Source organism: Odocoileus virginianus, chromosome 24, assembly GCF_023699985.2.
Source record: "Odocoileus virginianus isolate 20LAN1187 ecotype Illinois chromosome 24, Ovbor_1.2, whole genome shotgun sequence".
Lineage (NCBI taxonomy): Eukaryota > Metazoa > Chordata > Mammalia > Artiodactyla > Cervidae > Odocoileus > Odocoileus virginianus.
In genome coordinates this window covers 25,576,250-25,643,364 of record NC_069697.1, presented here as the reverse complement: position 1 = coordinate 25,643,364, position 67,115 = coordinate 25,576,250, and the positions used below count along the sequence as shown (strand labels likewise).

General features: G+C 54.2%; 3 protein-coding genes and 1 long non-coding RNA gene across 9 annotated transcripts; 3 read left to right on the top strand and 1 right to left on the bottom strand.

Annotated features, from left to right (window-relative positions):
- The first annotated feature begins 7,343 nt into the window (after window positions 1–7,343).
- Window positions 7,344–30,510, top strand: NR4A1 (nuclear receptor subfamily 4 group A member 1). 4 transcript variants are annotated; one of them, XM_070454383.1, is made up of 9 exons: window positions 7,344–7,519; window positions 13,645–13,764; window positions 15,135–15,241; window positions 24,712–25,589; window positions 26,410–26,539; window positions 26,853–27,004; window positions 27,342–27,544; window positions 27,639–27,817; window positions 29,699–30,510. In XM_070454383.1, the coding sequence occupies exons 4-9, from the start codon at window positions 24,714–24,716 to the stop codon at window positions 29,953–29,955; spliced, it is 1,797 nt and encodes a 598-aa protein (XP_070310484.1). In that variant the 5' UTR covers window positions 7,344–7,519; window positions 13,645–13,764; window positions 15,135–15,241; window positions 24,712–24,713; the 3' UTR covers window positions 29,956–30,510. The 4 variants fall into 4 exon arrangements, with proteins under 4 accessions (XP_070310484.1, XP_020740364.1, XP_020740365.1 ...); XM_020884705.2 differs by lacking the exon at window positions 7,344–7,519 and having other exon boundaries at window positions 13,455–13,764; XM_020884706.2 differs by lacking the exons at window positions 7,344–7,519; window positions 13,645–13,764; window positions 15,135–15,241 and adding an exon at window positions 17,346–17,445.
- A 78-nt stretch (window positions 30,511–30,588) lies between these two features.
- On the bottom strand, window positions 30,589–38,697 carry LOC139030827 (uncharacterized). The gene is made up of 2 exons (XR_011483234.1): window positions 38,617–38,697; window positions 30,589–32,629 (listed from the first exon to the last, which is right to left on the bottom strand). It is a non-coding gene; the product is annotated as an uncharacterized lncRNA (long non-coding RNA).
- A 69-nt stretch (window positions 38,698–38,766) lies between these two features.
- ATG101 (autophagy related 101) lies at window positions 38,767–44,433 on the top strand. Of its 3 annotated transcripts, none has more exons than XM_070454384.1 (4): window positions 38,767–38,853; window positions 39,149–39,270; window positions 41,791–42,118; window positions 43,736–44,433. In XM_070454384.1, the coding sequence occupies exons 3-4, from the start codon at window positions 41,867–41,869 to the stop codon at window positions 44,138–44,140; spliced, it is 657 nt and encodes a 218-aa protein (XP_070310485.1). In that variant the 5' UTR covers window positions 38,767–38,853; window positions 39,149–39,270; window positions 41,791–41,866; the 3' UTR covers window positions 44,141–44,433. The 3 variants fall into 3 exon arrangements, with proteins under 3 accessions (XP_070310485.1, XP_020740377.1, XP_020740379.1); XM_020884718.2 differs by lacking the exon at window positions 38,767–38,853 and adding an exon at window positions 38,871–38,918; XM_020884720.2 differs by lacking the exon at window positions 38,767–38,853 and adding an exon at window positions 40,775–40,987 and having other exon boundaries at window positions 38,884–39,270.
- Window positions 44,434–46,805: 2,372 nt separating this feature from the next.
- Window positions 46,806–51,443, top strand: SMIM41 (small integral membrane protein 41). Its single transcript, XM_070454382.1, has 2 exons — window positions 46,806–47,385; window positions 49,089–51,443. The coding sequence occupies exon 1, from the start codon at window positions 46,857–46,859 to the stop codon at window positions 47,133–47,135; it is 279 nt and encodes a 92-aa protein (XP_070310483.1). The 5' UTR covers window positions 46,806–46,856; the 3' UTR covers window positions 47,136–47,385; window positions 49,089–51,443.
- Window positions 51,444–67,115: the final 15,672 nt, after the last annotated feature.

Sequence of the window (67,115 nt, the reverse complement as noted above, 5' to 3'; positions counted from 1 at the left end):
TGGCTCTTGCTCTGAGCATCAGGGACGGTGAGAGAACAGAGGTCATGCAGGGCAGAGAGCTGGAGGAGAGGCTGCTCCGTGGCCTCAAGTCCACGGGAGGAAGGAGGCTGTGTCATTTTCTGGGCCAGGTTGGGAGGAAGGAAGTGAAGTGTGCTAGGAACCATCAGGCTGTCCACAGCGATTCCACCCAGGCCTGTGAGCCTCGCCACACACATCCACATGGGGAACAGGGGCTCTGAGGGGCTGGCCAGGTTGTGGGAGGAGGGAGCGGCCCCACCCCTTGCCACAAGTGCCCCCGGCCCAGCCCCTTGCTTCCAGTCTGTTACATAAGCTGCTGCGCACCCAGGGGCTGGAAATAGCCATGGCAGGGCCTGGGCTGGGCTGGGGGCATGATGAATGGTCTTCAGGAACATCAGCTGGCCTCTCCTGAAGTGACCTGAGGGACTGCCGGTGGCTCAGGTTACCCAGTCCTCCCTAGAGGAGGCCCTGCCTGTCCTCCATGACTCAGTATCTGGACATTTATGGTGCGTCTGAGGGATCGTCCCACTCTCAAGCCTGAGTGGCTGAGGCAGCTCACAGCTACACCATGCCCACTGGGGCCTCCCTGGTTGCTCGGGGCCAGAGCCTCGCCCAGATAAAGTGTTTGGGGATCTCTGCCGCCAACTTCAAGGAGGGCTGGGATCTCTGCCCCTCGGGGTCCTACGCTCAGGGTCCCAAGAGGAGAGCAAAAGGAGTCAGAGAAACTGGAGGTGGCAAAGAGGATGCTGTGGCTGCAGGCTCCATTATTCCAGGGCTGTGCTTCACTCCCATCCCCACACCTCTATGTCACAGCTCACTCTGTCAACACACTCATGGCCCCTGGGCCCAAGGAGATGTCCACACACTCTGGTGCCCGCGAGAAAGGACAGAGTCACACGCTCCCTCCAGAGACAAGGCACATATGCTCCTACTCCTCAGAGCACCTTGGATAGAATTTTGAAAATCCCCCAGGGTGTTCTCCCAGGGTAGGGTGATCATGGGATAAGACTTATTCGTGTGGCTATTCCAATTCTGTGCCTTTAAGACAGCTACTCCTTTAAAAACAAAATCTTCTCCCTAAAAATAGGAAAATGCTTTAAATTACCTAACAGTTAAATCGCCTAATTACTCTCCCCCACCAAATCCTTCAGTAGAATGGGCACTCTTAGGGAATTAGGACTTCTTTATTCCATGACCTCAGAACTCCCTGACAGAGAGTGAAAAGTGAAAGTGTTAGTGCGACCCCATGAACTGTAGCCCACCAGGCTCCTCTCTCTATGGAATTCTCCAGGCAAGAATACTGGAGTGGGTAGCCAGCCATTCTCTTCTCCAGGGGATCTTCCCAACACAGGGATTGAACCCCTGTCTCCTGCATTACAGCCAGATTCTTTACCTTCTGAGCCACCAGAGAAGTCCTTCTGACGATAAGAACCCTCCAGCTGAAGAAGGGTGGGCAATTTTACAAAGAAGCAATGGAGGGCTGGTGAGTTGCTTTACCTTCTTGATGACAGATTCCCTGCTCAGTGATCAGACAGACAGACACACACACACACACAGAGCTGCTCTTCTTGGTGCTCAGGCATGGGGGAAGGACCCCCTCCCCAAACTCCTATGGTAGCACTCTATAGAAGGGCCTGCTGTACCGAGGCATGCCCCTACCTCTGCTCCCCTCCTGTGTGCCTGGATTTCTGAGCTCATGGCAGAGGAATATGGGAGACAGGCCCAAACATCACCAGAGAGTCAAGGGACACCTACCCCACTGCCAGGTAAACCTGTATAGGGAAGGCTTGGCCTCCACTGTTCTCCTGCTGGCCTCCCTGGGTCTCCAGGCCCTCCCCCAGGAGTTGTCACTGGTAACCAGAGCTGGATCATCTGGTGAGAGCTGGAGGAGCAGCGTCGCTTGGCAACCCGGAGAGCACACAAGATCCAGCTAATCTGGGCTGCTCTGGCAGGCCCCTCTGTCTCCAGGGCAGCTGCCTGCTGCCTAGCAGCAGACCCTGTTCCCCTCCTCTGCAGGGGAAGATGCTTTAAAAACTTCTACCTATTTCCACTTCAGCAAACCCCAAGTTCTAGGCCAAGGTCTGGGCAGGGAAGACCCTTTCTCTCCCTACCCTCCCTCCCATCCAACTTCTCATTCTGGAACCCCATCTTCCTTCACAGAACAGTGAAAAATCTGCAGACCTCTCTGGGGATCCTAGCTCTGTTGCCAGCCATGAAGTGCAGAGCAAATCACTTCACCTCTCTGAACTTTCAGATTCTAAACCAGGAGGTCACAACCAGCGGTTCATTGCAGAGACTTTAGGCCACACCAGCCTGGATACAAACCATGCTCTGTGATTTCTCAGTTGTGTGCCGCTAGGTATGTTATTTAGCTTCTTGGAGCCTCAGTTCCCTCGATACTAAACAGTGCCCACCTAAGAGGGCTGATGAACGGCAGGAAGACACAAAACAAGGAAAGTGGTTGGCACAGTGTCTGGCACGTGGCTCTCCATAACGCTTTTTCCCACCTCCGAGCTTTACCACCTACTGTTTCCTCTCCCTGGAACACTTGGCCCTTCCCCTGACTCTCCACCTCATAAATACTCCTCGGCTGAAAACTTCACTTCCTGAGGAAGGAGAAAAATCACTTTCCTTATCCACCACCCCACTTCTAAATTGCAACTCTTCATTAAATGTGTCACTGACATCCTGCAACTCGTTTTCTCTTTAGGGCGCTTATTACTTATTTGCAAGATGCTTTAATGGCAGCCTGGGTTGTAAGAAGGCGCAGAGACAGGGACTGTGTCTGTTTTGTTCTTCGCTTTGCGTCCCCAGCGGGAGAACTGTCCCCGATATCCTCCAAAGTACGGTTCAGCTTTCTGTATATCTCTGTATTTATTTCTTCCTTCCCTCTTTCCAGCTTGAACTAACTAGTGTTTGCATCATCTCTTAGGTTCACTGATCTCCAAGAAGCACGGACTAACTGGAAAGATAGCTTAAGAATTATGGGCGTTTATCCTTAATTACCCTCTAGTCCCGACAGGGTTGGCCGGACCATATTTGAGATGGAAAGTCCCCAACCAGCTCCGCTACGGATTTCGGATTTCGGGGCCACTCTTTTTTCTCGGCCCGGAGGCACCCCCCCGCCACCCTCCGCCACCCCGCGCCATCCTGGCAAAGAAGTCTATTTGCATACACCAGACCCAAAGGCAGTGAACACCCAATGGCTGATTTGCATGCCCTCGTGCTATTGGTTGGAAGGGCGGCACGGTAGCCAATGATTTGCAGCGGTGTTTACCCAGCGGCTGGGCCGTGCCGCCGGGTGATGTAATGGAATCCTGGCTGGATCGGGCGCGGACTCCCTCCGGTCCGCTTGGTGACGTAGCGGCTTCCCCGGGCCCCACCCGACCCAACCCGGCCTGGCGCGGGGCTTTACGACCGCCCCCGGGAACACGGCGTGGGGCACAGCCGAGGCCGTAGTGCTGCAGCGGGGCCTGGCTCTATTCCTTCCGGCCCGGCGTTCCGGTCCCGGCCCGGCGTTCCGGGTCCCGGCCCCTCTGGGAGGGCCTGCTGGGCCAGATCTGATCTCTGGCAACATGGAGAGAAATCTGGAAGCAGACAGCAGAAGATTACCCAACTCGACTCCTCTGGGAATAGATTACCGGTCTCTCACTTCGTAAATCATCACGCAGTTCTGTAACGTTTTGCATTTGTTTGCAACGAGCTTGTTTGGTTTTGTAATTTAAAAAATAAGTTACAGAGGATTTCTGTTTGTTTTTAATAAAGAGCCTGGCTTGGATTTAGGGGAAATCTTGGTATTAATTCCAGCTCTGTCACTTCCAGCCTGGTGACTTTCGCCACTGTTTCCTGTTGGCCCTGACGGCCTTCCATGGCAACTAGGGAAGAGCAAATGTGGAGACACTTTTAAAAGCACCCAGCAGGGCCCCTCCTCCTCCTTATGTCATTCAGAGCATGTACTCCCATCTAGGTCACCCGTGGAAAGCCATGATTCCTGGGACAGCCCCTGAAAGGCCTGGTCTTTGTGCCCCCATTTTTTGCCCTTTAGTTGCTCCTAAACCTAGGGAAGGGGTGGGGGGACCCCAGCCTGTTATTTCTCCATACTCAGAGTGAGGAAGGGAACCACGAAGGGAATCCCCTCCACAGCGCCTCTCCTCATTGAGGGCTGGGACCTGGACAGGAGAGCCCCTTCAGGGCCCAAATGGTCTGGGGCACCCCCTGGACATCCTTTTACCCCCACCCCCAGTGGGTCAGAGTGGAGGTTAGGTGGAATGGTGTCTCCCTGACTGTGCGGAGTTGGGTTACCCGGTTCTGCTACTTTGAGATGGAAGGGCGTATGGGGAACACCACTAAGGGTTTGACTGATCCTCCTAAGTCCTGGGGATTTGTGCCCCCAGGATCTCGACCCTATCCCCACCCCATACCTGTGAACTCTGAGGTCAATCTTTGTCCTCTGTGGAATACTCTTCCTTCTCATTGCCTTACCTGGTCCTGTCGGTCCCTTCACGCTGTGCCCATGTTCTGTTCTTGCAGGGAGGTGTCTTGTGTCCTGCTTCCCCAGCTTTCTGTGGCAGGAGCTTGTCCTTCTCTCTTAGGAATTTCCCAGAATGTGGGACAGCACTGGATGGGGTGTCTGTTTTCCCCTCTGGTCCCATCTCCTGAACCAGGCAAGGAGTCTCCCTTCTCTCCTTCAGTTTTCCCATCTGCAGCATGTGCTCTGTGGTAGTTCCTGAAATTTGTGTAGAAAGAGGAGAAGCTAAGTTACAAAGAAAAGGAACAAGATGGTGCATACGAATTAGAGCACTGGTCTGGGAGATGGAAGGTGGGGGCTGTCGCCCTGGCTTGGCCACTGACTAACTGGGTCAAGGAGACAAGAGGATTGAAATTTACTGGACATCTGTCATGACATCATGAGGTGACATCATCCTCATCTGTGCAGCTCAAGCCTCCAGATAAACATACCATCTGGGCAAAGCCAGGGTGAGTACATTTGGATGTGCAGCTTGAAAATGAAGTCCCCAGCCCTGCCTTAACCCAAGTCCTCTTGTGTGGAAATGGCAGGTTTGCCACTGAGTCCCAGACTTCTTGCTGCACTCTTCTATCTGTATTATCAAAGATGCACTCTTCATGACAACTCTGTGAGATCGGTATGTTGTCATCCTTATGTTTCCAATGAAGAAACTGAAGGCCAGAGAAGGTAAGTAATTGCCCAGAAGTTACATAGTTGGTAATAGTGGGGACCAGGGTCAGTCTCAGGCCTCTCAAACCTATGTTCCTTCGGCCACCTCAGTCAGCCACCACAAGCCACATGGGCGTGTGTGTTTTAGCATTACATATTTTAATATATTTTTATTTCATTATAAAACAGGAGAGTATATAATAAAGCCAAGTTGTGCTAAAGTATTTATAGAAGGGAGAGACCTCTGTGGGCTGGAATTCTTCATGGAAAAAGTGGTAACTCAGACTTTTAAAAAATTTTATTCTTCCTGTCCAAATAAATGTATTTCTCCTACACAGGCAAATATTTTTAAAATGTATTTCAAAAGTTAGAATTCTGGAAAAAGAAAAAGAGGAGGTGGGGGTAGTGGCTTCTTTAAAAAGCCCATTTGGAAGGAACTCCTGGGGTAGGAAGAAGAGGAGGGTGGAAGGGGAAAGGAAAAAACCAGACTGATAGCCACCCCACCCCCACCTTGCCATTTTTGAAGAATTGGTTTCTATATCTCCATCTTGGCCTAATATTTGAATATGGGAAAGAAATATAGAGGTTCTGAGAAAGTGATTTTGAGACAAACCAGAGATCCTTGGGATCATTTTCAAAAGGAGAGAAAGAGACTTGTGAGTTGCAGCAGGAGTTTAGGACAGGTCCAGGAAAGGATTTCTGGGGGTGGGCAGGAGGTGGGGAGAGGAATGTGGCCTCGGAATGAGGGCTGGGGGGGGGGGGGTGCGCGTGGGGCCTCTTCTGGAGAGTTTTGAATGCAGAAAAGATTCTTTGCTGCGTGGGGCCCGCCTGGATGCTGGGTTGACTAGCATGCTGATAATTTAAGGTGGCTCCAAACATGAGTAGGGGCTGGTGGCTGTGACCACAGAGCACAGGACTGGTTCTGCCTGATGAGTGTCTCCCAGGGCCTTGCCTGCCTAGCAGCACTGGAGCAGACACCATAACCCCAGCCCCACCGCATCGGCCTTGGCCTGTCTCCCTGAACCAGCCCCTCCGAAGTGGGCTGCTGTTGGGAGACAAGGATTGATTTGCTCAAGAAAATCCCATTTCCCAGTCACGTGGGAAAGAGAAAGTCTCCAAGATTCTCATCCCCAGGAAGGTTCTTACTGGGCAGAAGAGAGTGGGCAGCTCAGGGCCTCCTGGCCACTGCAGGGGCCTCCACATAGGTATCTCTTACACTAAGCACCTCTTGCACTAAGCAATTCTGTGGAACGGGAAAGTCAGGTTCCTAGAAGAAAGCAAGGAGAAAGTAACTATGAGAACCTCCTGTGTCCAAGGCAGTTCCACAGTTGTTCAGTCCTCCTGACTCCTGGTACCCAGAAAAGGCTGATAATAGTATCATCCTCATTTTATAGGTAAAGAAACAGGCTGAGAGGTGAAGTGACTTGCCCTAGGTCACACAGCAGTATGGGAGGAGCTGCCTCGGGAAATGCTTCTCTCCAAGAGAAATTTCACCTTTCCAGCAAGTCCTCTTTCTCTAAGACGGCTTCATGTGTGAATGCTGGACACCCTGCTGGGCCGGGCCCCTTGCCCTTGTGGCGGCCTGTAGGCCAAGCAAGGCTGGTGGGGGTGTCCGGGGTTCAGAGGGCCGGGGTCCTGTCCTCTCGAAGCAGTCTAATTGCTGTGTGACTTTGGACCGCTGCCGAGCCTCTCTGGGCCTCATTTTTTCCACCTCTTCCCCGGGGAAGCCCCAGGTAAATTTACTTAGAAGTCAGCTCTAGGTTTGCAGCCTCGGTCGGAAGGTGTTAGCAAGGCCACAGACGCTTCACCTGAAAAACAGCTCCCCCACCCCGGCCACAGCAGGGCGGATTATGTAACGGGGTGTGCAGCGAGGGTTGGGGAGGGGGGCCCGCGGGGCGGGGCGCTCGCGGCTATTCCGGGCGCCGCTATTTTTAGCCCCATTGATGAGGCTGCGTCGGCCGCGCCGCCGGGATTCCGGAGACGTCAATGGGCGCGCGTCACGGTCCCCGCCTGCCCGCCAGCCGGGGGAGGCGCGCCCCGGGCTGGGACGGCGGCGCGGGCGGCCGCGGGCTGCGGGGGCGGGGGGCGCGGCTGCGGCCGGAACTGCGGGGCGGGGGGCTGCCCGAGGGCTGGGGGCACGGGGCCGCGGCGGCGCGGCGGCAGGAGCGCTAGGCGGCGGCGGCACCGTGGGGGCCCGCGCGCCGTGCCCGCGACCCCCTGCCGCTCGGGCCATGGGCGCCCCCGCGCTGCTGAGCCGCTCCCGGCTGGTGGGGACGCGACCCCGGAAGGCGGGGGCGGAGAGGCCAGCCGGGCGAGCCGGGCCAGGTGAGGGGGCCGGGGAGGGTGCACGGGGGTCCCGGGAGAGGCCCGGGAAGAGATGGGTCTGCATGGGTGCGCGTCGCGGGGCCGGGGCCGCGCCGAGTACCTCTTGGAGACCAGGGTGGTGGGGGTGGTGAGGGTCAGGGACTGGATTCCCGGAGGAACCAGCTAGCTCCGAGTCAGCCCCCAAGTGAGGCGCCAGCGCTTTCTCACACCAGCCCGCCAAGGGTGGGGTTTGGCCCGCGAGGGGTGCGGGAGGTGGCCAGGCCGGAGAAATTCCTTCCATTTACCCGTTGGCTGCGGGGAACGGGTTCCAGGTTCCAGGAGTTAAGTCCGCGAGCTCGGCTGCCAGGACGCCGAGCCGGGAGGGACCCGAGCTGCCCACTGCAACCCCTTCGTGGGCCGCAGCAGAGAAACTGAGTCTGCAGAGGGTCTCGTGTAGTCAGGGGCGGACCTGGGATTAGAAATGCTGCAGAAGTGGCATTTATGGTGGTTTCCAGTGGAGTATTCATTTGGGTTGGTGGCGGGAGGGGGGGGGGGTGCTGGGAAAAGGAAGGCTGGGAAGGAAGAGGTAGGTGGGTTCACAACAGTTATGCCCAAAGGGTGCTGGTGGAGTAGGGGGTTGATAAGAGCCTGGTGGGAGGTTTCAGTGGTGGCTTCAGACATGGTCCTAGACCCTCTTGCTCCAAGTGACTTGGATGAAGACTTGAAAGGGAAGCCAGCCAACTCTTTGTATTGACTGAGAGCTGAGTGGAACAATGACAAGTGTATAGTACAATAAAGCCAAGATTCCAAGCAATGGCAGACAGGGGGAAGGATGGACCAAGCCCAGCAGGATGAATGTGACTGATTGTTAATTTTGAGGCCTGTGCTGGAGTTTTAAAAATTAGCGGAGAAGTTCAGTCTAGCAACCCAGGCCCCAGAGCTTCCGACTTGCTCTCTGGTGTTGGCTATCAAACTGCTCTGTGCCCACCAAACAGGTACAAGGAGGGAAAGGGGGATTGCCCAGGTTCTAATCCTGGCTTTGTCACTTAACTAGCTGTATGACCTTGGGCAGGTTGCTTAACATTTCTGTGCCTTCATTTCCTCCTTGTTAAAATGTTTGTAATAATAATCGCTTCCTCTTAGTGTTGTGAGGTTAAAAGACTACATGGGTGTAAAGTGCTTAGTGATGTGTTTAGCACATCAAAAAAAGTGAAAGTGAAAGCGACTAATCCTCAGTGCCTCCGACTCTTTGCAGTCCCCTGGACTGTAGCCCACCAGACTTCTTTGTCCATGGAATTCTAAAGGCAAGAATACTGGAGTGGGTTGCCATTCCCTTCTCCAGGGGATCTTCCTGACCCTGGGATTAACCGGGGTCTCCTGCATTGCAGGCAGATTCTTTACTGTCTGAGCCACAGGGAAGTTTCTTGGTGTTCAGCAAATATGAGCTGCTGTTGTTATTGTTGTTAAGAGTAATATGCCCACTTCTGGGTCGGGACATTAGCTAATGCAGAGTTTATGCTATCAAGAAGCCACCAGGGCTGCAAAGGGTCTGTCATTCATATCCTGTTGCAAGGAGTTTAGATAAGAAAAGTCTCAAATATGCCATAGGAGGGAGGAGGAGTTATCAGATGGACACAGCTATTCAGGACTGGGATCCAGGGCTGGGGGCTGGACTCAATTGTGACTCAACATAAGGAAGACTCCTCAGACTTCGGGTATGCCCCCAGATAGAAGGGACACCTCCTTCACTGCAGTGTCAACCCTCCTCCCAGCCCAGTTCTGTTGCAGGCATGTGTGAGTCCCCCTCTCCCACATTCCACCAGTACTTACTGAGCACTGTTAGTGCTGAGCTCAGGTTTAGACACTGACCTCTGCAGTCTTTGCGACACACGTGTAAACAAATGAATGGCATTAGTCCTATGAAGATAATAAAAATAGATTAACGCTGCAGGGTGGGAGTGGAGGTGAAATGGGATCACCAGCCAGATTGATGGGAAGGAACTGGCCATACAGACATCACAGGCAGTGACTTTCCTGGCAGAGGAAACAGCCAGTGCAGAGGCTCTGAGTGGGGAAAGAGAGCCCGTGGGGCTGGAGCACAGGGAGGAGGGGGAGCTGGAGCTGGGGACTGAAGTCTGGGCTGATGGTCCCGTTTCTCTTGGGAGGGAGTCACTTTCTCCTTCTCTAAGCCCACTCAGCCCTCCGTTTGTCCTCTGCGCAGTGCTGATTGTAATTGACCTTGATTCATTCCCCTATTGTAATCTCCTGGGGCCCACAGATCTTGGTTTACTCCCTGGATCTCCCAGTGTTCATGATTCACTGTCTGGTTCACAGTAGGCCCTCAGTAAATGCTTGTGGAGGGACTGTTGATGTGGGACCAGAGATGGGATCAGATACCTGCTCTAAGATGTTTTCAATCACTTTCGGGGCACCAACTGGATCCCTGACTCTGGTTCCTGTTCTCAGGTACAAGTGGGGAAGACCCGGGCATTCAGGTTGGGCTTGACTGTGATAGAAGGTGTTTGGCCTCCCTTACTCCTCAGCTGTGGGCTGGAAGGGACAAAAGGGAAAGTTGGTGGGAGCCTGGGGCCCAGGGCCTGACCACAAACCGTTTCTGGGGTATGGGAAGATGACAGTGTCGCTCTGGGAGGCAGGTGTAGGCCGTTGTCTGGGCCAGGTTTGCAGCCTGCTTTTGCTTTCTGTTTTGCTTTTGCCCTTACAATTGATTATACAGTGGAAGTGAGAAATAGACTCAAGGGATTAGATCTGATAGACACAGTGCCTGATGAACTATGGATGGAGATTCGTGACATTGTACAGGAGACAGGAATCAAGACCATCCCCAAGAAAAAGAAGTGCAAAAAGGCAAAATGGCTGTCTGAGGAAGCCTTACAAATAGCTGTGAAAAGAAGAGAAGCGAAAAGCAAAGGAGAAAAGGAAATATATGTCCATTTGAATGCATTGTTCCAAAGAATAGCAAGGAGAGATAAGAAAGCCTTCCTCTGTGATCAGTACAGAGAAATAGAGGAAAACAATAGAATGGGAAAGACTAGAGATCTCACCAAGAAAATTAGAGATGCCAAGGGAATATTTCATGCAAAGACGAGCTCAATAAAGGACAGAAATGGTATGGACCTAACAGAAGCAGAAGATATTAAGAAGAGGTGACAAGAATATTCAGAAGAACTATGCAAAAAAGATCTTCACAACCCAGATAATCACGATGGTGTGCTCACTCACCTAGAGCCAGACATCTTGGAATGTGAAGTCAAGTGGGCCTTAGGAAGCATCAGTATGAACAAAGCTAGTGGAGGTGATGGAATTCCAGTTGACTTATTTCAAATCCTAAAAGATAATGCTGTGAAAGTGCTGCATTCAATATGCCAGCAAATTTGGAAAACTCCGCAGGTGGCCACAAGACTGGAAAAAGTCAGTTTTCATTCCAGTCCCAAAGAAAGGCAATGCCAAAGAATGTTCAAACTGTCATACAGTTGTACTCATCTCACACTCCAGCAAAGTAATGCTCAAAATTCTCCAAGCAAGGCTTCAATAGTATGTGAACTGTGAACTTCCAGATGTTCAAGCTGGTTTTGGAAAAGGCAGAGGAACCAGAGATCAAATTGCCAACATCCGTTGGATTATCAAAAAAGCAAGAGAGTTCCAGAAAAACATCTGTTTCTGCTTTATTGACTATGCCAAAGCCTTTGACTGTGTGGATCACTGCAAACTGTGGAAAATTCTTAAAGAGATGGGAATATCAGACCACCTGACCTGCGTCTTGAAAAATCTATATGCAGGTCAGGAAGCAACAGTCAGAACTGGACATGAACAACAGACTGGTTCCAAATCAGGAAAGGAGTAGGTCAAGGCTGTATATTGTACCCCTGCTTATTTAAATTATATGCAGAGTACATCATGAGAAACGCTGAGCTGGATGAAGCACAAGCTGGAATCAAGTTTGACGGGAGAAATATCAGTAACCTCAGATATGCAGATGACACCACCCTTATGGCAGAAAGTGAAGAGGAACTAAAGAGCCTCTTGATGAAAGTGAAAGTGGAGAGTGAAAAAGTTGGCTTAAAAGCTCAACTTTCAGAAAACTAAGATCATGGCATCTGGTCCCATCATTTCATGGCAAATAGATGGGCAAACAGTGGAAACAGTGAAAGACTATTTTTTGGGCTCCAAAATCACTGCAGATGGTGACTGCAGCCGTGAAATTAGAAGACAGTTAATCCTGAAAGAAAAGTTATGACCACCCTAGACAGAATATTAAAAAGCAGAGACATTACTTTGCCAACAAAGGTCCATCTAGTCAAGGCTATAGTTTTTCCAGTAGTCATGTATGGATGTGAGAGTTGGACTATAAGGAAAGCTGAGCGCCTAAGAATTGATGCTTTTGAACTGTGGTGTTGGAGAAGACTCTTGAGAGTCCCTTGGACTGCAAGGAGCTCCAACCATTCCATCCCAAAGGAAATCAGTCCTGAATATTCATTGGAAGGACTGATGTTAAAGCTGAAACTCCAATACTTGGGCCACCTGATGGGAAGAACTGACTCATTGGAAAAGACCCTGATGCTGGGAAAGATTGAAGGCAGGAGGAGAAGGGGATGACAGAGGATGAGATGGTTGGATGGCATCACTGATTCAATGGACATGAGTTTGAGTAAACTCCAGAAGTTGGCAATGGACAGGGAGGCCTGGTGTGCTGCGGTTCATGGGGTCGCAAAGAGTTGGACATGACTGAACGACTGAACTGAACTAAACTTGGCCTTCTGTTTGGGGTTGGAAGGCCTCTGACTGATCTGAACTGCCTTCCCCTTCTTCATGCCCTGTTCCCCATCATACGCCTAGGGTCATTGGAGATGCTGGTAGCTCTGTAAGAGGAGAGTCTGGGTACTTTGGGCCAGAGGAATGCCCCTTAGCCTATGGACCCTGGGACAGAAGTTAGGAGGGTGAAGGGGCCCATCACCTACCCTCTGGGACTTCCTCCTCATTCCTTCTATCACCCACCCTGGGAGAATCTACTTCTCTTTTCCTAGACTTAATCTCGGCCTGAAGGGCAGCCTGATAACTAGGGAAGATCCCACCTTGACTGGTCCTGCCCTCACCTTGGGGCCCAGTCAGGAAAAGAGAGGGCTGGGTAAGGGGAGGAAAAGGGTAGGTGAGAAATGGGGTCTGGGTTGCCCCGGCTGAAGGCTCTGGCACCAGTAGGATCAGGGGAGAGGTTGAAGAGTTTGGGGGGATGGCACACACATGTGGTGTTGGAAATAGAACTCAGGGGCACAGAAGGAGCTTGGAGTAGGGACTAGGGTCTGGGGTTAGCTTTCATATGTCCTCCTTCAGTTCCTCCTAATAACAGTAGCACCTATGTGTATCCAGCACTAAGTCCTTTGCATGCGAATTCATTTTAAACCTGCTGGTAACCTTACGGTTGTTAATTTTAGAGACGTCAATTACAGATAGTCATTTTCACTGATGAGGAACAGAGAAGTTATGTAACTTGCCCAGAGTTACACGTGATGGAGCCAGGATTTGAACCCAGGCAACAGGGATCCAGCATCCGTGCTCTTCACCACTCTTCCCCAAGCTGGATCTTCCTGTTTTGTGACCAGAATCCCCTCACAGAAGAGTTCCTGAAAGTCCCCATTGCTCAGATGAGAAGGCTGGGCCTCCTAGAGATGGGAGCATGGAGCCCTTGCCTTGTGGGGGCCTCTGAGGCTTTGGGGACCAAGTTGGAGCCCATTAAGGAGAGAGGGGTGTTCTGCTCTGTCCTAGCAATGGTTCCCTTTTCTCTACCTCCAGCTGTCCTTTTTTGTACATCCAGGAGCTGAGAGCTGGGTTGAGGTACCACCTGCCACTGCACCCAAGAGTGGGGTTTAAGGTTCAGGGGCTGTGTCTCCAGGGCCTGGAGATGCTCCAGACACTGTCAGCAGCTCCTGGCCACACCCCACATTCCCAAGTGCTGTTTGCTTGGGGTGTGGGCCCCCAACTTCTGATGCCCAGCTCAGGGGGCACCTTGGCTGGCCTGTCCCCCATCATGACCTGGGTCCTGCCTCTGTTCCCATGTCTGTTTCTGGCTGTATTGTCTCCAGGGAATGGCCCTGCTGGCTGATTTCTCCTCTCTCACACGACTCCCTCTGTAGGCCTCCACCATGGACAGAGGCCAGCCCCAGCCCCTCCCTGGTGTCGGCTCCTTCTGCCAGGCCCTGAAGGCCCTAGGGATGGTCGAGTGTTGTTTAAGGTCCGTTGGTCCATCCAGAGGGGTAAGTGCCCTGCTGTTGCCCTTTGTATGCCCCTGGGGCCTCCTGAGCAGGTGGTTGGGGGGCCAAGGTGGGTGTGGGAGCTGCCTGAAGCGGATGTGGTTTGGGGGATGGAGGGGGAAGCCCTGCAGAGGTAGTAGGCGAGGCGCTGCTAGGCACAGGGAGATCTGATTTCTTTGCTAGTGGGGGTAGTGCGGGGGTGGGGAAGGGGGAAGCCTGACTTTCTTAGCAGGACAGGCTTGGGGGGGCCTCTGGGCCTGGGTGTCATGGGGTTGTGGGGAGTGACAGCTGCCAGGGCAGCATGTGCCTGGTTCCAGGAAGTTGATGGGGTGAGGCTAGGGGTAGCCGAGTCCTGATTACATCTTTACCCGAGAGAGCTGGAGTTCAGCTTGGTGCCCTGGACAGGGACCCTGTGATTCTCTTTTTCCTTCCCCAGAAATGAGGGCCATCTCTGAGCAGCAGCCCCACCTCAGCCATCTCTGAGAGACCCCCTCAGGTGAAGTGGGAGCTGGCTCAGTATCCCCATCGGAACCTCAAACACTGTTGCCTCATGTGGCATTGGTGTTCAGGGTCCAGAGAGTCCAGAGAGGTGGCTGGTGTGCAGAGGACAGGGTTTCTAGCCCTCCAGGCCTGCAGAGAAGGAGGGAAAGCCCTGGGAAGCAGGGCCTCCTGTGCTGGGGGCTGGACTGGGTGTGATCCTGGCCTCCTGATGGCAGCAGGCGCTGGGCCACCAGCTTCGGGCTGGGGCAGGGAGAGGAGTTACTGTAAGTGGATGAGGCAGGTGTCCCTGGTCAGCTGGAGATCTGGATGCGGGAAGCACGTGAGTGAAGATGACAGCAGCAGGCCGGGTGACTTTCCCTCCGCTCAGCCCCCACCTCTGCCCTCATCTCTGACTCGGCCTTCTAAGCGCCCGGCCTTCCCTCTGGGTACACAGTGGCTCCTGTGGGCAGAATTCCTCGCATTCAGTCCGTTGTCTGGAAGAGGGAGGTGATTGGGTGGAATTCCCATGCCAGATAGGCTGCCAGGGGCACCCTGAGGGGCTGCCAAGGGGGCCCCATGAGCGCTCGAGCTGCTGGTCTTGTGACGTGGGCACCTGTCTGCCAGGCCCGGGCACGGGCCCAGGGTCACGCTCACGCCGGGGCTCCCGTCAGCTGACTATTTTGGGCTCTCGCTGACCCGGGCCAAAGTCAGGCCTTAGCCAAGAGGGCTCCGAGGCAGCTCCCCCGTCCCCAGAGGCCGGCTCTGGTTTCAGCCATATAAACAGAGAAGGACATGTTGCTGTGGAGGCTGCTCCACGTCCTGAGCCCACCCAGCAAGTGCACAGCCGCGGCCGGCAGGACAGGCTGACTGGGCAGGCACGTCTCTTCTCACAGGGCTCCTCCAGGCCACCAAGAAGAGGCCCCAGCCAGCCCTGGGAGTCTCCCTTGGTGCAGCGGTCCAGGACCTCTGAGAATCAAAGCAGGTCGTGTGGAGGAAGCTGGTGAGTCTTAGGGATGGGGAAACCAGTGCACTGAGGCTGGGCCACTTGGATCTGTTTTCATCATGACTGTCTGAGCTGTGGTTTCTTTGGCCTCAAGAGGAGGGATGGAGGGGGAAACAGGGTGGTCAGTCCTCTCAAGGAATGAGAGTGAAAGCTTGATGGCCCTGGGATGGTGGGATTTGGACCACTTTGTGGTTGAGAACCAGGAGACGTGGAAGTCTCCTTCCTCGGAGATCTGCAACAGGCTCTTCAGTCCTCCTATCCTGTTGACCCGGCCTGGATAAGGCCCTGGTCTGCTCAGGCTAGGGAGGGACGCTGGAGAGAGCTGGGTGTCAGACAGGCCCCTTGGTAAGGTCCCCGGCCCCCTCGCTGGTTGGGACTTGGGATCTGAACCCGTAGATTGATGTCTCTGAGCCCTCGACCCTTGCCCTGCCCTCCTAGCCTGGCTTCCCGGCTGCTTGGGTGCCTGAGAAGCAGAGCTGAAGTGAGGCCTGGAGGGGCCGCCAACCAGCTTGCCACAAACACTCCCCGGGAGCCAGGCCAGGGGCTTGGGCTGGTGTGGAACAAGTGGGGCTTCTTACGTGGGAGGCTCCATGCTCTCCTCCTTGGTTCTCGAAAGAAAAAAAAAAATTTTCCCTTTCTGAACGTGAGTCTCTAAACGAATCCAGAGCCTGTGACTAAAAATACTTTAACAATAGGAAAATGCATCAGTCTTTCCGGCTGGGACTCGTTATCAGAGGGTTTTTATTTTGGAATTTGAAATTTTGCCCAAGGAGGCTGGGTGGAGACCTTGGGCAGGGGCAGGAGAACTTGATGGGTTGTTGATGTTCTGCAAGGTGGTGGGAGACCCTCCAAGGGTGGGGGAGAGAGGAGCTGGCCAGGATCTGAGCAACCTGAGGGGATGGAAAGAGAGCTGAGGAGGGTGCAAGTGAGGCGTGGGCCAGCTTTTCCCAAGGAACTCCGTGATCTTGTCTGTGTTTTTCAGTTTTGTCTGGATGTTCTTCCTGAAGGCTGGTCTTGTTCTTTTATGCTGTATGTTGATTCCTTTTGGCTTGAGAGGGGGCTGGGGGTGGAGAAATTACTCTACTGAAAATGACCTCTGTGGAGAGAGGTCTGATCTCCTTAATCAACCAGCTGTCTTCAGAGTATCAATTGAGCACTTGCTGCATGCAGTCTGGAATTTTCCTGGTGCTGGGTGGAGCCCCATCTCTGGACACATTCTCATTTCCTTTCACTCAGCCCTGGAGGGGAGAGGCGGGGCAGGGGTACTATTTGTCTCCGATTCTTGGAGGAGGAGGGTGCGGGCCCCCCTAGTTGAGCTGATGGCCCTGGTATCTCCTTTCTGTGCCCACCACAGGATTCTGCTCTAGAGCCCAGGTCCCCAGACAGCATTCCCATTTCACTGTGGAGCCTCCCCCTTCTGTCAGTGAATTCTCACAGCACTGGGATTTGTGATGTTGTCAGCGTTGGGCAGATGAGGAAACGCTCTGGGAGAGGGCAAGGGACTGGCCCGGGTCACACACCAGGCTTGCTGGCTCCTGGTCAAAGATGCATCTGAGAGTTCCTGTATCTTTTGCCCTGTTGGGGGCTGGGCGAGACATGGAGAGCGGTGGCTGACCTGTGTGTCCTTGGGAGCCAGTTTTCCCGGAGGGAACAACACGCCTGGTCATGGCAGGGCCTGGGCCAGGGCCAGGAGATGGTCAGGCCTGGGCCTGACCCCACATCCCCAGTTCCCAAAGCTGTCTGTGGCAGCCCCTTGGCACAGTAGGCAGCTCTTCCCTGCCCACAGCGCAAATCCCCCTGCTCAATGCCGATGCCGATGCCGGGGCAGGAAGAGGAAGTGGCCGGGTCAGGCCTGGTGATGGGTCCTGGGGCTCAGGAGGGGAAGCTTGGCGGGGGAGGAGGCAAAGCTCACTCCCTCTGCCCATCCCGCCCCCCCCCCCACCCCCGGGAAGGGTGTGGAGGCCCATGGGTGGGGATGGTCTTGGTGAAAGTAGGACAAGTTCCTGCCCTTTGCTCAGCAGGGGCGGGGGCCAGCCTGACTGTGTGTGTGGGGGGGTGCAGTGTGGGAAAGGGGCAGTGCAGTTCTACTTCCTCCATCTCCTATTCACCCACCGTCTTGACTGGGGGATGATGGTGCACTCTGGCTGCCCATTTGGGGCCTGCCCTGGGCTACGTACTGTTTGAGGATGCCTACTGCCAAGGTAGGGGAGACAGGGCCTTGCTTTCGTGTTTACATATTGGTTGCCGGGAGGGATGGTCTGAGCACATAAGTCCATGGGCCGCAAAGGATTTGACGAGCAGGGATCAGGGCCTAGCTGAGCGATTCAGAAAACACACTGAGAGAGGAGACCTTTCTTGTGCTAGATACTGCAGGCTCTCCTAACCATAGCTATGCTGAGTCTGTGTTGATAGAACAAATACATGAGAAACACCCTGCGTTTCTCTGTGATTTCAGTAAATGCCCGCGGCATCTGCATCCATTTGAATTGGTATATCTCTCCCATTTAGACATGATTATTTGGGCTTCCCTGGTGGATCAGACGGCGACGCAGGAGACCTGGGTTTCATCCCTGGGTTGGGAAGATCCCGTGGAGGAGGGCATGGCAACCCACTCCAGTATTCTCACCTGGAGAATTCTATGGACAGAGGAGCCTGGCAGGCTACAGTCCATGGGGTCACAAAGAGTCGGACACGACTGTGCACATTTTGTAAATAAACATTTTATTTCTGAGAGTATAAATACATACACAAAAGCATATAAGCCATAGATGTGAAATCTTGAGAGTGTATAGTTTGATGACTTTTTCATAGTGAAGACACCCAAGGGACCATCGTTCAAGACTAGGAACTGGGATGCTTCCAGTTCCCACAGAGATTTCCTTGTAGGCATTGCTGTTGTCAATTTACAGGCCATGTGTGTACCTGGCTCTGTGGTTAGACTTATGAGACTCATGTCTCACAGGGTCAGAAGCCACAGCTCTGGAGTTCAGAGGGCAGTGGGTCCAGCATAGAGCTGGGAGTTAGCAGGGGTCAGGGGTGGGGTTCTGATTCCTGGCCCCTAAGCCTCCATCTCCTCATTTATAAAATGCAGATGGTAATTCCAAACATAGAAGGTTAGGGAGAGGGTGAAATGGAAGAATCCATGCAGTGTCCTAAGCTGAGGTCTGACCCTTCATTGGTATTCCCTACTCCTCACACCCCCAAATCTTCCGGTGAGAAGGTACTTATTATTATGAGTCAGGCTGGTCCAGGAGTGGGGCATGAGCTGAAGTCTTAGAAGGTCGGTGGGATTAGAGTAGAAGGAAGAGGAACAATGTGCCCAGTGGGTGGTGGGAAGGTTTAAGCCCAAGGTCTTTGTACTGGGGCAGTGGGGAGCCCGGTGGTGGTAACAGAACTTGGGCTGTGCTGTGGGAGTCTGCCCTTGGGCAGCTCTCTCTCGTCTCCAGCATGGCATCTTTCCCTGCCCTTCCTGTGTTATCCTGGCCCTGCCTTACTTTCTGGTCCTCACCTCAAAGTTTTGGTTACCTCTCATCCTGTGGTTATTACTTGTCCCTTTCCACCGCTTATCTCCCCTACAATGAGCTGTTCACTCTGACCTTGCTTATCTTAAGGGCTGGACTTAGTGAGGTCCCTTGGAGTCTCCATCTGCCCTTGGACCAGCTTATGCTCCAGGCCTCCCAAAGTTTGCATCTGTTATGCCTTTCCACCTTAGTTGGGTTCTACTAAGATTCTCTGGATTCAGAGCCCAAGGCCACCCTCCCTGGAGGCCATCTGGCCGGCAGGGATGAAGCTCAAGGTCCCCCAGTCCCTCTCCCCTCTGTCTTAGGCTAGATGCTCCTGGCTGTGTTCCTACAGAGGGACTCTGCCCTTTTCTCCTTGCTTATTTTCAGAGTGTAATGTGTTCTGAGATGCCAGCATCCCCCGCCCCCTCAAGCATGGCCGGGTGGAAGCTCTTCTTGCCTCTCCCACCCTCTGCCTTCGGGACAGCAAGACTACTGCCTCCAAACCTGCCATCTCCCACCCAGGTGGGGCCTGGGCTGCCGGCACAGCTCTGGAGGCTAAATGCTGAGATGTGGAGATGGAGGCTGGGAACCTGGACCGCTCCTTACCACACTTGAGTTCCCTGAGGCTCCTGGGGGGACTTTCCCATGGGAGGGTAGGGATGGTCTGTGTTGCTTTTTACAAATGGAAAGTGGTGGGGTGAATAGGAGGTGCTAGGGCTCAAGGCTGCTGACTCGGCTCTTTGAAAGCCGTTAAGGCTGCAGCTAATACACCTGTTTTTGTTTTGTTTTTTTGCTGGTGAGGTTTGGAGGGAAGAACATTGACCTGACTAATCAACTTTTGCTACCATACTAGAATTGTTTTATTTTCTGAGGAAGGCCCTGCTGGGGTGGGTGGGGAGGGGGGCTAGGTGGGGAAACCAGCCTGTGACATGACTGGATTAGTTTCACCAGCCCAGACTTGCTTGTGCTTCTGAGCAAGATGCAGCTCTTCTGGGCACCCTTGGGTCCTAATCTGCAAAATGGGAAGACATGAATTATATTAGTGATTTCAAAGCAGGTTTAAACTGTGGAATTCGTGTTTTTCCCAAGTAACATCTTAATGCAAAAGCCTAAGACAAAGAAAAACAAAACTTTGGTTAAAGATCATCCTACCCACACTTCACCTTCATGAAGGTGGCCTTGAAGGGTCTTTGGAAGACGGTTTAGCAAAGGCCAGAGCTCTCCAAAGACTGGTCCGTGTTGAGAGCATATGCTGCGATGGGGGAGCTGTGCTAGGTTCTGACTGAAAGATACTGATGTTACTGCATGGAGCCTGCTCCGTCCGTTGTGGATTGTAGGGTTTGAAGAGACAAACGGTGAAGGGGCGGTTTCTTAGTGGGTGTGGGCAGGGAGAAGGGCAAGTCACTGGCTTCGCTCAGATGGTCTGCTGCCTTCAGGCGCCAGTGAGGCACGGGCCATGGCTGCGATAGGAATAGAGGATCCAAGATTTTGGATTTTGGATCCAAATCCAAAATATGATTTCAGAAGAAAATGAAAAGTAGCGTGTGAGGTTTCAAAAGCAGAGATGGGAGGTGGGCAAGGAGTGCAGAGACAGCAGATGGTAGAGAATGGGTGATGTTTTTGAAGTGCCAGTGGGACCTTTGAGTGGGCAGAACTGAGGGCTGCAGAGCAGGCTGTGGGAAACCTGAGAGGGAGGTGAGAATGAAGTGAGGAGCAGGAAGCGCCTCAAGGGTAGAGGGAAGTGCTGTTGGGTGACTGGGGGAAGCGAGAGTGGCGTCCTTGGTCACAGGCTCCGTGTGGACAGGGGGAGGGGAGGGGCTCTCCTAAATATCAGCCTTTTTTCCTTCCTGTCTCATCGAAGTTGCTGGCTCTCCAGACTTGGGGCACCCCAGGGACGTGAGGGGTGACAGCCCCATCTAGGGAGGGCTGCAGGTGGCTGCAGCCTGGCCTGTGCCCTGGTGCACGTGAAAGACCCACTGCAGGTGCTGGAGGTGAGGTGGGAGGGAGGGCTCATGGGCAGAGGAGGGGGTGAAGGGATCCCCTAGAGATGTAGTCAGGCTCCACCCGTGTGCCACCACCTTGCTCTGTGACCTTGAGCAAGTGTCATTATTCCTCTGAGCCCGTTTATTTATAAAATGGGGAAGAGTCGGCACAAATTCGATAAGATTTCTCAGGCTCCACCCGGTTCTGAAATTCGGTAATTTCCCAATTAAGAGTGCTCTCACCCTGTCAGGGGCCGGGGAGGATAGTGGTGAGAAATCTAGTTCAGCTGTGAAGCACAGCTTTGGCATGTCTCCGGCCTGGCGAATCCCTGCCCTCTAGAAGATACTTTGCATAAGAAATTGGGGGGAGGGAGTAGGGAGTAAGGGTGTGTCTGTGTGGTGGTGGGGTACTGTGGTGTCTGACGTCCCTAGAAGGGAGTGTGTCTGTGTGGTGGGTACTGTGGTGTCTGCCGTCCCTGGCCAAACTCTCAGAACGAGACCCTGCTGGTTCCCCGGGGGGAGGGGGTCCCTGAGTTGCCCAGCCCAAGGCCTGCCCGGCCGCCCAGCCGGGCAGTGGCACCCCAAGCCAGCAGGGAAGGCTGGGGAAGGTGCAGAGGCGGAGCCAGGCGCAGTCGTGGCTCCCAGGAGCACCCGGAGGGTTAGGATATCCTCGTCCGGGGAAGCCCCGCGGCCTCGGAGCTAGAGCGCCCTCTTCTCGGGTTCTGGACCTCGGGCCTATTTTCTGCCCCGGGGGGCCGGGGTCTTGGGGCCGGCCAGCGGAGCCTTGCGAGTCCGCGAGCTGCTATTTTTAGCCGGCGCGGCGGGCGCGAGGGGACTATTTATAGATCAAACAATCCGCGCTCCCTGCGTCAATGGAACCCCGCGTGCGTCACGCGCGCAGACATTCCAGGCCCCCCCTCTCGCCCCGCCCCCTCGGGCTCCCCGGCCCCGCGCCTCCCCCTGGCCGCCTCCCGCCGGAACCGCGCCGCCCCCCGCGCCCTTGTATGGCCAAAGCTCGCCGGGCCGCGTGCGTCAGTGGCGCCCCCGCCCCTCCCCGTGCGTCACGGAGCGCTTAAGAGCAGGGTCCGGCGCGGCCGGGAGTCCCAGTGGTGGAGGCTGCGAAAGTTGGGGGGAGTGTGCAAGACCTCGGGAGCGCAAGCGGGACCAGGCTGCGACTTGGGGCGCCGGTCCCCGGCAGGGGGAGCAGAAGCCAGCCGGGTAGGTGCCCCCTGGAAAGCGTGCATCTCAGCGGGGTTCTCCGTTTTGGTTTTGTGGCGGGGAGGAAGGAGGGGGGTGTTGCCGGGAGATGAGTGTTGCGAGGATCGAAAGAATGTTTTGGGGTTAGCATGATGGAGGGCGAGTATAGGATGCAACTCTGGCTTGGGGGTTAGGGGTTGGAACGGGGTGAAGACCCAGATGGGACTGGAGTCTACTGGGTGCTGTGTATGTGTTTTGGGAGGCGGGGGTCTGTGCAAGGTGGAAGCCTCAGAGTTCATTAGGAGGCTGGCTAGAGTTCAGTCTCCCAGGGTCCCTTAGTTGGCACAGGGCACCCAGGACTTAGTTGCTGATGGGGGTCTCAGTACAGTGTGGGGAAAGGGGCACAGAGTTTTGGGCTGCTGGGATCTGACTCCTTCCAGGATTGGATTTCCAAAAGGGTCTCCTCCTCCTCAGCTTGTCAGCTCACTCCTATACCCCTAGTTGTTTTCTTAACACTTATTCTTCATACTGTGGGATAGTTTCTAGGGTTCCCCAGTTGGAAAGTTTCTGCCTGAACTATCTTAGGAGAGGTCTGGATTGTCCAAGCAAATGGCTTAACATTGGTGACTGAGCTGTGGAGGGGGTGCTGGTGTGTGTTGGAATAAAAGAGGCTGCTTACGGCAGAGCACAGTCTCTGGAAGCATAGGGAAGATTGTTTTTTAATGTAGCTTGAATCTGTATGTGTGTGTGAGAGAGAGAAAGAGAGCGGTGGAAAGCTTGGTCCTTGGGGATCCTTGATTGAGAGAGAGAGAGATGAAAAGCTTGGTCCTTGGGGATCCTTGATTGAAGTTGCTGATGTTGGGGTCTCTGGTGGGCTACCACCTAAGAGGATCCCCCTCTCCAGTCTCTGTCGGATCAGACAGGTAGGGTGCAGCCTGAGGCTTGTTTAGCACAACAGGTGCAAACCACATTGTTGCCAAGACCTGCCTGAAGCCGGATTCTCCTTGCTCCTTCCTTCAACCCCGCCTCTTCCTTCTCCTTGTGTCCCTGCCAAAGGCTAGATGGAGGTCCATATCTTGTGTCATTAAGTACCTGTATGAAGGCAGGAGTGGGGGTAGTTTGTGCGGGTTGATCCGGATGTGGGACTTCCAAGTGGAGAAACGGGATTTGAATAAGTCTGGAATGCCCAGCCCAGTCCTGCGTAGCTGCTGGCTCTTTTACTCCACCCCAAAGCCTTCCCTGCCAGGCTGTCATAGCGCAAACAGACGGGGCCAGCCTTATCGCTTGCAGGTACTTTATGCCTGTGGATGGGCGCCACTGGTTGGTGGGGCCAAAGTTTCTAGGGGCTCTGTTGTCTGGGTTGGTTGTGGGAGTGTCAGGACAGGGGTGGAGCTGCCCTGTCCAGGGCCCAAGGAGGCGGGAGAAAGCCTATTACGGGAGAATTCCCCAGGCTCTTGGCCGGGAGGTAATGTCAGCTTTTGCCCCCTCCTGCTGTCCCCCTTGATTATGGCACTCCCTGTTTCAGCTTGCTTTTTTCCCCAGCCTCCCTCCCTGACTGGTGAGGCCAGGGTCACGGAGACCCAGGGCAAGAAGGTAGGATGAGAGCCTCCTCTCTACGTTAACTTTTGACTTGTCTGTGAACTTAAAGGTCCCCCCAAATGATTTTCTCTGCTCCTTCAGATTCCTCTGGATTTGAGGGAGTGTAAGCCCCCTTTGCCTGAGCTCCTGGGTTCTTCAGGGCACAGAACTCTTTAGTGGAGGGACCCAGACTTCCATCACCCCCAGCAGGCTTATCCTCTGCCCTACATAGCCATCTCAGGTAGTCTGCTGGACTCTTGAGTGCTCTCGTTAAAATAATAGGGGGAGATGCTGCAGGGATAGCAGAGAAGTTCCCTTTCAGGACTTCAAGTCCAGGGGCTGCTCTCCTCACCACACTCCCCCCTCCAGCATATGGCCTTTAAAGGTGTGAAGCCCTGTTACCTGATCCCTTGGGGTACTGGGGAAGGAGGTCGGGCTCCTTTCCTCTTTGCTTCTGGGAGCATCCCAGGCAGTGTAGAGTGGGTGCCCATCCCCAGATGGCAGGACTGGGGTGCGCGTGGGATCTACAGCCTTTGCTCAGTATGTAGGGTGAGGGTGGGGTTGGGGATGGGGGTAGGGCCAGGCTAATTGCTGTCTAGGCTGCTTTCATAGGCAGCTGGGCCTTCACTCCCAGCTCCTCTTCCACTTGCAGGATGTTGTTCTTCAGCTCAGGCACTGTGAGGGGAGGAGAGGAGGGGGTTTTGCAGAGACTGAGCCATGCCTGGGAATATTCCCAGAAGTGCCAGGTTGGAGGAACGGCGTATCTGCTCCCTGGACTGGGCTCCGGCTTTGCCTGGCTGCCTCTCCCACCCACCCTTCTCCCAGCCCCCACTCGCGCCTTACCCAGTTAGGGAGAGGCAGGGGGCTGGACGAACACAGCTTTCCCCTGTTCCAGCAGAGAAATGCTGGCTACATGCCCTCCCTAGGGTTCCCAGGCTGCCCGGGGTGTGGCTGGCCTTCCGACTTGAGCCCACTCTTGCTGGGACCTTGCCCAGGGACTTTGTGACATGGATGCTGAGATGGTACACTGGCCAGGTGCCAGGATTCCTGGGTACTGTGGTGGGCCGTGGACCTAATGCCTCAATGTCTCATGTCTGGCTGGGAGTCCTGCCACCTGGCCGCTCAGGGTCCTATACTTAGAGGTCAGGCTTCAGGCCTCCCTTAATGATTTCTCCCTGCCCCCCACTTTGGTCTCTTCCCTCTCCAGAGATGCCCTGTATCCAAGCCCAGTATGGGACACCAGCACCAAGCCCAGGACCCCGTGACCACCTGGCCGGCGACCTCCTGACCCCTGAGCTCAGCAAGCCCGCCATGGACCTGGCCAGCCCCGAGGCGGCCCCCGCTGTCCCTACCGCCTTGCCCAGCTTCAGCACCTTCATGGACGGCTACACAGGGGAGTTTGACACCTTCCTCTACCAGCTGCCGGGCACGGCCCAGCCGTGCTCCTCGGCCTCCTCCTCGGCCTCCTCCACGTCCTCATCGTCAGCCACCTCCCCAGCCTCTGCTTCCTTCAAGTTCGAGGACTTCCAGGTGTACGGCTGCTACCCGGGCACGCTGAGTGGCCCTCTGGACGAGACCCTGTCCTCCAGCGGCTCTGACTACTATGGCAGTCCCTGCTCAGCGCCGTCGCCATCCACGCCCAGCTTCCAGCCACCCCAGCTCTCTCCCTGGGATGGCTCCTTCGGCCCCTTCTCGCCCAGTCAGACTTACGAAGGCCTGCGGGCATGGACAGAGCAGCTGCCCAAGGCTCCTGGGCCCCCCCAGCCGCCGGCCTTCTTCTCCTTCAGCCCTCCCCCCGGCCCCAGTCCCAGCCTGGCCCCAAGCCCCCTGAAGCTGTTCCCCTCGCAGGCCGCCCACCAGCTGGGGGAGGGAGAGAGCTATTCCATGCCAACAGCGTTCCCAGGCCTGGTGCCCACTTCTCCCCACCTTGATGGCTCCGGGAGGCTCGACGCGCCCGTGACCTCTGCCAAGGCCCGGAGTGGGGCTCCGGGTGGAGGCGAGGGCCGCTGTGCTGTGTGTGGGGACAATGCTTCCTGCCAGCATTATGGTGTCCGCACCTGTGAGGGCTGCAAAGGCTTCTTCAAGGTACTGGGCCGCCCTGGGTGTGGCTTTTTATGAGAAGTGGGGCAGGCTGGTCTGTCACCCCAGTGGGCTTTGTGGTGGCTTCGCTTGGGTTCTCCTTCCAACAAGTCTGCTCTTTAGGAAGAGGACAGGCTTGGCCCGGTGGGCTGCCATCCTCGGAGCAGGGAACTGGGATTTTCATGCTGACACTGGGGTGGTAGAGAGATGGAGGGAGGGGGTGAGAGTGGGGCAGAGGGTGCAGGCTGCGGGGTTACCCAGGAGGGGGAGTTTCTGCGGCCAGCCTCTGGTTTTCCTCTGCCTGGCCTCCCCCTACTCAAGGTCCTGGTGGGAAGGAGGGGGGTGCGCAGGCACTCGTGTTCCTGGCACGAGATGAAAGGATCTGAGGAGAGGGCTTGGTGCTGGAGGGCTGGGGGTGGACTTGGGAACAGGCTGCGTGTTTGTCCCAGCGCTGGGTGCCTGCTTCACTGCCCGTCCCCACCCCTGGCCCCTCCTCAGCCCTCTCGTGTCTGCCTCAGGGAAGGGGCAGGCGGACACAGGCGCGTTAAGAAGTGTCAGTGTCTGGGCTGCTGGGGAGCCCCTTGCCCCTCATCCTGTGTCCTGAGGGTAAGGCTGAACCCTCCCCCAGTGTCCCCAAGACTTTTTTTCTTCCTCCCCCAACCCATCCATCTTATCCTCCCCTGCCACCCAAATGTTAGAAAAATAGTTGTGAACAGAGAGCGCTTTTGTCTGCAATGGCAGTAGGATCTGAACAGGCCCCTCCCCTGGGCTCCCCCCCACCCCCACCCCACACTCTGACAGCCTGTTCCGTGTTGGCCCCCCCCAGCGCACAGTGCAGAAAAATGCCAAGTACATCTGCCTGGCTAACAAGGACTGCCCTGTGGACAAGAGGCGGCGAAACCGCTGCCAGTTCTGCCGCTTCCAGAAGTGCCTGGCCGTGGGCATGGTGAAGGAAGGTGGGTGGTTGGGACAGGCCCCGAGGGGCAGAGGTGGGCCGGAGCGGGGTGGGGCACACAGATCCCCCCACCCCCGGACATCTGTCCTGGTGGGCCGCAGGGAAAGGCATGCCTGGGCCTTACGTCCTCCCCCGACTCCAGTCCACCTGCCTGCCTTGTGGGAGCGGAGGTCACTGCAGGGTCCCCTGGATTCTCGGGGGCTCTAGCTCCTCATCCTTGGGCATGCTTCTAGCACTGGGGTTCACAGCTTGGGCTGGGAGTCCCTTACCTGGGCCCCTTTCTCCTTGCCTCACTCCTGCCCATTTCTCTGCAGTTGTCCGGACAGACAGCCTGAAAGGAAGGCGGGGTCGGCTCCCTTCAAAGCCCAAGCAGCCCCCAGAAACCTCCCCAGCCCACCTACTCACCTCCCTGGTCCGGGCGCACCTGGACTCGGGGCCCAGCACTTCTAAACTGGACTACTCCAAGGTGAGGCCCTGCCCAGCCCACATTTGGCACTTCCTACACGTGAGAAAGCCACCGCCCAGCCCCCAGTTCCACAGATCGAAAAGAGGGTTGGCCCCTCTAGGCTGACCAGATGGAAAAATGTACCCCTCTGGGCAGTGGCCAATTAAAAAAAAAATGTGCTCCTTCCAGCAGCCTCGGCTCTGGGTTAACAGGCGAGAAGTTGGCAAGCAAGCGTGGGCGGGATCTCGGCTCTGTTCTCACCCTTGGGGTCTGGCATCCCGGGGCGTGACACGGCTGCACACAGCCGCCTGGGTGTGGGGCTCTTCCTGGGGTCTGACCCCGTTGGACCACCTGCCAGTTCCAGGAGCTGGCGCTGCCCCACTTCGGGAAAGAGGATGCCGGGGATGTGCAGCAGTTCTACGACCTGCTCTCGGGTTCCCTGGAGGTGATCCGCAAGTGGGCCGAGAAGATCCCCGGCTTTGCCGAGCTGTCTCCTGGAGACCAGGACCTGCTGCTGGAGTCTGCCTTTCTGGAGCTCTTTATTCTCCGTCTGGCCTACCGGTGAGCATCCCACTGAATGTTCAGCCCTCGACCAGCACCTTGCCCTCCAGCCCCGCCCCGCCCCCTGACGGCTGTCTGCACCCCCACCTGCCAGGTCTAAACCAGCCGAGGGGAAGCTCATCTTCTGCTCAGGCCTGGTGCTGCACCGCCTGCAATGCGCCCGTGGCTTCGGGGACTGGATCGACAGCATCCTGGCCTTCTCTCGCTCCCTGCACAGCTTGGTGGTCGACATCCCTGCCTTCGCCTGCCTCTCTGCGCTTGTCCTCATCACAGGTGGGAGTCTGGTCCCCAGACCCAGGGAGATGGGGAGGGCTTGAGGGCCTGGCTCTGGATGTGCCAGCGTCCGGTGTTTCCTGGGCCCCCTGCATTGTGGAGTGAGGGTGATGAGATGTGGAGACGGCAGGCGTGGCTCAGGGCAATGTAGTTGGCGGTTGGCAGAGCCGAGTTTCAGGCCTAGCTGTGGCTGACTGCAAACCATCAGTCCCTGACGTAGCCCAGACGACTCAAGATCCTGATTGTGTAGGTGTCATGTGTGGCCTAAAGTTTGGTTTTTTTTTAAAATCTTACTGAATCATGTTGCATGGAAATTTTCACAAAGTGTATGCACATAAACAACACATAGATCAAGAAACAGACACAGGGCTTCCCTGGTGCCTCAGTGGTAGAGGATCCGCCCGCCAACACAGGAGACACGGGTTCAATCCCTGATCTGGAAGAGTCCCACATGCTGCGGAGCACTTAAGCGCCTGTGCCATAACTACTGAGCCTGTGCTTTAGAGCCCAGGAATCACAACTATTGAAGCCCATGAGCTGCAACTGTTGAAACCCTCCTGCTCTGGAGCCTGTACTCTGCAATAAGGGAAGTCTTACAGTGAGAAACCTGTGCACCATAAGTAGAGCGTAGCCCCTGCTCCTTGCAGCTGGAGAAAGCCCCCGTAGCAACAGAGACCCAGCACAGCCAAAAATAACTAAATAAATAAAATTATATTTTAAGAAACAGCGATGACCAGGACCCCAGAACGCCTCCTTGTGCCCCCTTTTAGTCATTAGCTCCCCGAAGGGTAGCTGCCACTTTGTTAACAGCACTGATTAGCTTTGCTGGTTGTGTACTTCGTGTAAATATGTAAATGTAATTGCCCACGGTACGAGCTTTTGACATTAAATGCGGAGGTTTTCAGGTCTTTATTTGTTAAAGCACCAGAATCTGCCCCATCTCTTTCTTTCTAAAAAAATATTTACTCATTTCTTTGACCGCATCAGGTCTTAGTTGTGGCACACGGGATCTTTTGTCGTGGCGCAAGGACTCTAGTTATGGTTTGTGAGCTACAGAGCACATGGGCCTTGCTAGTTGAGGGATGTGGGATCTTAGTTCCCCTACCAGGGAGCACACCCTTGTCCCCTGCCTTGCAAGGCGGATTCTTAACCACTGCACCACCAGGGAAATCCCTGACCAGGGACTTCCCCTGCCCCATCTCTTTTTCAGTTAATTTTTTAAGTTAAGTTTCACAAGGCTACATAGGACCAAAAAAACTGTAGGACAGAATCTGAGGTACTTTCGGCTGCAGAGAGAGCACTGCTTTCTCTGGAGGTGACGTCTGTAATGCTGCTACACAAATCCAGGGTTTCTCACAATAGTCTGGGGTGTTAGTCGCTCAGTCATGTCCAGCTCTTTGCAAGCCCATGGACTGTAGCCTGCCAAGCTCCTCTGTCCATGGAATTCTCCAGGCAAGAATACTGGAATGGGTAGTCATTCCCTTCCCCAGGGGATTTTCCTGACACAGGGACCAAACTCTGGTCTCCTGCATTGCAGCAGATTCTTTACCATCTGGGCTGGGGGTGACCAAAACCCAAAAAAACAACACTGGGCTAGTCAGTAAAACCTGCTTAAGGTTTTATTTCCTCTCTGTGACCTTAGGCAAGTCTTGTAACCTCTCTGGGCCTCACTTTGTCCCTTGGAAGATGAGGATGATGAGCACTGCTGCCTTGCTGGGCTTCTGGTGGGGCTCCTGTGCTTCTGTGGAGTGCAGGGGGGCGTGGGAGATGGTCTGTAGCAGTAGCCCCAGCGACCTGGGGGCAGCCGACTCTGCAGGGGAGAGGGGCGTTGGGTTCTGGGCAGTGCGCCTAATCCCACACCTTGTCCCCCCTCCACCGCAGACCGGCACGGGCTGCAGGAGCCTCGCCGGGTAGAGGAGCTGCAGAACCGCATCGCCAGCTGCCTGAAGGAGCACGTATCGGCCGAGGCGGGCGAGCCCCAGCCGGCCAGCTGCCTGTCGCGCCTGCTGGGCAAGCTGCCTGAGCTGCGGACCCTGTGCACCCAGGGCTTGCAGCGCATCTTCTACCTCAAGCTGGAGGACCTGGTGCCCCCTCCACCCATCGTCGACAAGATCTTTATGGACACGCTGCCCTTCTGACCCTGGCCCGGGAACATGCGTGCACTCAGTGTGCACGCTCATAATGCCACCCCATGTGCCTTTAGCCCATGGCCCACGGACCCCCGGAGCATCACCCCGGCCTGGGCCTGAGCTGCAGACTGGCTGCCCCTCCCCCTTGTTGTCTGGGAGGTCAGCGGGGAGCTCATGCCCTGGGGGAGAGGGATGCATTCACAGGGGTGACCCTTACTATTTGTCTTACCCCCCAGCCCAGCCCTGGTCTTCATGTTTTTGTAAGATAAACCGTTTTTAACACACACACCGCCATGCTGTAAATAAGCCGAATGCTGCTGTAAATACAGGAAGGAAGAGGTTGAGGTGGGAGTGGGGGTTGGGAGGGAGGAATGGGCCCCCACCAGCCACCTCCTACTTAACTCTCTTGCCACCCTCCTTCCACATGTACATAGACTCACTCTAGGAGGAAGACAGATGACAGATTCTGACATTTATATTTGTGTATTTTCCTGGATTTATAGTATGTGACTTTTCTGATTAATATATTTAATATATTGAATAAAAAATAGACATGTAGCTGAAGCTGAGATCCTGTCTATCTCTGGCACCCTCTACCCATACCACCCACCCCCAAAATGGCATAATAGAGACACAGGTGGCTCCTGTAAGCCTTTGTTTATTTTTGGGTAACCCAAGCCAGGTGGCATATGGGGGCTTAGTTCTCCAACCAGGAATCGAATCCACACCCCCTGCAGTGGAAGTGTCAAGTCCTAACCACTGCACCACCAGGGAAGTCCCTCGCTCCCATAAATCTTGTATGTTACCAACTTGGCTAACAGGCCTCAGTTTACTCATTTATAAAAGGTGGAAGTAATGACACCTGCTTCATGGGATTGTTAGGCAAAGCACTCAGATTAGTTTCTGACATGGAGAAAGCCTCTGGTGAACAGGCCAGGCTCACGGATGGGGCCTGTTCGTGCTGGGGGCCAGTTCGTCCACCAGCTTTGCCTGGAAGTTCCTAACCTGAAGCCCCAGCTCACATGTCCCCTGGGAGTGTGGGTGGGGTGCTCAGTGTAGGGCTGGGTCCAGGGCAGCCCAGGATGGTGGTAGCCACTGTCCTCAGTAGAAGTTTCTCCCCATCCCCACTTTCAGTATCCCTCCCCACAAGCCTAGTGCCCCAGCAGCAGGACCCAGGTTATGGTAACCCTGACCTTCTTGGCAGGAAGACTGAGTTCCCTGCTTGTGCCCAAGTGCCCCCAAGTAGGTTCTCCAACTCCCAAGCCCATCAGATGCTTAGCTGGCTTAAAATGCAAATTCCTTGGCTCTACCCCAGAGACTGGGATTTGACAAGGGGCGGGGCCCATGGAGCTCAACTTTCACCCAGCACCCAGGTGCCTGTGAGGCTGGAGGTCTGGGAGCCACTCTTTGGAGAAACACAAATGTAGAACTGACCCTATACTGAAGTCCAAGGTAGCTGGCTGCCACGCGGGGCCCGGCCCCCTACCCTGTGTTCTGTGCAAGAGGACCCTTGACCCAGGACCCCTGAACCTCCATCCCCACAGCCTCTACGAACTGGCTGAATGAGGGCAGCCCCGGCCTGATGGAAGCTCAACAAAACAGGGCTCTGCTCCGCTGTAGACAGAATCCAGGGCCTTCCCTGATGCTTCAGCCCCTGCCTACAGGTTCCCCAGGGAGTCCCCCACCACCTGCCCTCACTCAGGTTTTGGGATGATGGCTGAACCCCAGGTCTTCTGAAGGGTCCACGTGGGGGTGGGCTGGGGAGTCCTAGGCCCTGTGCATGATGACTGCCACCCCCCTCAGTGTGTGAACATCCAAGAACACGTCCCTGGCAGCCTGGCCAGATCCCCTGAGTTGTCACAGCCCTGGCACCTGGTGAGGCAGGGGTAGGGGGTGGGATGGTCAGGAGATGTGCTTCGTTTCTCAGCCCTGCCTCCAACTCCATGCTGCTTTCTGAGAAGCCCCGCTCCCTCACTGAGCCTTGGTTTCCTGTCTGTTCCGTGTGGAGGGGAGTCTGGTGGCAATACTCTGGTTAGGAGCAGAGCTTGCTGGGAAATCTCCCACCAGCTGTAGCTGGATTGAGTCTCTCTCCCTTTGGGTCACCCTTTGGCACAGACAGATGTAGAGTACATGGCAGGCCCCTGGGGAAGGCAAAGGTGCTTGAGAAGATGCTTCCCAGGGTCAGGAAGCAGGCAGGGCAGTGGAGAATTTTGGTCCCTACAGGTATCTAGGCACCATGGTAAGGACAGCAGCTACCACACCTGCTTCATCGTCCACTGAATTCATATATTTGCTATTTCTAGTCCTTCACACCACCCTATGAGGAACACATGCAACAGAGAACCGGACTACCTGGCTTTTTAAAAAGTCTTTTCCTAGCTGTGAAATTTGGGGCATGTCACTTCACCCTTCTGCGCCTCAGTGTTTTCATCCATGTTGTTGTTCAGTCGCTAATATGTGCCTGACTCTTTCTGACCTCCCGGACTGCAGCACTCCAGGTTCCTCTGTCCTCCACTGTCTCCCAGAGTTTGCTCAAATTCACGTCCATGGAGTTGGTGGCGCTATCTCACCATCTCATCCTCCCCCTTCTTTTGCCTTCAACCGTTCCCAGCATCAAGGTCTTTTCCAATGAGCTGGCTTTTCACATCAGGTGGTCAAAGTATTGGAGCTTCAGCTTGAGCATCTGTATGTGGGGAAAATAGTTGTATTTATTTTACAAAGTTGCTATAATGGTTACAAGGTGAATGTATACAAAGTTGTTTCCAGAAGTGCCTGCCATGTAGCAAGCACCAATAAATAATAGCTATTGTTTTCACCAAAGAGGAGAATCCATTTCAGAGAAAAGGAAATGACTTTCCCAAGGTCACTTGACTTCTAAGTGGCTGAGCTGGGTGGGTCTAACTACTGTACTTAATCACTAGGTCTTCCAGTACAGGGCCTTGTAAGTTGAAGAAACACCATGGACAGTGGCTTCTTTCCAGGACTTGGGCGATAGGGGCACAGGCTGGGGGTGCTGATTTCTCCAGCCCCGCCCTGCCCCACCCAAGGCCTGGTGCCTGAAGGCAGGCCCTTTCTTTCCAACTAGCAACTGGAAGAACTGGCCTCCGAGTCTTGCTAGGGGCTGGGAGGACGAACAAGGGGGCATTGAGCCTGGTGGGGCCTCACAATGGCCGCTCTGTCCCTGCAGCCTGGGGGTGGGTCATTTCCGTTGGGGACAATAGTCAAAAGGCAGTGACGCCGGCAGGGCCTGGAATCCCAGGCGGGATTTTCCGAGGCCTCAAAGCTTTCTGTTTGTCCTCACAGGAGACCCAGGAAGCCTGCCTCCCTCTGTCCCCCACCTCACCCACGCTGGGCCCCGCGCCCAGAGGCCCCCAGTCCGGAGGTGCCACAGTGAAGGGGCTATAGTTCTGAGGTCTAAGGTCTGAGTGAGTAGGGGCTGATGGCCCTTCACTAGGGCCTGGGATGGAAGAAGTTGCCGTGGTTATGGAGGGAGGTGACGAGGGTCGGCCTCAAGGAAGCGGAGAAGCTTCTGACCCTCACAGGCTGTACGGCACCTCACGGTTACTCTGAATGTCCAGTGTACCGGGCTGGATGGTAGCTGGCCTTGTGGCTGCAGAGAGAAGTGTATGAGAATTTGTCAGAGCTTGGCAGCTGGGGACAGTCCGCAGGTCTAGTGATGTCCTTCCATGGCTATGAGAAGCTATGTTGGGCCTGTTCTGGTTGAGGGCAGTGCTGGGTTGCCTCAGGTAAGAGCTGGGTCTGGGGATTCCCAGGGTGTTTTAGCTTAAATCTAGATGAGCCCCAGCCTCACCAAGCCCCCGACTTTAGCAGTGACCTCAGGGCTGCTGGGCCTTCTCAGAACATGAGGCTGAAGGGATGAGCCCCTGTCCATCCGCTTGCTGCCCTGTCCAGGCCCGGTCTTACAGCCCTACAGCTCAGCCAGCAGCTGCTCTGTGTTACCTGGAGCCCCAAACCTCTGCTCCTCCCTGCTCCAGGCTCAGGTCGCTGCCAGCCCTGTCCTGGTCCCAGGCTGGGGGCTGTTGGGTAAGGCCTAGGCCGCCCAGTGGGACTTGGAAACTTCCAGTCTGCTGTGGGAAGGGCAGGAAGGAGCACAGGACTGAGGAATCCCCTCTCCACCCACTCAATATCTCCTTCGCCACGCAGCTGGGAACATTCTGAGGGCAGGGGGCACATTTCAGGGTCCCCAGCTGGACTCAGAGCTGCCTGAGGGCCCTGGGTCCCTGGAGTCTCTGGCCTTGGCGTCTGCCTCCTGCCCCCCACCCCTAGGCCCATGTTCCGGCCATCCTGCCCACCACCCCTGCTCCCCTTTGCTTCCTGCTGGGCCCTGACCCTGCCAGGCCAAGGGGGAGCCACTTGAGGTCTCCTCAAGGCCTCACACAGGTGCTGGCTCAGGACCATAAATCATGCCGGCACGGCTGTGAGGGCTAGGGGTGGCAGCTGGGCCGGGGAGGGGAGTGCGGGGGGGCCCTTCTTGGTACATGCTGCGTTAGCAGGGAGCAGTGCCCAGCTGGGAGCTGGGCGGGCGGGTGCTGACTGTTGCTGCCCTCGTCCAGACACATCAGAGCAACAGGGCCCCCACACAGGGAGTCTAGCATCAGGGTCACCCAAGTGGAAGACCTGGACCCATCCCAGGTAACTGGGGTACCATGAGGATAGACACAGAAGTGACCCTGCCCAATGGGAAACTTGGGAGAGAAAAGTACCACCCCCCCAGGAGTAGGTGGAGACACTCCCTTATGAAGGGTGGGTAAACAGGCCTCTTTTCTTGCATGGATAGTCTCGCAGAATCCTCTGCCCCAAAGAACAACAGTCATGCACACACCTCCCAAAGGAACAGAGGCACAGACCTTGCAGGAAGGAGAGCTTGACCCCTTCCCTCTGGGGGACAGACACAGAGACAAAGCCCCACCCCAGCTGGCCAGAGAGATAAACACAGTTCTTCTGGGAGACAGAGACATCGCCATCACAAAAGGACAGAGCCCCACGCATCCCGGGGCAGAGGGCAGCCACTGTGCCACCTCCTGCCCTGCCTGGGTCTTGAGGCTCCTGACGAGGCTGGGCTGGGAGGCCCCTCTTTCTCACGCTCTCTGTCCCTCTCTCGTCCGCCCAGCCATTTCCTCTGCCTTGAAGGGGGCGGCGAGGGGGGGTGGGGGGGGAGGGTGGTGGCGGTGGGAGTGACAGCCCAGAAAGAGTGGGAAGCAGAGTAGCCCCTGCCCAGGACCCCAGGGGGCAGATGTCAGAAGCGGACAGCTGGTCCTCCTCGCCCCCGCGTCCTGGCTCGGACTAGAGGGTCGGAAGGCAGGGTGCCGGCTGCCCAGCCAAGCTGGCCACTGTCAGGGGCCCCCAGCCTGACGTCAGTCCCACTCATTGTTGCTGCTGAGGCTTGAGTCACTCCCTGTGACGCACAGGGGTCAGCTCTGGAGCGGCCGGGGGTGGCTTCAGGGCTTAGCTCTCCCCTGGGTGCACTGGGACGGGGTGGGGCCATCTGAGGCCACAGTCGCCTTGCGAAGCCAGCTGCCTACTCCCAAGGTCTTGGGTTGGCCTTCAAGGTCCCTCCGCAAGCTTTTGCCGCAGACGTGCCTCAGAGGGCCTTCGCCAGTTGCCTGTCTGCCCGGCTGGCCGTGACTCTGACTGAGAAGTCAGCTCCCCCTGTGCTGGCCCGTCCTGCCTCAGAGCGCTCGGTTTCCACCCTTGCTGAGACCTCTCCCTCTAGCTCCTTTCTTTCTCTTTCTTCAGGAAGCCTCCCCAGCATAATTCCCTGTGGCCCCACTTCTTCCTGGAATTGCCAACCCCTCTTCTTGTCCAGGAATTGCCAACCCCCCTTCTTGTCCATCTCCTCGGGTTGCTGTTGTCCCGGTTTCCTGCTGGTGCCCAGTCACCTCCCAACTTGCTGAGAGCAGGGCCTGGGACTCCTTTTCACTCTGACTGTGTCACTTTCTATTCCAGGCCACAGGCATCTTTCTGGGATTACAGCAGTGGCTTCCATCCTGGCCCCCTCTGGCCCCTGCAGAACCTGCTGTCATTTTTCCATACTCTTTCTTGTGCTTTCTCATCCAGGTGCAACTCCTGGTCCAGCTCCTCTGTGAGACTCTGAGGCCTTCCCAGAGGGCCAGGATTGCAACTTGTCCCCCTTGGTAGGACATGGGCCTGGCATGGGGACAGTTTCACAGGTGCAGCATGACTGCATGATTCCATCTGGGTCATCAGGAGTGCTGGTGGAGGATGGGAGAATTCATTCCACACAGACTCATTTTGAGGGGCTGAGATGCACCCCCGCACCCTATGTTCCTGACAGGACCACCCAGATGGGTGTAAGACTTAGGGTCAGAGTTACAGTGAGAATGGCCCTTTAAGGATTCAGGGAGGTATGAGGAGGCAAGGATTGGCCAGGATCTGGGCCTGAGATAGGGGAGGTGAGAGGTCTCAACCTCATCCTCGGGCAGAAAAGGCTCCAGGGATGGGGTGAGGTGTGGAGGGAGAAGAGTGGGAAAAAATACTGGCAGAGGACTTCTCTGGTGGTCCAGTAGTTAGGACTCCACATTTCCAGTGCAGGGGGCACGGGTTCAATCCCTGGTCAGGAACTAAGATCCCACATGCTGTGTGACATAGCCAAAAGATAAAAAGAAAAAAAAAAATGACTGGCAGAATGAGGAAAGAGTAGCTGTGTGGCCTTGGCAAATGTATTAGTCAGGATTCTCCAGAGAAATAGAACCAATAGGATGTGTATATATAGAAAGAGATTTATTATGAGGAATTGGCTCATGTGATTATGGAAGCTGACAGGTCCCAAGATTTGCAGTCAGCAAGCTGGAGATCCAGGAGAGCTGATGGTGTGATTCCAAATGCTGGCAGGCTAGAGGCCCAGGAGGAGATGATAGTTTGGTTCAAGTCTGAAGGTAGGGGAAAAAAACCTGATGTCTCAACTTGAAAGTAATCAGGGAGGGTGAGAACCTTTTATTCTATTCAAGCCTTCAACTGACTGGTTGGGGCCCACCCACACATAGAGGCTTCCCTGGTGGCTCAGACTGTAAAGAGTCTGCCTGCAATGCAGGAAACTCAGGTTTGATCCCTGGGTCAGGAAGATTCCCCAGAGAAGGAAATGGCAACCCACTCCAGTATTCTTGCCTGGAGAATACCGTGGACAGAGGAGCCTGGCAGGCTACAGTCCATGGAGTTGCGAAGAGTCAGACATGACCCAGCTACTAACACTATTACTATTACCCTCACTAGGGAAGGTAATCTGCTTTGTTGTTGTTTAGTCCCTAAGTTGTGTCCAACTCTTTTGGGACCCCATAGATTATAGTCTGCTAGGTTCCTCTGTCCATGGGATTTCCCAGGCAAGAATCCTGGAGTGGTTGTCATTTCCTTCTCTGGAGGGATCTTCTTGACCCAGGAATTGAACCCATGCCTCTTGCATCTCCTGCATTGGCAGACAGATTCTTTACCACTGAGCCACCAGGGAAGCCACACTAAGTCTGTGATTCAAATGTTTTTCTTCCAGAAACACCCTCATGGACACACTCAATAATATTTGACCAGATGTCTGGGCACTCTGTGGCACAGTCAGGTTGTTGCATAAAATATGCCATCATAGCTTGTCACTCTATATCACTGAGCCTCAGTTTCATTATCTGTAAACTGGGGAGAAATGATACTTAATTTCCAAGGCAGTTGGAGAAATCAGCACACTAGTGCATGTGAAGTGCTGGTGTGGTGCCTTGCAAAGCTCCGTGACAGGTAGTTCTGAGGATGGTGATGTCAGGACAGTGGCAGTGAAAGCTCCGGAGGTGAGCGTGTCAGGGTACAGAGTGCCTTCAGTCACTCCCCACACTTTCCGGCAGCCTGAGGAAGTTAGGCTGTTTTTCTATTTTCCTGGCCATGCCGCATAGCATACGGGATCTTAGTTCCCTGACCAGGGATCGAATCAGCGTCCCCTGCGGCAGAGGAGCGGGGTCTCTACCACTGAACCACCAGAGAAGTCCCTAGGCTCTTTCCTCCCCCTCCCCAGGGCTGGTTCTAAGCCCCCTGGTTCCCCCTCCTTCGCCTTCTCACAGATCCTCCCCTCTCAGTAGTTCATCCTGATTCCCTTCCGCTTAAGTCCAGGCTCTAGAGGAGGATGTTGGCCTGTCAGACTGGCTACTTTCCCCTTCCCCAGGCCCCATTTATAAAGGAGGAAATCAGAAAGGTTGAATGACATCAAGAGGCCCACAGAGAGGCAATGGCAGAATACAAGCTTTATAAGAACAGTCACCAGACCGGTCATGGCAGAGCACCAAGAAATGCTCCTGTGTGAAGATAACCGAGTAAGGTTAAGCCCGCTTTCCCTGGTATCTTGCACATTGAACCAACTAAAGTTTTCCCACTCAGAACACTAGTCTGAGCTCATCTCCAGGGCATCTCTCCAAATGCCATGTCCCTCATCTTAGGGGATCGGTACCTCTTCCAGTCCTCTGAGACCAGAATTGGGGACCACGTCTCGGTCCCAGGGGTGGCTTTCTCCTCTCCGCCTAGGGAGGCGGCACAGAGCTCGTCAGGCCCTTCCTTCCCTCTCATCTCTATGGCGGAAGTGAGTTGCTCCAGCCGAAACACAACAACATCCTCGGTGGTGGGGTTAAATGGACTCGTCCAAACGAGGGGGATACTTCTTACCGTCAAATCTTAAAATCCGAGACATAATCCAGAAGAAAGCAATCTTCAACGTAGAGAGCACCATACGGTTGTCTTTGTCCGCTGGTGTGGATGTAGAACGGTCCAGGCATCTGTACTGGTGCCAGGGTTCGGCCAGCTGTGCTCGCGCCCCCACCGGAGGCCGATGGAGCAGGTGGGACCGGCCGGGCTCGCAGGGGCGGGCCAGGTCTTCCGGCGCCGGCACCGCCTCTTGCCGAGGTGATCTGGTCTCCTCGGGGAGGGTCGTTTCTTCCCCCGCGGGTCCCAGACGGGGATTCTGGGAGGTGGGAGACGGTTCTAGCTGTGTGGCCCTTGTCCTGTGCGAGCGCGGACGCGCCTCGAACTCCTGGGCCTGGCTTGGCTGGGCGCGGGGCTCCGCTCCTCCCGCGTCCCTGGACCGTGGAGGTTCGCCGGCACTGGCGGCGGGAGAAACTTAACCGGGACGGCAAGTCCTTCCTGCGTCCGACAGGGTCTCTCGATGCGGAGCCGAATAACTTTGTGTTTTTGTGTTCAGCCTGTCTCTTGCGGCTCGTGGCGCGCGGGGAGGTTTCGGCATACCTGCGGAGGGCGTACCTGTGCGTGAGGAGGAGAAAGGGCAAGGTCCAGCCTGAGTGACCCGCGTGCCAGCCTCTCCGCGTAAGTTGAGGCTGGGGAAACCCTGGGCTCCGGCCTGACTCAGAGAAGGCATCAGTCAGCGTCTGCCCCGGTACTCTGCAGACCTGGGCCTTGGGGGACACCGAAGGGACGAGACTTCTCAGGCACTGCCCTGGCAAAGTCCCCTGCTCACGGGGCGTCGAGGGTGAGGGAGCAGACAAGCTCATCACAGAGCAAAGGTGGCCGCGTTGGGGAGGCTGAGGTTGGTTCGTGTTGACTTTCTGAAGTGGAATCTTGAATAGCACTGAGAATGAGGGAAGAACCTGGGTTTGGGGCAAAAGTGGAAAGAGGGGTGGCCTGTTTGACGGTTTGTGGGGGATACCAGAGGGGGTTTGTGGAAGAAAAGAGAGTTGGACCAGAGCTGGGAGTTTTCAGATGTGAAACTGCTGGATGGAGTTAGACTAGAGGGCAGAAATGAGCAAGAAGGCCTGCGCATCCTGAGAGTATATATAGGAGAAATCAGTCCAGCAGTCCTTTCAGGATGAATTGAGCAGTTGCTGTGTACTAGGAACCAGGTATACTGAGATTCCGCGGAGGAATAGGATACAGTTCCTGTCATTAAGGAACTGTCTGCTAGTAGGAGAGACCAGACAAGGTTAACACCCGTGAAAAGATAACTGATGATGCAGGTAGTCTTGGGCTGATTGCCAGGTGAGAGACAGAGCCAGCTTGATCTCTGAGTGGTCTGTGGACTGCCTCCCTGACTTCAGGGGCAAAGAGACAAACCCGTACACTTTGAAGAGAGTTGGCTGCCCCTGAGGAATTAAGATGTGATGTGAAGCTGGAATGTTTATGGGGACTGGAGACCTTTAACCTGTAGAAGGGGTAAAGGGATGATGGCAGAGTTGCCTTTGAATATCTGAAAGGCTCCCTTGTGGGAAAGGGGTGGGACTTCTTCTGTGCATGACTCTTGATTTCAGAATTAAGATTAGCAGTTTAAAGCACTAAGAGACAAAGCCCTTCCAAAGAGGGAGTCTCTGAATAGAACTTTAAAAAGACTGGAATGACCTGCTGGGAGAGGTGAATTCTCTGTCAGGGGAGGTGTGTAAGCTGAACCTTCTCAGCTAAGAAATTTGACTGTTCCCGCTCCTTCTCAGCTCATATTCAGTTACTGATGAAGTTCTGGTTCTCAAGTCTGTTCTTCCCTTCCCACTCCCTCTACCAGTCCTGTCCTAGCCTTGCGTCATCTCTCAGCAATAACAATGTAGTAATTAGAGCAGCTCATACTGAATGCTTCGTGCTTGCCAGGAACTGCATCAAGTGCTTTACAGATGCTAACTCACCCCATTCTGGAGAGGACCCCTTCAAGGTAGCTACTGTGAATATCCCTATTTTATGGATTGGGGAACCTGAGGCACTTAGGGGTGAGGCAACATGCCCTTGATCACACAGTGAGCTGATGAGAGAGCTGGGGCTCCAACCCAGGCAGTCTGGCTTTAGCGTCCCTGCTGTGTTTCACATGTGTTATTTTATTCTATATTTACAGATAAGAAAGTAGACTCAGAGGTTGAGTGATTGGCTTAAGGTCACAGAGCAAGATACTGGAGACCTGGGATTCGGACCCTGGGCCATTGGATGTGGAAACCCCACACTCTGCACATCACTCTGCCACATCCCATTGCACTGTCTGGAAATGGCACGACTGTGGTGGTCTCTAACTAGACTCCTTGCCCAACCCTTTCTGTCTTCAATTGACAAGGTTTTTTTTTTTTTTTTATTTGGCTGCACTGGGTCTTGGTTGTGGCACACAGGCTCTTCGATCTTTGCTGGGGCATGTGGGATCTAGTTCCTTGACCAGGGATCGAACCTAGGTACCCTGCATTGGGGGCACAGAGTGTTAGCCACTTGACCACCAGGAGAGTCCCTTAAATTGGCAAATTTTTACCTCAGAGTCTGTGAGATTTGGTGTGTATGTGTCAGTCAGGTTTTCAAGTTCAGTCTTCTTAGCTTTCACTGACTTCTCAGAGCAGTCTCTGACCCCTCAAATAGTGACGAACCATTCTTCACCCGTCGGCTGGAGTTAACTTTCTGATGTGTAGATTCAGTGTTGGACAGTGGGATGCATGGACTCTTCACTGCCCTCGGGACAGAGTCCAGATGCCTGGTCATTCAGGGTCCCAGGAGATCAGATTCTAGTCTTCCTTTTCTTCTCACTCCCATCATGGAGTCTCACTACTCTGGTGATGTTTACCTGCCTGTCTGTCCTCCATCCTGGCAGCTTCTCAAGGGCTGGAGCTGGCAGGGGTTCACAGTGAGCATGTGCTGTAAACCACACTGGATGCCGTCACGGAATTCAGGCCGGAGCTAGGTGTTTGGACTGGTAGCTTTGCTGCTCTCCCCATCTCCCATCCCAAGAGTCAGTGGTCCTCTGCCAGCATATGTGGCTACAGAGCAGAGAAGGGCCGTGGTGGCAGGGGACAGGGCTGGGCCTGGAAGGATGTGAACAGGTGACACACCAATCAGGCAGAATGTGTCCACATTCTGACCCGGCTCCTCTTGCAGGGTGGCCCCTGGGTGGGGTGAAGCTCCACCGTCTTTCCTCTGGTCCCTGACCTCAGCGTGGGCCCCCAGCTACAAGATGAACTGTCGCTCGGAGGTGCTGGAGGTGTCGGTTGAGGGGCGGCAGGTGGAGGAGGCCATGCTGGCCGTGCTGCATACGGTGCTCCTCCACCGCAGCACTGGCAAGTTCCACTACAAGAAGGAGGGCACCTACTCCATCGGCACCGTGGGCACCCAGGACGTGGACTGCGACTTCATCGACTTCACCTACGTGCGCGTCTCCTCCGAGGAGCTGGACCGCGCTCTGCGCAAGGTCGTCGGGGAGTTCAGGGTAAGGTGGGGTGCAGTGGGCAGCAGGGGGCTGCTGCGTGTCGTCCCCTCCTTGCTGTTGGACCAGCTTACCCTTCCTGGGTGTGCGTGTCAGGTTGTTTGAGGTTCTCAGGAACAGGCATGTTCAGAGCTCTTCTGGGTGGGGAGTGCTTGGTACGGGGGTAGGGGAGGGGGCCTTGTAAAAATACCAGCAAGGAGAGCAGGCAGCCCTTTGAGCACTGGCAGCCAGCGCCCCTGGGCTGATCATCGCCTCTGCACTCTTGACCTCCTCTCTACTGACACCTCTGTGCTTCTGCTTCCACATTCGGGCCTTTCTCATACGAGATGCCCTGAGAGGGAGGGCTGCTGGGCTCAGGCGGTGGCTGTCCCAGAGAAGGGTCCTGTGGGCAGTGTGGCGGATGTCTGTGTGGGCCTGTAGGGGCCAGGAGAAAGGTGGAAGGGACACACCAGCCTGCTCACATTGGTCATCTCGGGGCGGGAATAGAGGTGTGATTTTTAATTCTGTCTGCATTCAGGGTTGCAGTGTTTCATTCTTTCAGTGAGTGCATATCTTTAAAATTTAAAGTAATGAAGGGAATTTCTCTTAAAGTGCCCTCCCTGAGATCAGAGGAGGAGGGTTGTCTCTCTGGCTTCCATTCCATAGACGTGTGATCCTCATAGGGGGTGGACTCGCTACCAGCCACAGGGTACTCCCCGCCCTCCCATTGCTCCTAGCCTAGAAAGGGAAAATTGATGAGTTTCCCAGTCCCCCTTCAGGGGAGGCAGTGGTATTCAGACCCCTGTCCTCCAGATGCCAATGAGAGGTACATGAAACACAGTGGACTCTTAAGGGCATGGACTCAAGCCAGGCTCTACCACCCACAAGTGTGTGACCTTGGGCAAGTGACTCTGCTCCTCTGGACTGCAGTTTCACTATATGTAAATTTGGAATGAAAGCTGTACCCATCTCATAGGGTATATGCACCACGAGGATTAAGTGAGTCAGATGGGTCAAGTGCTGGAGAGCCGTCACACAGGAAACACTGTAGAAGAGATAGCTGCTGTTACCGTCAGCAGAGGGAATGGGAGCTTGGTTTGTCAATAAAGGAGAGACTTACTTCCTGATGGGCTGTTAGGGAGTTGAGGGAGGCATCCTTACCTTTGGGTTGGCCCTAACTCAGAGAGAAAGGTAGAAAGGTGCTTTAGGGTCTTGGCTACACTGGGAGGAAGAGTGTGGGCCATCACACCCCATGGGGGGACAGGCAGATTTATTAGACCAGGTGGCCCCATTTGCTTCTCAGAGGAAAAGAGGGAGAAGCTCTAAATGTGGTCTGTCCTTCCCCTCCCACCCTGCTCTGTTCCTTGGCTTCTGTCTCTCTATTCAAGGATCACTGGGCTTTTCTTTAGAAACTGTGAGTTTAGGTTGTCTTTGAGGGAATGAAGGAGGGTTCTGCTTAAGAGGAGCCATTTGTGTCACTTTGTACAAATCCTTTACTCTCTGGGTCTCGTTCTCTGCCCTCCCCGGAGGTCTGATAAAGAGCTTTCACTGGGGCTTGGGAAGCTGGCCCTCACAGGGTAAGAACAGGGTAAGAACCCAGTGGAGGCCTTGGCCTGCTCACTCTTGCTCCTCCTTTCCCAGGATGCTCTGCGCAACTCCGGGGGCGATGGGCTGGGGCAGATGTCCCTGGAGTTCTACCAGAAGAAGAAGTCTCGCTGGCCTTTCTCCGATGAGTGCATCCCCTGGGAGGTATGGACAGTCAAGGTGCATGTGGTGGCCCTGGCCACAGAGCAGGAGCGGCAGATATGCCGGGAGAAGGTGGGGGAGAAGCTCTGCGAGAAGATCATCAACATTGTGGAGGTGATGAACCGGCATGAGTACCTGCCCAAGATGCCCACGCAGTCAGAGGTGGACAACGTGTTCGACACGGGCTTGCGGGACGTGCAGCCCTACCTCTATAAGATTTCCTTCCAGATCACTGACGCCCTGGGCTCCTCCGTCACCACCACCATGCGCAGGCTCATTAAAGACACCCTGGCCCTCTAGGTCTCTCCAGGGCCTTGGTGCTCCTTGATGGCTTACGGACCTTGGCTTCTGGGGAAGTACTGTTAGGCCCTTGGGGCTCTGGAACCCGCTTCGGGTCCTTGATGAGACTGGGAAGGGCCGCCCTGGCTTCCTCGTGCTGTGGATGCCAGTCTGTGGTCATCCTTGTCACCTTCACTGATGGTCAGGTCTGGCCTGCACTGTCTCTCCATACTCCTGGTTTCGGGGGGGTTTCCCCTTTCCTACATTGTACAGAGGAGCCATCACTAGGATGGTGAATAAAGCTGAGAGTGTAAGTTTGGGTTGAGTCTCTCCCTTGACTGGTATTACGCCCTGAAACATTTTAACACTTTCTGGCAGAACTTCAAGGAACACGTGAGTGTGCTGAGGGCATTATTCCAAGATGGGGGTGCATGATGTGATTGAAGATAGATTAAAGCTGATCGATCTCGTACTTTGTTGGACATTCACATAAGCAAGTGTGACCACAGTCAGTCCCATAAATGATGACACAGATCAGGATCTGCTGCTTCTGGATATTGCTGTGCTATTTCTCCTCCCTTCCTAAGGAAGCTATAACCTGCCTTTTATATTATCTGCTGCTGCTAAGTCGCTTCAGTCGTGTCTGACTCTCTGCGACCCCATAGACAGAAGCGCACCAGGCTCCTCCGTCCCTGGGATTTATATTATCAGATGACCCTAAAGACTATCTCCTCTGTCTCCGTAGAGCACACACAGGGCCCCACTTGCACAGAAAGCTCATTTGACTTGGTGTCTTCTCCCTCTGGAGAGAGATTGGCCACCTTGAGACTGGTGACCTGGGACACTTTTGGTTTGGGCGACATGGGCTTCCCTGGTGGCTCAGACAGTAAAAAATCTGCCTGCAATGCAGGAGACCTGGGTTCGATCCCTGGTTTGGGAAGATCCCCTGGAGAAGGACTGACAACCCACTCTAGCATTCTTGCCTGGAGAGTCCGTGGACAGAGGAGCCTGGTGGGCTCCTTTGGGCTACAGTCCATGGGGTCACAAAGAGTCAGACATGACTGAGCAACTAACAGTTTCACGTTGGTATCTCACATCCATTTCTAGGCAAACATTGTCAAGATCAGTGTGTTTTTCATTGATTTATTCCATATTTTACAATGCTTTTTGTTACACAGGGGCAAGCTCTAACCAAACTAAATGAACAGTGTGCAAGCAAGCAGCAGTGCTAAAGGAGAAATGGCCAAGGTCTGGGGGTCTTGTCCATGGTCCTGGAGCAGATAGGTGCCAGGATGGCCAGGAAGTGTTAGCACATTTTTCTCATTTCAGGCCACTTTTCAGCCATGTGTAATTTCATGAAGGGTTTTGTGATGTCCTACCCTTGGCCTCTGGGGCACTGGTGAATTGGAGAACTCAAGAGGTTCTCAGTGGTTTGGAGATGGGGAAGGCCCATTGTCAGCAACTCCTTAATGAGATGTGATCCTACCTGACTCGCTGCAGTCTGGGGGGCCTTTTTCTCCTTAGACCAGCTCATTTCCTCTGAGGAGTTGGCTGATTCAGCTGTTCACTAACAGTGACTTTGTTTTAAACAGGGCTCAGGATTGCTACAGGAGTTTTCAGGAGACCTGGGCAGGAGGGTCTTTCCTCCATCCCAGCTTCCCCAGACTTCGTTCTTTTCTGCAGCCAGGCTCTGCTCCAGACTCTCACCCTGGCTTGGCTGTGGGACACCCAGTTGGCAGGCAGGCTCCCTTTAGTGGGCAGTTCAATAGCATCTCTATCCCCTTTGGCACTGTGACTTCCCAGGGGTAGGGGACTGGTTTATTCAAGGTCAGGACAGGAGCCCTGGTGACTCAGATCTTTCCCCTTGATCTGTAATTCTCCTTGACCTTGGGCCTGAGCAGAGGAATGGGGGCAGGCCTTAAATTCCTCCTCCCTTCCATCTCACCTGGGACCAGGGTGGGTACTGGCCCGCTTATCCAACCCCAGGAAGCTCCCGAGGGGGTGATGAAGGCTATGCATCACTAAGGTTGTAGACATTGCTCATTTGCCTGCTGTCCCAGTGGCACCTAGGTAGTTGGTGGTTTTTAGTGGCTAAGTTGTGTCTGACTCTTGTGAGCCCATGGACTTAGCCTGCCAGGTTCCTCTGTCCATGGGATTTCCCAGACAAGAATATTGGAGTGGGTAGCCAGTTCCTTTTTCAGGGGATCTTCTGACCCAGGGATCAAACCCACATCTGCATTGGCGGACAGATTCTTTCCCTCTGAGCCACCAGGGAAGCCCAAGCATCATTTAACTTCGGCCCAGGGACAGAAAGCCTAGGAGCACTGTGTCTTCCTCAGTGGGGGCAGCACCGTGGCCAGCACCTGAAATGTGGTCTAGAATGGCTTAAGGGTTCTGAGGGAGGGCTATCTCCTGACCTTTTCTAAGGGGGTGGTGGAGGGAGAGCCCTGGGGACAGGACTCCTGGCTTTGTCTGGTTGGGTGCATGGGCCGGTTCACATGAGTGGGCGTGTGGGCCTTTGGGCTGAGAAGTATACACCGGCCCCCCGGGATTCTGGGCGGTAGCTACGAGCCCTTTGTCTAGAAAGAGCCTCCTAGCTCTGCGCCAGGGGTGGGGGCGCACGGCGTCTGGGATCCGCCCCTTGGGCCCCTCCCCGACGCAGCCGCCGCCCACCCGCCGGCCTTGGGCTCCGCACATCTGGCGGTCCTCAGCGCATCTGGGCAGCCGGCGCCGAAGCATGAACAGCTCGCAGGCGGGCTCCACAGCCCGGGGCGCCTGGCAGAGCTCCTGCTGCAATCAGTCGGGGGCGCCGCCGGAGCCCCCCGAGGGGCCGCGCGCCGTGCAGGCGGCGGTGCTGGGCGTGCTGTCGCTGCTCGTGGTCTGCGGGGTCCTCTTCCTGGGCGCCGGCCTCCTGCTCCGCGCCCAGGGTTTAACGGCGCTGCTGGCCCGAGAGCTGCGCTCGTCCCGGGAGGGCGACCCCGGCGGCGCCAGCGTCGATGACGACGACGACTCCTAGGCGCCCGGCTGCGTTCGGGGGTCGCGGCCTCCCGGCGGTCCGTGGACTCCACGCCAGACTTTGAGGGAGCGGCCCCCCAGCACCCGACGTCTGCAGCGGGGAGCCTGCCGCGATGTTGGCGCGCTCGCACAGGTGACAGATGCAGCCATCCCAGGCCCCGGCTTCTTCTTTCTCCCCTCCTCTCCTTCCCGAAGCCTTTCCCCGCAGAGGAGATTCGAGTAAAATTCCTCACTGTGGCCTCCCTCTCGAGGTAGGGATGGGGGTGTGGGTTGAGTCTTAGGGCAGAACCAGGGGCCTGGATGACCCTGGGGGATGGAGAAGTGTGCTGCCCACCCCCCTCGGGTTGGGGGGAATGCACGTGACCCGGAGCAAGCAGCTTTGGGGTGTGCTTGTGGGGGAAGGTGACAAGGTTCCTAACAGCCGGGGGGCCTCAGAAGCACGTTGCTCCAGGAGGCTGGAGCTGAGGGTTCCCAGCTGTAGGGGCTCCATCTGGCCCTCCTGCCACTCCCTCCCCAAGGACGGGAGCCATCTGGAGGGAAGGGCCTGGGTGGCCTAAACACAAGGTAATTCTAGGCCAAGGCTGTCTCGGGCCGAGCCACAGGGGCCAGCGAGGGAAGCCTTCCCTGCCCGTCTCTATTTCGCGTCGCACCTAGGGGTTCCTGGGTTTTTGTGGGTGCGGCTGTTCTCTGGAGGTGCCTCTGATCTCTCTTGGCCCTTCCACTGTAGAGCCCCTCTCCTGGCCTGCCAAGGCAGAGGCAGCGTCCTGGCTGGCCCCTGAGAGGGGAGGGCGGCGTGTGTGAGGAGGGGCCGCTGGGGGTGAGGGGCCTGAGTGGGCAACGTGCAGCTAAGCAGCTGTGAAGGCGACGACGTGTGATCCCTCTGCAGAGGAGCCCAGGATGTGGTGTTAATCCCGGGCAGCTGTGCCGCGCTGGACTTGCTGAGCTGTGGACTTCTCACCTCAGGCACGCCGCCCCCACCCCTTGGAGAGAGGGCTGGCCAGGGCAGTGAGGGGTGTGTGTGACTGCTCCTGGCCCACGGGCAGCGGGGCTAGGCCCAGGGACATTCCCCACAGCCCTTTGCTGTGTCCTGGGGGAGGGGCTGGAGCTCCTTCTCTTTACTGTATTCTGTTCACCTGCCCCCTTGCCCACAACATTCTGCTGTGTTTCCCTCCTGTCTCCCATTTCCAGCCTGTGCACTTTCCTCCTTCTCCAGCTGGGCCAGAGTCTCCATATCTGCGGTGAGGCCTTCATTTTACAAATGGGAAAGCTCAGAGGGAAGAAAGTGACCTGCTCAAGTGAATGACAAAGCCGAAACTGCACCCTGGGGCTCCTGATTGATTTTGAGCTCGGGGGTGGGGGTGGTATCCCTGAGTGAGGATCCTTTGGGTCGCCCCTTTTGCTCTGTTCTCTCATTCCCTGATTTCTCACCCCTCTTTGAGATGCTGATGCAAAATATGGCCTCTCTCCCCAAAAGAATGAACCTTCACACCACACATTTGGCATATGGCTTCTGGGACTGGCACCCCAACTCCCCTCTCCTCCTGGTGTCCTCTCTCCCATCCCTGCTCCCCAGCAGCCTTGCTGGATACCTTCTTGCTGCTGCGAATGGCCTCCCAGGTGCCACAATAACTCCCAGGCAGCTGGGCTCAGCTTTTCTGGCCTGAACACGAGGGTGGGGTGAGCTCAGAGGGTCAGCTGGAATATACATCTATGGAAATCCAAGTGGACAGGGCAGAGGGACCAGAAGTCAAGATGATGACTTGGATTGGCCTTGGGGTTCAAGTCTGGGTGGTGTTAGGGGTGTAGGGAGATATGATGGCAGGAAAGACTGTGTCCCCAGCGTCGTGGTGTCTGCTCACACCCAGGCAGGGCTGGGGACGGTGTGGTGGGGTGAAGAAGAGGGGGTAAGCAAAGACTTTCTTCATCCAACTTCCTGTCTTTGCTGTCCCTTCAGCTCAGTGCCTGGGAAGCTGGCCCATGGTGTGTGCTGTGGAGGACCTCAGTGTTCCTGGAGGAAGATCCTGAGATGTTTGCTAAGAAATTCTGACCCTGGTCAAGGCTGTCAGACTGAGTGGGGAAGGAAAGAATTCAGAAAATTGGGAAATGGGTGCTGTTGTTACGCCATCTGTCAGGCTCAGGTTAGGAGTGGCAGGGGTGATGACTGCAGGTCGGTGTGCCGTGGAGTGAGGCCAGGCATTTGGATCCCAACAAGCTCCATTAGCCTGCACTGTCCTTGATGGAAAGGCTGGGTCCACACATGCGTGAACATACATCTTGGCTTACTCTTCCTCTAAACCCTGAGTCTCACCCTGAGGTGGAAAGGGTTGTCATTCCTTGGCTCCCTTTCCAGCAAAGATGGGGGCGGCTATCTCTTACAGATTCCCAAACCTGGCATGGTCTGTTTCCCAGAGCGCTTTGCTCCAGTCCTACCGGCCACACAAGGAATCTTTGATCCATATACAGTACAGATGAAAGCCTGGGAGAAACCTGGACTGTGGTGAGACCTCAACCTGGGATTCCTGCACGCAGCTGCTGTCTCTGACCTGCTCCATCCAACCTCCTGAAGTGCTCATGGTGTGGGCCTGGGTGGTCAGCCCCCCAGGAAAGAATGGGCCCCCTGGCAACTGTTGTGCGTCCTGGGCACTGAAGTGGCCACACCCTCAGGATGCTCAGTGCTGCAGAGGCTGACAGACTTGTGCCTGCTGGGCCTCGTCCCATCTCTGGTGCTGGATGGCTGTGGTCTGACAGGCTAGTGACTTGTCCCTGCTGCAGGCGGTAGGCCAGTGTCCCAAATTTGAAGGTCTTGTGTGCCCCAGCAATGACTCATCACCGCCCTGTCACTTCCTGTGGCTTGTTATTAAATATGCTGGTGATGTAAAGTTGGAGTATACAGTTAATGTTTTCAGCTCCTGACTCTTGGAATTAGTGGTAACCCTGGGCCAGTGGTAAAGAACCCGCCTGCCAGTGCGGGAGACATAAGAGATACAAGGTGGATCCCTGGGTTGGAAAGATCCCCTGGAGGAGGACATGGCAACCCATTCCAGTGTTCTTGCCTGGAGAATCCCATGGACAGAGAAGTCTGGTGGGCTCCATAGAGTTGCAGAGAGTCAGACATGACTGAAGTGACTTGGCACGCAGCACGTTGGGCCTGCTCCAGTTTGGACTGTTTCTGGCAGATCCTGAAAGAGCAATCCCAGCCACAGCCCCTCTCCCGTGGTCTCTTCTCAGTGCTAGCTTTTCCCTCTCCACACCCAGATCCAAATCTACTGGCAGGTAGGAGATGGGGCAGTGACTCTCACACCGACACTCTACTGCCTCCCGGTGGTCAGAGTGGGCAAGATTGCGGGGAGAAATGATCCGTAACCTCAGATATGTAGATGGCACCACCCTCATGGCAGAAAGTGAAGAGGAACTAAAGAACCTCTTGATGAGGTGAAAGAGGAGAGTGAAAAAGCTGGCTTAAAACTCAACTTTCAAAAAGCTAAGATCATGGCCTTCGGTCCCATCGCTTCATGACAAATAAATGGGGGAAACAATGGAAACAGTGACAGACTTTATTTTCTTGGGTTCCAAAATCACTGTGAATGGTGACTGCAGCCATGAAATTAAAAGCCACTTGCTCCTTGGAAGAAAAGCAGTGACCAACCTAGACAGTGTACTAAAAAGCAGAGACATTACTTTGCCAACAAAGATCTGTCTAGTCAAAGCTATGGTTTTTCCAGTAGTTGTGTATGGATGTGAGATTTGGACCAGAAACAAGGCTGAGCACCAAAGCATTAACACTTTCGAACTGTGGTGCTGGAGAAGACTCTTGAGAGTCTAAAGGAAATCAGTCCTGAATATTCATTGGAAGGACTGATGCTAAAGCTGAAGCTCCAGTCCTTTGGCCACCTGAAGTGAAGAGGCAGGGTCTTTAGAAAAGACCTTGATGCTGGGAAAGATTGAAGGCAGGAGGAGAAGGGGATGACAAAGGATGAGATGGTTGGATGGCATCACTGATTCAGTGGACGTGAGTTTGAGCAAACTCTGGGAATTAGTGAAGGACAGGGAAGCCTGGTGTGCTGCACTCCATCAGGTTGCAAAGAGTCAGACACGACTGAGTGACTGAACAACAATTGGGGGTCTGATCACAGTTTGGCCAAAGCTTATGCCTCTATGTGAGAGTGAAGTTTGTGAGCATATGCATGGAATTCTATTTATGAACCTTCATGAATCTCAATCTCTTCATCCCTAAAATGGAGGCGACAATGTCATAAGGATCAAATATATAGTGTGCTTGTCCATAGATAAAAGGCTTTCTACACTGCGATTATTGTGTGATGTTATTTTTTTCCTCCAAATCTGACCATCTCTAGAGAAAAGATGTAGAGCCACCCAACCTGTTTCTGGGAACATGTCATTTGTCTTTTCCATGAGTGTTTTTTTTTAACTTTTTATTTTGTATTCAGGTATAGCTGATTAACAGTGTTCTGATAGTTTCAGGTGAACAACAAAGACAGAGAAGAAGATATATGACATCACTTATATGTACAATCTAAAAAGAAATGATACAGATGAACTTACTTACAAAACAGAGACTCACAAACTTAGAGAATGAACGTATGGCTGCTGGGGGAAAGGATGGGGGGAAGGGATAGTCAGGGAGTTTGGAATGGGTATGTACACACTGCTATATTTAAAATGGAAAACCAAAAAAAAAAAAAAAAAGGAAAACCAACAAGGACCTACTGTATAGCACAGGGAACTTTGCTCAATGTTATGTGGAAGCCTGAATGGGAGGGGAATTTGAGGGAGAATGGATACATGTATATGTATGGCTGAGTCCATGAGTGTTTACTTATTTATATTTTTCTCTTTTCGGCTTTTTTTTTTTTTATAAGCGGTTGCACTGTGGGCTCAATGTTAACATGTTTCACCAAACATCAAACTGGTGTTTTTTGAAAACAGAGCCCCTGGCTAAAGCGTGTTTCCAGGTTCCCTGGTCATTGACAAGGTAGTCGCATGAGTGTTTATTGAATGACTGCTCTGTGCCAGGCCTGCTCTGGGGCTGGGGATGAGGTGAATGAGACAGCGACCCTGCCTTCAAGGAGCACACAGTCCAGTAAGAGCACTAGACAGTAAGAAGTGCCGAGTGTCGACAAAGCCAAGAGCAGAGTGACTGGCACGGCTCTTAGAGGGAGGGGTACTGAATGAGCATTCACCGGGCAAAGAAGGGGAGGAAGAAAATTCTGGGCAGAGACACAGAGGGGCGTAGGGCTGGAGGTGCCCTAGAAGCAGGTAGGTAGAGTAGGATATGAAGGGGCGTGAGACGAGAGGGGTGGCAGCCTGGATGGGAGAGTTTATCCTGGGGGCAGCAAGGGGTCTGGAGGGGTCTGGAGGGTTTTAAGCTGGAAATGACATGGTAAGATCTGGATCTTAGGGAACTGGGGGTAAGTCTGTGGCTGGGAGCAGGCTGGACGTAGAGAGACAGCAAGGAGGCTGTGGTCACAACCAGGCAAAGATGGTGATGGCCTGGACTAGGGTGGAAAGAAAAGGGGACAGATCCAAGTGATGTTTGGGATTCAGGCTTTGGTCACTAGTTGGATGTGGAATGAGGTGGGGTGGAGGACGAAGCCCCAGCTCCTGGAATTAATTATAGGGGGTGGTGGTGGTGACGCCTGCCACCCATCGAGGGGCTGTGTTATCAGTTAGGATATTTTTGGTCTGAGTTTACAGGAAATCCTAAAGATATTTAGCTTGAGCAGAGGGTAATTTATTGGCCCATATAACTGCAGAGCCTAGGGGCAGTTCTGACCTCAGGCTGCCTGTGACTCAGGTCTGACTGTGAGAGCAGCCCTGGCCTCTCTGCCTTCCTTGTCTTCATCTGCAGCCTTTGTCAGCCTCTGGCAGGGTGGTCTAGTGGTTGGGGCAAGGGCTTGAAATCTCGTGGCTGGACCTGAAAGCTGGCCCCACATTCTCTGGCTATGTGACCTGGGCAAGGTGCTTAATCCCTTGCGGTTCAAACCTCCCCTCTAAAGAGTGAGGAGAAGCAGGGTGTTAGGATAAAATGAGATCCATACATGTAGAGAGCCTGGCCCAGTAAGAGTACCTGTTATCAGCCTCAGCCTCCACGTGAGGCAGGAGGCATCTCAAGTTCAAATCTATCAGGGAAGGATGGGTCATCTCCCAGGTTCCTCATGCCAAACCCTGCAGCAGTTGTGACTGTGTGCTAACCCTGGGGTACTGTGTTGCTGGTATGGAATGTTCTAGGCCTAGGCCGCATGCTCTGCTTAGACATCCCAGACCACAGGGCCCAAAGGAGAAGGATGTCTCCTCACTAGATCTAAGCCTGTTTTATTCCTGGGGTGAACAGAGGCGGGGTGCCCATAAACTGACTCGTGGGGGGCCGTGGGCAGAGGGGTGGCAGATAAGTCCAGTTTGGGTGTGTTGAGTCTGAAGCACGGCAGCGGGCTCATCCAAGGTGTATAATTAGTGTATGGGGCTGAGGTTCACCAGAGAGACTTCCAGGCCAGGGTGTTGCTAGAGGCAGAAAATAGAGCTGTGGGAAGGGCCCAGGTGGGGCTGAGAAGAGAAGAGGCGAGCAGGCCACTTTGAGGTGGGGCAGGGTCCAGGAAGACGGGAGGGAACACGGGGAGCCAGTTCTCTTGGGAGTCAGGGAACAAAGGAGTTCGGAACTGGGGAGTGTCCATGCTCCCCACAATTCTGGAGGCAGAAGGCTTCTTTCTGGACCACCTGGCTTCCCTGAGCTACCCACCCCCACTCCCACTGCCTTGAACCTGGGTGTTGGGGAGGGGTGGGAGGAGCCCCCATACAGAAGAAAGTGGGAACATGGTCCCTCTGGGCTGGCAAACCCACTGTAGGGAGAGAGGTGGGTTTCTTTTCTTTAGTTTACTGCTTTGTATGTGTGAATGCTATAACACACACACACACACACACACACACACACACACGGCTCACCTAGGCAAAACAAAACAACGTAAAGCCCACACAAATGAGCTCATCCGACTCCCGGCTCCTGTGCTTCCCTTCCAAGTGCAGGGACTTCTGCACCTGCTCCGTCTGCTGGGCAGGCAGAGTTTGCAGCCACGTCCTCCATGCCCATGGTTCCTCTGTTACCAGACCCCACAGGACTCTCTCCGTTGTCCGGTTGCTCTCTCTCCTCACATACTAACTGCTACTAGCTGCAAATCACAACCACTTTCAACTCTGCCTCCACGCCCTGCCTCCCATCTCCCATACTCTGCTCAGATGCCCTCACCTCCTACTTCTCACAAAAAGGAGGTGCCTTCGGACATGACTTCCTCCGCTCTGTCCCCAGACCTGCTCCAGAGCCAGGGGCTTTCCATGTGTCCCCAGGAGAGGACCACCCCCCACCTCCACCCCACCATACCACACACACACTGGATGCTGTCTCCACTTCTGCACCATACCCCCTTCACTTTAGTTTCTTTAACGCTCCTTTAACCACTCCTTCTTTGCTGGCTCCAGCTTCAAAACACTCAGGTTTCTTCCACCTTAAAATAGCCCTTCTCTGCGCCTGGTGCATGTGCCTCCAGTAACTACCCCTTGTCTTGCTTCATCTTTATAGCTAACCTTTTCCAAAGTTATCCACACTGGCCATATCCCCCTCCCCTCCCCCTGCCTCCTTAAATCCTCTCCCAGCTGGCTTAGTCTACACTGGTGCTGCCTGGTCAAGATCAACCCCAGGATGGTTGCTTGAGCCTGCTCGTCCGTTCTTTTCTCAGCTGCTCTCCTGGTCACTCATCCTGCTGCCGACTGCTCCCTCCTCCTCACAGCATCCCGGTGGCTTCCCTGACAGCTCTGGAAGAAGCTCAGAGAGAAGCTTAGTGATGTGCAGAGGAGAGGTTGAGACTGTGGGCTCCAGCACAATACTGGGTCCACACCCTCGGTCTGCCACTCACTGGGTAACTGAAACCCTGTCAGTGAAGTGGCTAACACTCACTTTGGGAAACTCCTGAGATGAAGTGGATTTCAGAGGGTGGGCCCAGGGCCCTGGAGCACCTGCCTGGGTTGAATCCAGGCTCCCCGGCTCCCAGCTGCATGCCCTTGGGGAGGTCTCGCTTGGCCCTGTCCGTGCCTCACCTCACTCTGGGGGTCCTGTGCCAGCACCTCTGCTCTCTTTGCCCGGGCTTGCATGCTGAGTGTCTCAGAATGGTCTGAGCGCTTCCTCTTTCCCTGCCCTCTTGCTCTGGGTGCTCCTTACCCTTTCCTGGCACTTAAATCGCCATTTATAAACCACGGCTCTGAAAACTGCAGCCTCAGCTGAACCTGGGTGCTGAAAGGCGCATTAATGCCTTGATCCATTCTGCAGTGATCTCCTCTGCAGCTAACTCTGGCAGCTGCTGGAGAACATGTGAGACAGAGGGGCCCCTGCCACAGAGCCTACATTCTGGCGGGAGGGGATGTTTGATGGCCCTGTGAGCAAATACAGGCATGAGGTCACTGCAGATGGTAATACAACAGGGCAATGGGGAGGAGACCTGTGTGCTGACTTTAGGTGCAGGTGGTCAGGGCAAGCCTCTCCAAGGAGGCAGCACCTGGGTCAAGACCTGGCCGGGAGGAGGATGCAGCCAGGCCAAGGGCTGGAGCACAGTGTTCCTGCCAAAAGGATCATGGGTCAAAGGGTCCTGCTGTGGGAATGAGACTGGCCTGTCTGAGGGACCGAAAGGAGGCTGGCGTGGCAGGAGCTTAATGAAGCAGTCAGGGAAGAAGGCCTTTGCTCCGGGTGCACCATCCTTGCTCCTGGCCTGACTCCTGGCTTGGGACCACCTCCTCCCCAACAGGTGTCCTCGAACTGCCCCCCTCCTTTCCCTGCACAGCCCGACCACAAATGTGGTCCATTCTACCCCTTAGAAAGCTTTGCTCTGCCTTTCGTTGCTGGCCTCACCTCTCATCCAGCCCCCACGTCCATCGGTCCTTCTTGGCACCCCCTTCTCCACGGGCACCAGAGTGGTTCTTTTACAAAGGGGTAGGCTGTTGCTATTCCCTGTCAGGCTGGAGTCCAAAATGTGGTCCCCAAGCTGCTGCCCTCTTAGGTCTCTGCCCCCTCTCCTCATTTCTCTGTCCACATTCCATCGTGTCCTCTGAGCCTCTGACTGCCCACCTCCCATTGCCCAGCTGGCCCTTTCCCCTCCTTCAGGCTGGGGCTTCCTGTCAAGCAGTCCCGCAGCTCCAGGCTTGCCCCTGACAGTCTTCCTCCAAATGTTCACTTACACGTGTCAGGTAAGCTCTGCAAGAACAAGCCTGACTGTGTTCATTCCCTGCAGCCTTTCCAGTGCGGTTGTAGTGCTCGGCACATAGCAGGTGCTCAGTAAATGCATGTTGAATGAATGAAAAGTTGAGTTCTACAGAGAGGCCATGGGAGGAGAGGATGGGGCTTCTCCCTGGCCCACCCTGCCCTCGAAGCTGCCTACCCACCCGTGCACCTACACAGGCACCTCGGCCTCACCCAACAGCATAAGCCCTGCCCACCTGACATTCTCTCTGCCTCTGTCTGAACCGTTTGGCCCCGACCCCCTCCAGCTCCAATTCCCTGCCTGCTCCTGTTCTATTCCACCTGGTGGCCCTTTGACCTGCCGGCGAAGGAGGCTGCTCCCCTACCCCAGGCCTGGGCTCCTTCTTGACTCATTTGTTCTCACTTCTCAGATTACAGTAGCTTCTCTGGGAGTCGTCTGCACCCAAGACAGCCAGACCCTGGGTCTAGCCCCAATGCTGACCCAGATGGGGCAGTTCCAGGTGATATAAAGTTCCAGGGTGGGCTCAGGTAGCTCGGGTAGGGTGGATGGCAGGTGACTGGAGTTTCATTAAAGGGCAGTGTGTTGGAGGGTCACCCCTGCTCCACAGAAGGTACCTAGGGGTGGAGAGGGAGAGAGAGAGGCAGCCACGCACCCAGTCTTCAGTGGGTACAGAACACCAAAGGTTTCATTCATTCATTAACTCATTCATCCCCTAAAGCAGCGGTCCCCAACCCCTGGGCCATGGACTGGTACCAGTCCTGCAGTCTGTTAGGAACAGGATCGCACAGTAGGTGAGTGGCAGGTGAGTGAGGGAGGCTTCATCTGCATTTACAGACGTTCCCCACTGCTAGCATTACTGCCTGAGTTCTGCCTCCTGTCGGATCAGCAGCGACATTAGTTTCTCATGGGAGCTCGAATCCTACTGTGAATTGCGCCTGTGAGAGATCTAGGCTGCATGTTCCTTACGAGAATCACTCTGAAGCCAACCGCCTCCCCACCTAGCCCGTGGAAGAATTATCTTTCATGAGACCCGTCCTTGGTGTCAAGAAGGTTGGTGACTGCTGCTCTAAGGACTTACCCCCATGTCAGGCACTGCTCTAGACCCTGAGGACACAGCAGTGAACAAAGCAGGTGAGAGTCCCTGCTCCTTGCTGCTGGCCTTCTTGTGAAGGGAGGCAGATGATGAGTACTACATGTAACATCAAACAGATATAAAATAGAATCCCGGATGTGTATTGATTCCTAGGGCTTCCATAACCAAGTTGCTCAGTTCTAGAGGCTAGGCATCCAAAACTGAGGTGTCGGCAGGGCCCTGCTCCCTCCGTGATTTTCCAGGAACCTTCCCTTGACTCTCCTGAGCTCACGTGGCTTTCTGGCACCCTTTGGTATTTCCTGACTGGTACCCACATAACCCCAACCTCTGTCTTCAGTGTCTTGTGCTGTTTGCCACGGGACACCTGTGTGCCTGGCTCCAAGTGTCGTTCTTCTTAGAAAAACACCAGTCACATTGGAATAGGGGCCCTCCCTAGTCCAGTGTGGTCTCACTTTAATTTGACGAATTACCTCTGCAGTGCAAATCGGGTCACGTTCCACGTACTGTGGCCTAGGACTTCAACACATCTCTTTTTTTGGGGGGGATATGGTTTACAACAAGTGGTAATAACGAAACAGAGAGGGTGCATGGAGGGTGTGGGGGCAGGGTGGAAATGATCAGTGAGGTCATGGGGAAGGTGACATTTGAACAAAGACCGGAGTGAGAAAGAGCGATAGAGCTAAGCGGGGAAAGACCTCTGGGTGGCAGAGCAGCAAGAGTTGGCAGCCTGAGGAAGGAGCACCCCCCACACACACCGCGCAGTGGTGAGGAACAGACAGCCGGGAGGACCAGGGAGCAGGGTCGTGGTGAGGACCGAAGTCAGGGCTAGAGGAGGCGGGGGTGAGTGAGAGGCTGACCAGGCCTTCCACAGAGACCTGGGACATGCCCCCTTCTCCTACGTTTTCTCAGGAAATCACCAAAGAACATGTTCTGCTCAACCAGAGAGCAACCGGGAAATGATGGCGCAGGGGTGAAGGAAGGAGACCTCCCCCCAGCGGTGTTCAGGGAGACAGGTATGCCTGGGTGACTGGGCTCCCGAGCTCTCAGGCCCGAGCATCTGTTGACTGATGCTCTTCTTATCCGAGATGGCCAGTGAGTCACACAGCCTCTTCTGGAATACAGTCCGTGTCCCTGGCTGCCACCCTCCCCTGGCCCAGATCACACTGAACTTTGCTGGAGGCTGAAGATCTCTCTATATTTTTATAGTTTTATTTATTTATGGCTGTGCTGTGTGTTTGTTGCTGCGTGGGCTGTTCTCTAGTTGAGGCAAGCGGGGGCTACTCTCTAGCTGCGGGGCACGGGCTTCTCCTTGCAGTGGCTTCTCTTGTTGCAGAGCGTGGGCTCTGGGGCAAGCAGGCTTCAGTAGCTGTGGCTCCCCGGCTCTAGAGCGCAGGCTCAGTAGTTGAGATGCACGGGTTTAGTTGCTTTGTGGCATGTGGGATCTTCCCTGATCAGGGATCGAACCCGTGTCTCCTGCATTGGCAGGTGGATTTTTTACCACTGAGCCACCAGGGAAGCCCCTGAAGATATTTTAGCAAAGCGTGCCATTAGGTTTCCAAGCTGTGGGGGTAACGTAACTACCTTGGTGCCTTGTTACCACATGAGGGTCCCTGACGTTCTCGCCTCACTGTGCGCCCTCTGCATTCTTCTCCGATCACCTCATCTTGTGCAGATCTGGTCCACCGGCTCCAGGACGCGGTCATGGAGATGTTCTCAGCCCTGGCCTCTGTAGCCTCCACAGGGGGCGGGGGGAGATCCCAGGGCATTTCTGTGCGAGGGTCTCTCTCCTCAGCAGCCTGGACCCCTCAACCCTAAGATAGCGGCTCTTCACCCACAGTTAACAGCCCATGTGAACCCCCTTATGTTCATGGCTTTGAACCTCTTCCTTGCCAGACAACAACCTAGCTAAAGGTAAATTTACCTCCTTCCTGGGCTAGCTTTCATGACAAGAGCCACCCTCTCAGCCGGAAAGTTCTCTGCCCGAGCCATCTGCTCAAATGTCAGCTCCAGCAGCATAGTGATTTTTGCTGTTTCGTTCACTGTACACAGAAGGCTATGAGGAAACAGAGTTTGAACGAAAGGCATCATCCCTTAAATTTTTCCTTTGATCACGGGGTGGGGAGGAGGGAGAAACTATAAATGGATCCTAGCCCCTTAGTTTTCTCAAGTGAAAGATGTGTTAGTTCCCAGCAATGTGCTAGAACCTAGCTGAGGCACCTGGGAGTTGGATCATGTGATGTGCTGCTGGCATGTACAGGAGCTTTAGAGAAATAACAGCAAAGTTTAAGGGGGATAGTGGGCAGACTTTCAGCTATTGTCATGTTCATCTTTTGGATTTAGCAGCAATGAGGTTTTGTGAGGAAATCCAATAACTCCAAAATTCTTTCAATGCTGTTTGTTCTTTAGACTTCACTGTTTGTGGGTTTGCAAAAAAAAAAAAAAAAAAAAGAGAGAGAGAGAGAAGCACATGTCTTCCCCTGTGTGCAAGCAGGGTGGATAGGGCAGGTCTGTATGATTGGTTAAAGATGGGAGCAGCACGTTCCAGTACCTGGAAACTCGACCCAGAAGCTGTGGATACAGTGGGAGCAGAACCCACCATTTCAAAGGCACAGGTGGCATTGAATAGGAACACTGGGCTGCCAGTCGGGTCCCAAATCTGAAAGTATCTTTTAGTTTAAAATGTCTTGATCAGGCACCAAATGTTACAGGAATTGTAGCAGAAATGAATTAAAAGTAGAAACAATAGTTTATCCTTTTGTCATTTGAGAGAAATGATGAATATTTCAAAACCATTTGGTGGGAACCAGGGACTGACGCCCCAGTTCCCCTCCCCTCAGTGGCTAAGGCGGTGTTTCTTAAAGTGGGTGCTATGATTTTCCAGCTGCAAGGGACTTTAATTGGTGTTGCATGAAAACAGGGTTCTGTGGTCTAATAAATTTGGGGATTATTGTGTTAGGCAAAGTTAAAGAGATTTCTTTATTGCAGTTCTCGTAAGAGGCATTGCTATGCCAATATTATGATGAATCTAAGAGAAGCGCAGAGCACTTCCCAGCAGATTTGACCAAAGAATTGATTTTTTTCCCCCTCCTCCTCTTTTTTTTTTTTTTTTTAAAGAAGCCTCCCATGGGATCACCATTCCAGCCAACAAAGCTCCAGGGAAACATTGAAAACCTTTCTTTTGGAAGAGAAGAAAAACTTTGGAAAAAACCCATAGATCATGCCACTTCGGATCGTGCATTTCTCTTACTTTGTCAGAACAACAGTATAAAATTAATTTTATTTCCAAGGACTGTAATGCCACATTACTAAATTTAAATTCACATTTTTTTTTTTTTCCAAAGAGAGTTTTAAAAAACATTTCGGAACTACTACTTATGTGAAACAAATCTCTGCATGGAGCAATGGCCAAATATGTACAAGAATTTTGTACAGGATGAAAATGTGATGCCAGAATTTCAATTTTCCACAGCTATTTTACCCAAAGTTCACCATGCTTTGTGGTTCCTGCAACATGATAGATCTTGGGTGGTTTCCCTTTAGCATGATTGTCATGAAGGAAGCCCATTCCTTGAAGAGCTGCTTTGTCTGCTTTGGTTTGATCATTCTGTCCTGCTGGTCAGCTACCTTGTTGCTTAAAATGGATTAACTCAGAGATTGGGGTCAGCTGCCTGGGTTGTTGGCTGAGGAGTGGGGATGCAGGGGCGGAGGGTAAGGCTCAGGAGCTTGAAGGCCTGATGGGCAGGCTCCGTGGGGGAAGTTGGCTGCCCTGGTTGAGAGATTGGTAATGTTTCGTGGGATGAATCTGAGCTTACCAGGCTATGTCTTTTCACCACGTAATACGTTTTGAACGTAAATTTCTGAGTTGTAACTCAGAAAACTATGGTTATGTCTGGCGGTTGTCATGTTTGCTCTGTGGATAGGCTAAAATAATGGAAGCGAAGAGATTCTGAATGAACGGTGTGGCAGTCACATTGTAAAGGAGCCTGTGGGATCGCAGGATTGTTGTGAGTTTCTTTTGAAACAATCTATTGTAACTATCAAATATACTATTGGGGGATCAAATACAAAGAGGGCTAGACAGGAAAACTAGGGTGCCCCTTCAAGTGACCTGAGATGATTGTTGCATGAGGGATTCAGGCCTGACGGTGTCAGATCTTCTGATTGTTCAAGAGGAGATGGAAATCCAGATTTTGGGGGTATTTTTTGGCTGTGCCATGTGGCATCTTTCCTGACCAGTGATCAAACCCATGCCCCCTGCAGTGGAAGTGCGGAGTCTTAACTGCTGGACTGCCAGGGAAGTCTGAAATCCAGATTTTTCTATCAATTCTGCTGATTTTAAAATGGAGGCTCCATTAAAGAAGTGGTGTGAATCAATCCCTACTTCCATCTGTGGTCTAAGCTGGCCTGTGGGCTACAGTTAGTGACCAGTGGTGACTGACAAATCTCTATCCCCAGCGCTAATTCTTTCCTGAGCACCGCAGCCACATACAGAACTGCCTACCAGATGTCCATTAGCCTGGATGTCCCAAGGCATCTCAATTTCCCATCGTCCAAAGTTGACCTTGTCCTTTCCTCCATGCCTCTTCTTCCTGGGTCCCTGAGCTCACTGATGATACAGTAAGCCTCCCATCACCCAGGTCGCTCTGGGAACCCTCTTAACATCCATCTCTAGCATCTGTACCCTCCTCTCCATTTCCTCGCCCCTGTCTTTGGGTGCTTACCCTCTCTTACCCGGATCACTTCCACTCTTGATCTTTTCCCTTCCTGTGGAGCTGCACTGTGTGGACACCCTCCAGCGTTCATGCCTGGCCACCTTTGGTCCTGCAGGCTGGAGCCCCTTGTTTACATGCGTAACCCCAGGTTCAGCACAAACCCCACTCCTGTTTGTATCGCCCACCCCAGGGCCCCACACCTGCCTGCCTCACCGTAGCTTTGCACTCTGGTGACAGAAGAACCTAGAGTTAGCAGGAGGCTTTGCCTGCAAGGACACACCTTACTCACACTGGGATAAGCAGTAAAGAGGGCTTATCAGCTCAACCAACTGATCAGTGTGGAGGAAGGATGTGCCTCAGGGCTGGTTTGATGCTGGTTCAGCCTGGGCGTCAGTCTCTCTCCAGGCAGATGTGGTGCAGCATCCACCGGGGCTTGCGCTCCCGTGTGGCCTAAGGGGCACAGCAGCCTCCTGGGCTGTGGCTTCCCCATCCAGGTCACGGGAGAAGGGAGGATGGTTTGGGAGGCTCTCCTAGAAGGGCGACGAAGCTACTTCCCAAGGAGCCCAGCAAAAGTGTCCTCGTCCCACGTTCCCCTTACCATATTCCCCCGACCCCTGTGTCCCTTACTCATGCAGCGGTGGAAGTGAGGAAGGGCTATCTGTCTCAGCTTAATCTCCCCCGTCTAAGCCCCCAAACTTTGCGAATGTGGAAATGCTCTTCCTCTGAATTTCCTGGTCCCAGGGAGCTGCTTCAATTCTTCTAGGCTGGAACCACCAGCGACGGCACTAGTGAATGTCTGGCTCCCTCTAGTGGGGGTTCTGAAAAGGAACGGAAGGAGAGGATTGCCGTCACTGGCAGGTGGGATGGTACCCCACCTCCCCCAGCTCCCTCCCCAAGGGCGTGTTGTGATAGGCAGCCTGGCGTTGCCTCCTCTCCCTGCCCCGCTGAAGCTGAGGATGCTTTTCAGGGCTACAGAACCCAGACCTGAGGCCCTAGGAAGGAAGGCACAGGGGTAGTGTGGTGGGTGTGTAGGGAGGATCCCTTAAGGAGGGGGAAGGGCAGTGAGGGAGATGAAGGGGGAGGGAGACGTGGGGGGGGGGGGAACAGTGGGAGGGGGATCTCTTTGGGGAAGTCCCTTCCTTGGAAAGGCCCGGTTGTTAGGTGCATTCCTTAGTGATCCACAAGGGAAAGTCCAAGTCAGTTGGAGAGTTAACGGTTTTCTCTCAGAGAAGTTAATTCCCTTTCACACAAACACTTCAGAAAAGAAATTTGCATATGCAGTAAATGTGCCTTTGGGGGAGATTTAAGGGATACGATGGCAAAGGAAGCTGGTGTCAACCCTTCTCCTTCCAGGAAGTCCTCAGGGCGACTGATGGCTCCAAAGATGACACAGCAATAGCAGGAAAGATAAGCCAGAGGACATGTGTTGGGGAGATGAGAGACCCCAATTTCTGGTGGTTCCCTGAGAGAAGGGGATGCCTCCAGCAAATGCCTGCCTTTTCATCAATGCTGGATCTGGTGCCCTGGATCTCAACATCTGTTCCCTCCTCCTTCAACATGCCCTTTGCACTGCTGAGGCCAGAAAGCCAGAAATCACCCTCCTCAGACTCCCTTGCAGCTAGAATGTACTCTGTATGTGTGTGTGTGCACACACACATGCTTAGCCGTGTCTGACTCTTAGTGATCCCATGAACTGTAGCCCGCTAGGCTCCTCTGTCCATGGGATTTTCCAGGCAAGAATACTAGAGTGGGTTACTGTTTCCTCCTCCGGGGGATCTTTCCAACCCAGGGATCAAGCCCTGTCTCCTGCGTTTCCTGCATTGCAGGCATATTCTTTACCACTGAGCCCCCTGGGAGGCCCACAGAGTGCATCAGCTGTGGCCAAACAGATGCACTTGTACAGGATTTGAAAGTGCAGTGAGACCATTGCTGCAGCAATTCCTGATCTGTGGATGGGAACATGATGGTATGTGTGTGTTTCCTTGAACTCAACAATTCCATTGGAAGCCTCCATCTTCCTACCTCTCCACTTGCCAGCTGCTGCCTCTACCCATGATTTTATAAGCACCTAATTCCCTGGATCTCAATCCTCCTTTTTAAAACCTAGATTGGCTTCTTTCCTACTCTGCTGGTATAGTAAGTATACAGAAGAAGCTGGTTTGAATGGAAAACAGAATACTGAATGTGTTCCTAACAGAGATCTTTGGCTCTGAGAGAGAGAGGGACATACTAGATTGGAGGAGAGGAGGTGGGGGGGACTCTCAGAGGGACAAGGTTGGACAGGAGTCCTGTTTCTCTGAAGCTGGGGGATGTGGGGCAGTGGATACAGGTGTAGGTGAGGCAGAAGCTTGGGAGAAGACAGACAAATGGTGCCCTTGTCAAGTTTACCCCTGGATCTCAGATGCCCCCCTTCTTTACTTTCCTTCCTCTTTCTGGGCATCCAGTCAGGATGGAGATTTGGTGAAACCCAGTGGTCCAGGTGCTCCCTCCACTTCTCAGCCACTGCTGCTGTCTGGAAAGATCTGGTGGGCTTGCCTGTTGACACTGAGGTATAAGAAGGGTCAGGTCTATAGCACAGTCTGGAGGGCAGCTGGGGCCAGGGGGGGCCTGTTTTAGAATAAAGTCGCTTTAAGATTAAAGACCTGGAACTTCTCTGGCTGCCCACTGGTTGGGATTTTGCCTTCTAATGTAGGGGGTGTGGGTTTGATCCTGTTTGGGGAACTAAGATTCTACATGCCTCATGGCCAAAAAATCCAAAACATAAAACAGAAATAATATTGTAACAAATTCAATAAAGATGTTAAGAATGGCCCATGTCAAAACAAATCTTAAAAAAAAAAAAGAAAGATCAAAGACTAAAGCTCTTCAGGGGAATTTGGGCATCTGCTATGGGAAGGGGAGTTGTTTTTTGACATTCAAACACTCTGGAATCAGAGAGGTAAGTCAACTGAAGAGATAACCCTCAGGTGTTTTGGGACTTGGCAGCTAAAAATAATGCCTCCAATTCTTTGACGCTGTTTCTGTTGAAATGGGATTTACATTTGTTCCCTCCTTAGAACTGGATGGGCTTGAGACCACTTCACCAATAGGTATGGTGGTCACAATACCACGTGACCTGTAAAGTGTTAGTTGCTCAGCTGTGTCTGACTCTTTGCAGCCCCATGTAGCCTGCTTGGCTCCTCTGTCCATGGACTTCTCCAGGCAAGAATACTGGAGTGGGTAGCCATTCCCTTCTCCAGAGGATCTTCCTGACCCAGGGATCGAACCTGGGTCTCCTGCATTGCAGGCGGATTCTTTACCGTCTGAGCCCTTGTGATCTTTAAGGTTAGGTCATAAAAGCCAGGCAGCACCAGCTGGATCTCTGGGAACACTGCTTTTCTGACATCCCTCTCTGGATGCTTCCTCTTGGGACCCAGTTGTCATCTGTAAGCAGCCACCTGAAGAGGCTTGAGAAGATCCTCCAGTTGAGGGGGCCAGCCCAGTTCAACTTTTGAATCATCTCGTCAAGACACATAAGGAAAGAAACTGGAGTGATGATGACTCCAGCTCCAGACATCCATCCGAACCCCAGCCTCCACCCTGCCACACACCCTGTCCCAACCCCCTGACACATAGATTGTCCTAACACAGTAAACCAGAAGATGTTTATGCTACTGACGTGGAAGATGTTGGAAACATTGTGGCAGCTGACTGCAGGCTGGGGTCACTGCCCTCATAAGTGCCCTTCTCCTGTGGGGACCCCCCATGTCCCACACTCTGTGGGCTGTTGGGGAGCCAGGCCTCGATAGAATCACAAAGTTCAACTGCACTTTGTGAGCCCTGCAGACTGACTGTCACAACTCGTCACTCTGACTTGGGGGATCTGAGCTCGGACTCCTGGCAGACTTATCAAGTCATTTCCTGCAGATGGGGTCTTTCCCACAAAGAGAACAGCTTGTCTGCATTGGGGTCAGTGGTGAGTAATTCTCATTTTTTCTACAGGGAGCAGGCAGACCTGGATTTGAGACTGGCTCCACCTCTGCTGCCTCTGAGCCCTTGTGCAGATTTGGTCATGTCTCTGAGCCTCAGTTTCCCCATCTGTCAAGTGTGTGGTCCCTTGCGGAGTGGCTGTGAGGGTGAGGTAATGTGTGAAATGCTGTGGTGGGAACAGCCATCCTTCTGCGTGCGAACTAGCCTCAGGGGAGACCGCTTGGTTGAACCCGATGCCCAGGGACAAAAGGCAACAGCTTTTCTCCCGAGTTCCTGGGTTTGCTGGGGTATTAGTAAGGTTATCCATTCACCATGCATCAGAGACTCAAAATAACAGTCACTTAAACAGATGAAACGTGATTTTCTGTCCTATATCGTCTGGCAGGAACATTCCAGGACTGGTGGAGCAGCTACACAGAATCGGGTCTCAGGCTTTTCCTGTCACTCCACAGCTGCCGGCGAGTGCCATCCATGCTGACTTCCACGTCCGGGTTACAGCCAGTGGAAGGGGATGTGGTGGAGAGAGGGTGTCCTTCAACGTGGAGGCTGGACTCACGACCTGCACTCACCTACTGTTGGCTGTGCACAGACACGTGGCAATAGCTGGGTGCCTGGGGTGCTGGGAAGCACAGGGGCACCCACGTGCCCAACGACAGATCAGGGCTCCACTGCTTCTACAGAAGAGGAGAGCAGGCATGAGGGTGGAGCAAAAAGTGTCTGCTGCCCTGGGCATGGGGGGCGCGGGGCCTGGCCCCAACCGTCCTTCTGCCCACCTTTCCAACCAACTCGGCTGTTGAGGGCATTGAGCCAGGAGCAGCGTTGTAGATAGATTAGACCCTGCTCTCAGGGAACACGATTTTTCACAAACCGAAGCCAGTGGAGGATGTTTAGGGCACGGCTTTGAAGGGCCCTGTTGTCCATCCAGGCCTGGGTCTCCGAGTTCTGGCCAG

Excerpts from the sequence above, each read along its gene's own strand:
- SMIM41 (XM_070454382.1), top strand. The coding sequence starts at position 46,857 with ATGAACAGCTCGCAGGCGGGCTCCACAGCCCGGGGCGCCTGGCAGAGC.
- ATG101 (XM_070454384.1), top strand. The coding sequence starts at position 41,867 with ATGAACTGTCGCTCGGAGGTGCTGGAGGTGTCGGTTGAGGGGCGGCAG. Across the intron at positions 42,119-43,735 it reads AGGTCGTCGGGGAGTTCAGG|GATGCTCTGCGCAACTCCGG; the intron begins GTAAGGTGGGGT and ends CTCCTTTCCCAG.
- NR4A1 (XM_070454383.1), top strand. The coding sequence starts at position 24,714 with ATGCCCTGTATCCAAGCCCAGTATGGGACACCAGCACCAAGCCCAGGA. Across the intron at positions 26,540-26,852 it reads CGTGGGCATGGTGAAGGAAG|TTGTCCGGACAGACAGCCTG; the intron begins GTGGGTGGTTGG and ends ATTTCTCTGCAG. Across the intron at positions 27,545-27,638 it reads ATTCTCCGTCTGGCCTACCG|GTCTAAACCAGCCGAGGGGA; the intron begins GTGAGCATCCCA and ends CCCACCTGCCAG.